General features: G+C 44.0%; 2 protein-coding genes across 8 annotated transcripts in view; one reads left to right on the top strand and one right to left on the bottom strand.

Annotated features, from left to right (window-relative positions):
- Positions 1 to 16,958: 16,958 nt before the first annotated feature.
- On the top strand, positions 16,959 to 57,367 carry aatkb (apoptosis-associated tyrosine kinase b). Of its 4 annotated transcripts, none has more exons than XM_079334217.1 (14): positions 16,959 to 17,462; positions 35,416 to 35,549; positions 42,853 to 42,994; positions 46,270 to 46,349; positions 46,994 to 47,112; positions 48,253 to 48,340; positions 48,994 to 49,127; positions 49,582 to 49,666; positions 49,825 to 49,946; positions 50,793 to 50,942; positions 51,291 to 54,819; positions 55,348 to 55,474; positions 55,571 to 55,777; positions 56,391 to 57,367. In XM_079334217.1, the coding sequence occupies exons 1-14, from the start codon at positions 17,387 to 17,389 to the stop codon at positions 56,417 to 56,419; spliced, it is 5,022 nt and encodes a 1,673-aa protein (XP_079190343.1). In that variant the 5' UTR covers positions 16,959 to 17,386; the 3' UTR covers positions 56,420 to 57,367. The 4 variants fall into 4 exon arrangements, with proteins under 4 accessions (XP_079190343.1, XP_079190342.1, XP_079190344.1 ...); XM_079334216.1 differs by having other exon boundaries at positions 16,961 to 17,462; positions 56,388 to 57,366; XM_079334218.1 differs by lacking the exons at positions 16,959 to 17,462; positions 35,416 to 35,549 and adding an exon at positions 41,248 to 41,415 and having other exon boundaries at positions 56,388 to 57,366.
- Positions 57,368 to 64,310: 6,943 nt separating this feature from the next.
- The window catches only part of baiap2b (BAR/IMD domain containing adaptor protein 2b), a 55,641-nt gene continuing 47,862 nt past the window's right edge, over positions 64,311 to 72,089 (bottom strand). For 2 of the 4 annotated variants that reach the window (XM_079372319.1, XM_079372320.1), the window contains 4 exons: positions 71,978 to 72,058; positions 71,643 to 71,811; positions 70,362 to 70,399; positions 67,786 to 69,439 (listed from right to left, as the gene is read on the bottom strand). In XM_079372319.1, coding sequence (XP_079228445.1) covers positions 69,406 to 69,439; positions 70,362 to 70,399; positions 71,643 to 71,811; positions 71,978 to 72,058 — 322 coding nt within the window. In that variant the 3' untranslated portion in view covers positions 67,786 to 69,405. Of the gene's footprint in view, positions 64,433 to 64,819; positions 64,864 to 67,784; positions 69,440 to 70,361; positions 70,400 to 71,642; positions 71,812 to 71,977; positions 72,059 to 72,089 lie in introns of those variants that run through there. The other 2 variants (XM_079372318.1, XM_079372317.1) reach the window with 2 other exon arrangements.

Raw genomic sequence — 72,089 nt, 5'->3', positions numbered from 1 at the left:
AACCCTAACCCTAACCCTAACCCTAACCCTAACCCTAACCCTAACCCTAACCCTAACCCTAACCCTAACCCTAACCCTAACCCTAACCCTAACCCTAACCCTAACCCTAACCCTAACCCTAACCCTAACCCTAACCCTAACCCTAACCCTAACCCTAACCCTAACCCTAACCCTAACCCTAACCCTAACCCTAACCCTAACCCTAACCCTAACCCTAACCCTAACCCTAACCCTAACCCTAACCCTAACCCTAACCCTAACCCTAACCCTAACCCTAACCCTAACCCTAACCCTAACCCTAACCCTAACCCTAACCCTAACCCTAACCCTAACCCTAACCCTAACCCTAACCCTAACCCTAACCCTAACCCTAACCCTAACCCTAACCCTAACCCTAACCCTAACCCTAACCCTAACCCTAACCCTAACCCTAACCCTAACCCTAACCCTAACCCTAACCCTAACCCTAACCCTAACCCTAACCCTAACCCTAACCCTAACCCTAACCCTAACCCTAACCCTAACCCTAACCCTAACCCTAACCCTAACCCTAACCCTAACCCTAACCCTAACCCTAACCCTAACCCTAACCCTAACCCTAACCCTAACCCTAACCCTAACCCTAACCCTAACCCTAACCCTAACCCTAACCCTAACCCTAACCCTAACCCTAACCCTAACCCTAACCCTAACCCTAACCCTAACCCTAACCCTAACCCTAACCCTAACCCTAACCCTAACCCTAACCCTAACCCTAACCCTAACCCTAACCCTAACCCTAACCCTAACCCTAACCCTAACCCTAACCCTAACCCTAACCCTAACCCTAACCCTAACCCTAACCCTAACCCTAACCCTAACCCTAACCCTAACCCTAACCCTAACCCTAACCCTAACCCTAACCCTAACCCTAACCCTAACCCTAAACCCTAAACCCTAACCCTAACCCTAACCCTAACCCTAACCCTAACCCTAACCCTAACCCTAACCCTAACCCTAACCCTAACCCTAACCCTAACCCTTCCCCTATCCCTAACCCTAACCCTTCCCCTAACCCTAACCCTAACCCTAACCTTTCCCCTATCCCTAACCCTAACCCTAACCCTAACCCTTCCCCTAACCCTAACCCTAACCCTTCCCCTATCCCTAACCCTAACCCTTCCCCTAACCCTAACCTCTAACCCCTAACCCTAACCCGATCCCAAACCCCAACCCTAACACGCCCGTGCCTCCAGCTCTCACGTACGAGACCTGCCTGACCCTCAAATTTCCACCTAATCTAAATAACAATAAATAATAAAACAATACTTACCATACCTGGAAAATAAACATTATTAACATAAATATACACCCTATTAACAATACTTACCTTTACCTGAAAAATAAATGTTAATTTACACCCTAAACAACAAAATACTCACGTCCATCTATAAAAACTACATAAACTCATCAAATACAAACACCAAAATTTGAAAAAAGCACATCAAAACAAACAACACATAGTCAAAAATTATTTACAACTACAATTTTAATAAAATATAATAAATATAACCACAAAAAACAATTATTAAAAATCCTGCTCTCCCATTGGCTGATATTCAAATTCAAATCCGAAAGATGCAGAAGCAGGGCTCTCTGACTGTGTGTCTGCGAGGGAGGGGCCTGAGCAGAGGTGCTGAGGGGAGATACACACGTCTCTCCTCACTCTCTCTTCGCCCTTCGACCAGAGCAGACGTCTCACTAGGAGCAGACACACACACACGTCAGTTAGAGAATATAGGAGAAATAGCTTTTATTTTGTTTTGTTTTAAACAGGCTGCCTGAAGAAGACCCAGAGTAGGGTCGAAACGTTGCAACAAAGCCTGTTATTTAGTTTATCTTTTTCACAACTCTTTTATTTTACAACCCAAATTGTGGTTTTATTTTATTTTCATTTTATTTTCAAAAAAAACAAAAAAAGACCAAAAAAAACAAAAATATATAGATTTAACCTAACACTTACCTGTTAAAACATGAGGGGATATAGTGAGGACGCTGGCTGGACCGAGGTTCGCTACCGCCGTGGCCGGCTTGACCACCGCGGAGAGGTGCGAGCCTGGGCTTACAGCCGCAGCAGACGTCACTCTCCCCCGTACGGCCGCTCACGCTCTGGCCCGGGACAGAGGCCCTCCTACGCCTCTGTTACCCGTGGCAGGCGTGGCGAAGGCTTTCGCCAAACCTTTGACCAAGGCTACAAGCCACAATTTTTTGAAACCCGGGCTCCTTACGGACCTAGAACAAACAACACAAATAAACACAAGCAGTTCACGAAAACTCAGTACAACAACAAGTACGTGAACAGCAACAGAAATACATACAACAACAGAAACATGTACAACAACAGAAACACATACAACAACAGAAACATGTACAACAACAGGAACACGTACAGCAACAGGAACACGTACAGCAACAGGAACACGTACAACAACAGGAACACGTACAACAACACAAATAGGGACAAACAACAACAGCGTGGCGAGGAGGAACGGTCGGACGACCCCGACTTTGTTGGGAAGGTGCGTGTGATACACACCATCATTAAAACTGTCCACCACCTGAAAAATGTGTCGGCGGACGAACCTCCCTCTGCCATCGCCAAAATGGGACAGTCGCTGGCTGACAACATCAAGCCAGCGGCCCCCACTCCTCACACGCAGGCACTGATAGAGGGGAACGCGAAGAATTGGGCCTTCACCACGGTCCTGATTCTTAGAGACCACTATCAGGGGGTCATGGAGCAGGAGGTGGGGAAACTCACCCACATGTCTGCACACCACTGGCGGAGGCCCTTTGAGGTGGCTTCATCCTGGGCCCGCAGAAACCTGGGTCGCCGCCTGGAGGAGGACACATTGAAGCAGACAGAGGCTCTGTTAGTGGCTGGGGTCCCACAGACCACGGACACACACACACCCACACTCACACAAGCACCCACACACACACCCACACTACCAACCACACACACACCCACACTTCCAACCACACACACACAGACACCCACACTCACAGCTCCAGCCACACAAACACCCTCACCTGCACCAACAGCGACTCAAACAGAGTGCGTGCCCCCCACCCTCATCATCCCCCCCGTCCCCCTCACCGTGACCCCTCCTCGGGACAACGTCATGGTCGTGAGGGCGGACATTGTCCCTCAGCGCCCGACTATGGTGACCTCCGTGGCCACCATGACGGAGCCTGCCCGGGGAGACTGGTCCCCGGTGATGGGAGAGGACACCCCCCTCCCCCCTGCTCCTCAGGAGACCTCACCTAAGGCCCAGAGGACCACACGCACTCCAGCCAGGGTCGACAGACCACCAAACCCCTGTGTGTTCGAGGGCTTGGACGAAGACATCAGTCCGAGTCCGGCCCTCGTGCCACCTTCGGGCAGACTGAGGTCAGCTGTCCAAAAGAAGCTCAGTCTGGGGCCAAAAACAGCGGCTCCTGAGAAAACAGCACCCCCTAAAATAACACAAACACAAACAAACACAGACAGCACTCCACAGACACCAACATGCAGACCAAGCAGACACATAAACACACGAAACAAAATGAAGGACTGGAACCTCAGTGTGACGAAGAAATGGCTCGTCATGGGAGACTCGAACGTCGCCAGAATCCCACCCTGCGACATCGAGGGGCTGCAGATCGACAGCTTCCCAGGGGCCACCTTCAGACACGCTGAGGCCATCCTCTCCAGGACCATCGTCTCCACCACGGTGGAGAAGGTGATCCTGTCCTTCGGCCTAAACAACAGAGGCCAAAACATACAACAGACAACAATTAAACAAATGCAGGCAGCAGTGAGGGCTGCCACCAACAAATTTCCTCAGGCAGAGATTTGGGTGCCCTTAATTAATTATTCTGGGGCCCTGCCTGTCTCGGAGATGGATGCCCTCCTCCGCCTGAACGAATACATACAAAAAAATCAGAAACACATCCCCAAACTCCCCAACAGCTCCTTTAAAACAGTGGAGGACAAAATCCACTGGACGAAGGACACTGCTGGTCTCATGCTGCAGCATTGGGGCCAGCACTTAAACTAGAAATCCCCAGAAGCCTGCACGCACAGGAGGGGAGTAAAAATGTATTAGTTTTGGCCAAAAAATTCGAACCCACAACCCCACAATTGACCCTGCTTAACAGGGGACTAAATTTTATTCCCACAAAGGGCAGCAATAAGAACCTCATAGAAAAAAGTAGATTTGACTTACAGCAATATCATAGACAATTAAAATTAGCTTCACACTTCCAACATAAACAACAAACAGAGCCCCCTAAATTCACCCCATCCTCCACGTGGACGCCCCCTGCTGGCACACTACCGCCAGAGCTCACTGCCCTCATCACAGCTGACATCAGTCATTTTGATCAGCACTTCAGGCTCAGCCACAATGAGCCAAACCTCAGCCCTGAGGAGGTGGCTGCTCTGGAGGAGCTGAAAAATAATAAAAATATTGTGATCAAGCCAGCTGATAAGGGCAGTGTAGTGGTCATTATGGACAGGGAACAGTATCTGTGGGAGGGGTATAGACAGCTTAACGATCCAAAATATTATTCTAAATTAGAGAAACCAATTTACCCGGAAACAATTAAATTAATAGAAAAAATTATAGATAATCTGTACATTAAAAAATTCATAAATTTCAAACAAAAGACTTACCTTATGGGCACACCTGAACCCAGGCCCAGGCTGTTCTATATGCTCCCCAAAATTCATAAGGATCCTGCGAAATGGAGTAGGCCGCACGAAATCCCTCCAGGCAGGCCTATTGTGTCGGACTGCAGCAGTGACACCTACAACACGGCGGAGTACATCGATTTCTTCCTGAATCCCCTGTCCATCAAACACGACAGTTACATTAAAGACACATACCATTTTGTTGAAATTATTAGGAGCCTCCACATCCCACATGACACCATGCTTTTCACTATTGACATTGACAGCCTGTACACAAATATTGATACACAGGAGGGCATACAGGCTGTCAAAAACACGTTTTACAAATTTAAGGACAAAAAGAGACCAGATAAGGAAATAATTCAATTGTTAGAAATTAATTTGACCCGGAATGATTTTGTTTTTAATTCGGACTATTTCCTCCAAATCAAAGGCACAGCCATGGGGAAGAAATTTGCCCCGGCTTACGCCAACATTTTCATGGCTGAGTGGGAGACGTCAGCCCTGGCCTCCTGCCAAAAGAAGCCCCTCCATTACCTCAGGTATCTTGATGATATCTGGGGTGTCTGGTCCCACTCAGAGGAGGACTTCAAAATATTCTTGCACACTCTGAACACTCATAACAGGTCGATCACACTCAAATCCACCACCAGCTACACCTCTGTGGACTTCCTGGACACCACCACCTACAAGGGAGCGGGGTTCAGTGAAACAGGCAGGCTGGATGTGAGGGTATTTTTTAAGGAGACAGACACTCACGCTCTGCTCTTTAGAACCAGCCACCATCCCAAGCACACCTTTGCTGGGCTGGTGAAATCTCAGCTCCTGAGGTTTCATAGGATTTGTAGTGACAAAGGGGATTTTAAACAGGCCACAAAAACGCTGTTCTCAGCTCTGGCCACTAGAGGGTACCCTCGCTCCTTTTTAAGGAAAAGTCTCAAGACTTTTCTGGAGAAAAGGCCTGAACAGACCTCTCCAATCCTCCCCTTTGTCACTACATTTTCACCATCGACCGTGAAGCTTGTGAGGGTAATTAGGGGTCATTTCACCTCCTTTATGGCAGACACACAGGTGCTGCAGGAGAGGAGGATCATCGCAGCCTATCGAAAAAATAGGAATCTCCAATCCTATTTAGTGAAGGCAAAACTGCCGTCTCTGTTGACCTCTGCACCCAGAGGTCACAGACAATTTTTCAAGCACCAGACATGGCTGCAAAATACAAAGACAAACACAATTTTTCGCTGCCAGCTGCGGGGAAGCCCTCTCACCAGGAATTGTGTTTACCTGATTACCTGTGCCACCTGTGGGGCAAAGTATGTTGGGGAGACAGGAAACACAATCCTGGTGAGGTTCACTCAGCACAGACATAACATTTTAAGGAAGAAGGAGACTCAGAGGCTGGTGGTGGGACACTACGTCCTCCACGGATGGGACGCGGTCCGTGTCTCTGTCCTGGAGGCCAACCCCAGATGGAGCGTGGCTCAGAGGCGGAGGTCCGAACGCCTCTGGATTATGAGGCTGGGCACGCGACATCCCCACGGCCTCAATGAGAAGTAGGGCATGGTCTCTCTGGGGAGCTGTGATGGCCAGCGCACTGGATCGGGTCCCCTATCCCTAACCCTAACCCCTAACCCTAACCCTAACCCTTCCCCTATCCCTAACCCTAACCCTAACCCTTCCCCTATCCCTAACCCTAACCCTTCCCCTATCCCTAACCCTAACCCTAACCCTTCCCCTATCCCTAACCCTAACCCTTCCCCTAACCCTAACCCTAACCCTAACCTTTCCCCTATCCCTAACCCTAACCCTAACCCTAACCCTTCCCCTAACCCTAACCCTAACCCTTCCCCTATCCCTAACCCTAACCCTTCCCCTAACCCTAACCTCTAACCCCTAACCCTAACCCGATCCCAAACCCTAACCCTAACCCTAACCCTAACCCTAACCCTAACCCTAACCCTAACCCTAACCCTGAATTTAAAACTATTAACCCTAACCCTAACCCTAACCCTAACCCTAACCCTAACCCTAACCCTAACCCCTAACCCTAACCCTAACCCTAACCCTAACCCTAACCCTAACCCTAACCCTAATCCTGGTGAGGTTCACTCAGCACAGACATAATATTTTGAGGAAAAAGGAGACTCAGAGGCTGGTGGTGGGACACTATGTCCTCCACGGGTGGGACTCTGTCCGAGTCTCTGTTCTCGAGGCCAACCCCAGATGGAGCGTGGCCCAGAGGCGGAGGTCTGAACGCCTCTGGATCATGAGGCTGGGCACGAGACACCCACAAGGCCTCAATGAGAGGTAGGGCATGGTCTCTCTGGGGAGCTGTGATGGCCAGCGCACTGGATCGGGTCCCCTATCCCCTTCCCCTATCCCTAACCCTAACCCTTCCCCTATCCCTAACCCTAACCCTAACCCTTCCCCTATCCCTAACCCTAACCCTAACCCTTCCCCTATCCCTAACCCTAACCCTAACCCTTCCCCTATCCCTAACCCTAACCCTAACCCTTCCCCTAACCCTAACCCTAACCCTTCCCCTATCCCTAACCCTAACCCTTCCCCTATCCCTAACCCTAACCCTAACCCTTAACCCCTAACCCTAACCCTAACCCTAACCCGATCCCAAACCCCAACCCTAACCCTAACCCTAACCCTAACCCTAACCCTAACCCCTCCTCCCCCCCTCCTCCCTCTACTACCTTACCTTCCCCCTGCCCTAAACCTAACCGTCGGGGTTCCCCTCTCCCTAACCCTAACCCTCCCCCCTCCTCCCCCCCTCCTCCCTCTACCACCTTACCTCCCCCCTGCCCTAAACCTAACCTTCATCAACCCCCCTCCCCTGCTCCTCTCACCACCTCCCCTCACTCCCCCCCTTCCACCTCCACACAACCTCTCTCCACAGACCTCTGTACGCTGGGGGGGTCGGCGGCGGCATCGGGACGCGGCGGAGTGGCACGGCCCCCGTTGCCGAAACGCAACCCCGGACGGCGGGTGAAGGTTGAAATCCACCCAATCCCCCAGGGCACACTCGACCGTCCGGGGCATGCACGGGCTGGGTCCTCTGCCTGCCCCCCTGTCGCCCCCTCCTCCCCTCCCTCCTCACCTTCCCCACACCCAGTCAGCACCCTCCCAGTACAATCACCACCTTACAGCAACATAGTTTTACCCTGCAGTAACACCATTTCATCCTCTCCACCTACAGATACATACCACAGCCAGCAGGGGGAGCCAGAGCTGCTTGCCACAGAGCCCTGTGAGCCAGACACCAGCATAGAGGTGGATAACAATTCCATGATGATGAAGGGAGCAACGACAGCAAAGCTGAAAACAACCCCAACATCTGAGTTATCCACCTCTCACTCCACCAGGGCCTCTGTGGCGGCACATGGCTCCCCGAGTCGCCCGGAACCACACACACACCCACGCACACACAGAAAAATACAGGACTGGCACTTGGAGGTCCGGAAGAGGACACTCATCATAGGTGACTCCAACCTCTCCCGGATCCCTTCATTCACAGACCCACACATCCAAGTAGACAGTTACCCCGGAGCAAACTTTCATCACATAGCCACCATCCTGAAAAAACTCACCCCATGTCACAACACCACACAGGTCATCTTATCAGCCGGACTCAACAACTGTCTTTCAGAACACGACCCCACCACATTCACCAAACAGTTACAGACAATGTGGAGGACCAGCCAGACCACCTTCCCCAACGCCACCATCTACATCCCTGTAATAAACTTCTCACCCAGACTGGACTCACACAAACGGACACTCCTCACCAAACTCAACAACACCATCACTGCCAAATATAACTTCATTCCAGACATCAACTCACAACTCTTCCGGACTGGCACAGACAATATACACTGGACCTCTGACACGGCCGGGATGTTGTTCAGGTACTGGAAGGAACAGTTAAACTTATAACTGGGGATAACTGTCATACCACACCTCCCCATCAGTCCAACATCACCAACCTCTGTGCCGTTTTCTCCCTCACAGCTGCACAGCTGGAGTTACTAGAAAAAGGACTCACCTTCATTCCCACACCCAACCCACCCACCCGGCCGGAGCTCAGGGGGGACCTGCACACCTTCCACAGGAGGCTGAAACTCCTGGATCATTTCCAGGGGGGGCAGAGGCGGGACCCCGTGCTGTTCACTGGGCTGTCCCACTGGTCACCAAACACGGACACACTCTCACCTGCTATTTCACAACTCATCCATAAAAACAACCAAGCACTCACACATTGGCGCCCCCTGCCACATAGAACGCACAACATTAGTCAGGAACACAAACGCATCATCAGAACATTGGGTAATCACAAACACATAGTCATTAAGCCAGCAGATAAGGGGGGCCAAATAGTTATTCAGGATAGGGACAATTACATTTTAGAAGCACATAGACAGTTAAATAACAACACATATTACCAACTACTGACACACCCACTACAATTAGAGACACAGACACTAGTTAGAAAGATTACAGAAACACTCTACAGACAAAAATTCATCAATTTCAAACAGAAACAATATCTGGACGGTCCCAGTGAGCCCAGGCCCCGCCTCTTCTACCTGCTCCCCAAGATCCACAAGCCTCCTGACACCTGGACGGTCCCCTCGGTGGTTCCGGTCGGCCGCCCCATTGTCAGCGACTGCAACTCCGAAACATACACCATCACAGAATACATCGACCACTTCATCAATCCACTTTCCAAACTGCACCCCAGCTACATCAAGGACACCTACCATTTTGTTAATAAAATAAAACACCTTCAGGTACCCGGTCACACCTTCCTGTTTTCCATAGATATAGATTCCCTTTACACTAACATAGAAACTCCACTTGGTTTAGCTGCAATAAAACACCTCTTTAACAAACACCCAGACCCATCCAGACCCGACAGCCACCTCCTACAACTCCTGCACATCACCCTCACCCGCAACGACTTCACTTTTAATAATCAGCACTACCTCCAGCTGTGCGGTTGTGCGATGGGCCGGAAATATGCGCCAGCCTACGCAGACATTTATCTGGCCCACTGGGAGGAAACGGCCTTCGCCACACTCACCACCAAACCCCTCCTGTATTTCCGGTACCTGGACGACATCTTCGGCCTCTGGGACGGCACACATCAGGATTTCACCACCTTCCTGGACACCCTCAACACACACCACCCCAAAATAACACTCAAACACAACATTTCCACATCTGCAATAGAATTTTTGGACACCTGTGTCTTCTTCCGTGCCTCTAGTGACCAGTCCAAAACACTGGCCACCAAAGTACATTTCAAAGACACGGACCGCCACGCACTCCTCCACAAGTCGAGCTATCACCCCAGGCACACGTACAGAGGTCTGATAAAATCCCAGCTGATACGCTTCCGCAGAATCTGCACCTTCCCGGAGCATGTGGAGGAGGCCACCAGCACCCTCTTTAGTGCGCTGAGGCCCAGGGGTTACTCGAGACGCTTCCTCAGAACCATCAAGGCGGAGGTTGGCCGGACCTTTCAGGATAGATATAACAATCCCAGCGCCCGGCCGCCCGGTCCTACTCTCGTCCCCTTAGTAACCACTTATTCAGAGAACCTAAAGAGGTTAATTTCAACTCTCAGGTCTAATTTTGAGGGGGCGAGGGAGGGCTGTGACGTGCTGGGCGACTGCCGGCTGATCTCCGCCCATCGCAGGAATAAAAACTTGAAAGACTTTCTGGTTCATACAGATTTTAATAAAAATAACCAAGACAGGGAAGCGTCTCGAGGCTCGGACATTGGTTTTATCCGTCTCCCCCACATTTTTAACCCCCATGCCAGAGTCGGTATCAACCCGTGGCAGGCCTTAAAACCCACAACAACTAATGCAGTATATGCCATAAGATGTAAGGCCTGCCACAGACTCTATGTGGGGGAGACTAGAAACGACATCACCGCGCGCATTAGACAGCATTTTTATCATATTAATAGCGGGAATGGCACCACTGTCTTGTATGCACATTTTAAACTCCACGGCCAACACAATGTGCAGAGCATGGGCCTGGAGAGCAACAGGGACTGGACCACTGTCCAGAGACGAGCGGCGGAAAGGAAATGGATCCACCTCTTAAAAACAATAGAACCTACCGGTCTTAATGAGAAATATTAGGGTGGATCCATTTCCTTCTTTTTTAATATAGCTTTTAGTGGGTTTTAGAAAATACTGACCCCCTGACCTCCCGGGGCCTCTCTTACAGGTTTTAACAGGCCGACCCTCTGCGGGCCAGGCTACCCTCCTTCTTTTAATCTTTAGCTTTTATTTTTCAAATATTGATTTTATAGCCCACTCCTCCTCTATGGGATCTTAATTTATTTGTGTTTTACCTTAAATTGTCTTATGCATGTTTTAAACCCCCCCCCCCCCCCCCCCTTTTAATTATGTCTATTTATTGAAACATTTTCCCTTTTTTTTTTAAAAAAAATGTATCCAGCACTTATTGCATGTATGTTTGTTTAGCACTTTTAGATCCCTACGAGGAGACTCTGGACCCTTTAAAATCTTATTTTAGCCGACTTTTGATTTCTAAATTAGATTATTTATCTTTTAAATTAATTTATGAGGTAGAACCTGCCTGCGGAGGGCGCGCCTCGAAACACTTTTTAACAAATAACAAAAACCTTTTTTAAAGACACCTTGCCCTGTTTTATGACATTTTATTGGACCTCTCCTTGTCTTATACTTGTTTACTTTCTTATCCTCTTTTAACTTAATCAACAAAGATCCTATTATTTTATGAACTGCATTAAGATGTTTTAACAAGTGTAAATAAAGATGTATATATGTTTCTACAATTTTACTAACCCATGTATTTTTATGAGTGTGGTTTTAATGTGAATTTAAGCACTTATTTTATTTATGCACTTTTTTACATTTATTAACTAACCTTTTATCAATTTTAACACTTATTCTTTTATTTTGTAGATACATTTATACTTAACTTTCGCCAGGCCTTTTAATTCAGTTCAGGGCACTTATAAATAGGATCTTTATTTTATCTGTTTTAAATTATTTATTTTATTTATTTAGCTTTTAATTTTCTCTTTCTTAATTTCTAGGACAATGAAAGTCATTCAGCTCCTTGGTGTTTTTATCAGAGGCCCTGGGACGGGGTAGGTTTTAGCCAGCTACAGAGCTCCGCCGACCTCTCCTGCGCGGTGGTCCGGTTACCTTTTTAATTAAAACCAAATTTTAGAGTGTCTTAAGAGGGTCTTAATGAAAACCTTTTGGTTTTTAAGGAGGGTTTTAATTGCAAAGTTTTAATTACTTATTAAAACCGTTGGTCCCCCCGAGAGCCCGTGCCCCCCGTAGCGTCCTCCAGAGGACGCTGCGCTTTTACCCAGACCTAACCCTAACCCTACCCCGATCCCAAACCCCAACCCTAACCCTAACCCTAACCCTAACCCTAACCCTAACCCTTCCCCTAACCCTAACCTCTAACCCCTAACCCTAACCCTAACCCGATCCCAAACCCCAGGGTTAGGGTTAGGGTTGGGGTTAGGGTTAGGGTTAGGGTTAGGGTTGGGGTTTGGGATCGGGGTAGGGTTAGGGTTAGGGTTAGGGTTAGGGTAGGGTCAGGGTTAGGGTCAGGGTTAGGGTTAGGGATAGGGGAAGGGTTAGGGTTAGGGTTAGGGATAGGGGAAGGGTTAGGGTTATGGTTAGGGTTAGGGCTTAGGGTTAGGGTCCAGGCTCCGCCTCTTCTACCTGCTCCCCAAAGGGTTAGGGTTTGGGTTAGGGTAGTGTTAGGGTTAGGGTTAGGGTAGGGTTAGGGTTAGGGCTAGGGTTAGGGTTGGGGTTTGGGATCGGGGTAGGGTTAGGGTTAGGGTTAGGGTTAGGGTAGGGTCAGGGTTAGGGTCAGGGTTAGGGTTAGGGATAGGGGAAGGGTTAGGGTTAGGGTTAGGGTTAGGGATAGGGGAAGGGTTAGGGTTATGGTTAGGGTTAGGGCTTAGGGTTAGGGTCCAGGCTCCGCCTCTTCTACCTGCTCCCCAAAGGGTTAGGGTTTGGGTTAGGGTAGTGTTAGGGTTAGGGTTAGGGTAGGGTTAGGGTTAGGGTTAGGGTTAGGGTTAGGGTTAGGGTAGGGTCAGGGTTAGGGTCAGGGTTAGGGTTAGGGTTAGGGATAGGGGAAGGGTTAGGGATAGGGATAGGGGAAGGGTTAGGGTTATGGTTAGGGTTGGGGTTAGGGTTAATAGTTTTAAATTCTCTTGTTGGTCCCCAGGGAGTTTTGTTGAGAAATTTATCATTGAGAAATATACGTTTGCATTAGGGAAGACTATGCGTGTCCTATTATTGATCGCCCAGAGTTGTTTGAGTGTTGTTTGTTTATAGTCTTGGTCCCTGTTGTTAATGCCTTGTGATAAAATTACAATCTTTGCCTGAGGATAAGTCCCTGTCTGTTGCAAAAGTTGTATGACATGATAAAATGACGCATTAGGATAGCTGTCTACTTGAATGTCATTGCTTGGAAAAGGTTGAATGCGGTTGAGATTAGAGTCCCCTAATATCCAGATTGGTTTATTCCATTTTAATTTCCATTCAGTTAATTTTCTCCCTGATCTAACCGTGTGGGTTAGGGATAGGGGAAGGGTTAGGGTTAGGGTTAGGGATAGGGGAAGGGTTAGGGTTATGGTTAGGGTTAGGGCTTAGGGTTAGGGTCCAGGCTCCGCCTCTTCTACCTGCTCCCCAAAGGGTTAGGGTTTGGGTTAGGGTAGTGTTAGGGTTAGGGTTAGGGTAGGGTTAGGGTTAGGGCTAGGGTTAGGGTTGGGGTTTGGGATCGGGGTAGGGTTAGGGTTAGGGTTAGGGTTAGGGTAGGGTCAGGGTTAGGGTCAGGGTTAGGGTTAGGGATAGGGGAAGGGTTAGGGTTAGGGTTAGGGTTAGGGATAGGGGAAGGGTTAGGGTTATGGTTAGGGTTAGGGCTTAGGGTTAGGGTCCAGGCTCCGCCTCTTCTACCTGCTCCCCAAAGGGTTAGGGTTTGGGTTAGGGTAGTGTTAGGGTTAGGGTTAGGGTAGGGTTAGGGTTAGGGTTAGGGTTAGGGTTAGGGTTAGGGTTAGGGTAGGGTCAGGGTTAGGGTCAGGGTTAGGGTTAGGGTTAGGGATAGGGGAAGGGTTAGGGTTAGGGATAGGGGAAGGGTTAGGGTTATGGTTAGGGTTGGGGTTAGGGTTAATAGTTTTAAATTCTCTTGTTGGTCCCCAGGGAGTTTTGGTGAGAAATTTATCATTGAGAAATATACGTTTGCATTAGGGAAGACTATGCGTGTCCTATTATTGATCGCCCAGAGTTGTTTGAGTGTTGTTTGTTTATAGTCTTGGTCCCTGTTGTTAATGCCTTGTGATAAAATTACAATCTTTGCCTGAGGATAAGTCCCTGTCTGTTGCAAAAGTTGTATGACATGATAAAATGACGCATTAGGATAGCTGTCTACTTGAATGTCATTGCTTGGAAAAGGTTGAATGCGGTTGAGATTAGAGTCCCCTAATATCCAGATTGGTTTATTCCATTTTAATTTCCATTCAGTTAATTTTCTCCCTGATCTAACCGTGTGATAGGTTGGCGCACACACCTCCACGGATGCTGTTGACTGTGGCGCTTGCACCGATTCATTTTCTGGCTGCGGGTCCGAAAACAATGATTTTTTCTCTGTGGCCGCCTTGGTCTCGTTAGAGTTAGTGGGGTCAGAGTGGGCTGTTTGTACAGCCTGTGTTTTGGTCATGTGACCGTTACTCATCATGTCACCCACTGAGGCCAGTTCCAGTGCAGAGAAACCATTGTTTTGTTTTTGTGGTACTCATAGATGCAGTCCCATTGTGTTTGTCATATGAGTCATCGTTATTGTTTTTCGGTTGTAAAAGTTCCTGGATTCCATCTTCATCCACAACAGAGACGTTGGACGCTGCTGTTTTACCTGTATGAGGAAGGGGACTCGTTATATTGGAGTTATGTTTAGGTCTGGCTCCCGAATCACTCAATATTTGGTTACTATTTAAAGAGCCCTCATTTCTGTTTGTAGGTTCTTGAGTACCTTGATGGTTGGTTGCTGTTGCAGCAGTTTTTTCAGACTGTTCTGTGTTCTCGATATTGTCCACTGGGGGTCGATCTTCTATGATAGTTATGGTTGGATAAATTGAGCGAGAGGTTGATTTTGGGTCATTAATAGGACCATTTGCTACACAAAGGGAGCTCACACCCTAAACACACTTTCAGAGTAATCGTCAAATCCCAGCTCATACGCTTTTACCGGATTGGTACAGAACCCTCGGACGTAGAACCAGTAAAAACAACACTTTCTCAGAGATTAAAGAAACGGGGATACAGTAGATCTTTCCTGCGATCCATTAAAGTAGAGGTCACTCAAAACGTTGGTTTGTGGAGGGGTGGGGGAAACATGGAGGAGGACAACTTAGAAATTGTCCCACTCATCAGTGCGTTTTCTTCATCTGCCACAAAAATGAAAAACCAATTTCAAAAAGCGGCTACAAACAACAGAGTCCTTCTCGAACTCCAGGGTCCTCTCAGCGTACCGAAAAGGAAAACATTTTAAAGATCTTTTAGTTCATGCTGCAATGAAAGGGAAACCCAAACCCAGGAATAAAAACTTCCAAATGATAACATACATCAAGAATAGAGTTGCAGATATGGAGGCCCCAATAACAGATTGGAGTCATCTAATGTGGTCTAAGTTATTGAGTGCAGAATCTGCAAAAAACTATATATGGGACAAACACCAAAACACCCTGTCTCAAAGACTCAAACTACATCTGTACTACATTGATCATGGAAAGAAAAACACTGAATTATACACACACTTCACCCACCACAACAAGGAAAACCTGATCATAGCGGGACTTGAGAGTAGGTTGAGTTGGACAATGGCTCAAAGGACCAGAATAGAAAAATGGTGGATAAAGCACCTAAAAACAATCAATCCCAATGGTTTCAATGAAATTTACCATTAAAAGCTTTCTTTGAGTTGCTGGGATCTTTACTTACCACCATGTTCTGGCATCTACATGAAAATAAGGAAGACATATATATACTTCTTTATATATACTTTCTACTTACCTTTCAGGCCCTCTTGTCCCACCTGAGAAAAAAAACAATAAAGCGAAATAAACTCATACTTACCTTCTTCTGCCTCTGACAGCAACCTTAAAATAACAACAAGGTGACTTACCCTCCTGGATTCTTTATCATGAAGGTGGAGATGACAACCTTTCTTATCAGTCCTCACCCTGTGTCAGCTCCTTTCTATCTCTATTTAAAACCTGAAATAGAAAATCAAAAAGAGTTGTGCATGCCCGTGCAATGTATGTCTATCTTGACAATACTATTTTAAACATCTTTTTAACCCTTTCCTAACCCTACAGTTGGAGACTTCACCAGATTCAAATGAATCTTTCAGCTGTCGAGGCGATGAATGGCAGGAAATGGTATTCACTGAAATTTCACCTCTGATTTCCGTGTCCAAATTATGTTTCCTAAAGTCTCTGGACTGTTTTCCATTAAGGTGAACTTGGAAACTAACTGACAACAGAACTATTGATTACAGGTGGCACATAAAGATTGGTCCATAAACTCAATAACAATAAATATCTGACAAACCCTGGAGATGTGGAGATTCTTTTCTTTCTGTGCTGCCAAAGAATTACAATAACAGTTATCATGTTAGATGCACAAAAAGTGGAGTTCCTCTGCTGCCAGAAATCCAATCTGATGGAGAGGAAGATAAGGGGGGGTGCTTAGGGAGAGGCTGCTGGGTGGGGGAGGGGGCCTCATCTAACGTGTATGAACATTAGGATTACAGGGGGACAGTCCAAACAGCCTGCTGTGTGCCTTTCCCTGCTGTTACATCACAGTGTTCATGGGAGCTCCTTCACTGAGCAGAGAGGGCAGAGGGAGACAACTGCAGGATCTGCCTTCAGGAGCACTGAACACAGACACTAAAGATAACCGTTTGCTTTGCAGGCACAGGTTTACCCTGGACACAGAAAATGTAAATACAAAGTGTACTACATATTCTGTAGTGTATCATTAATTCAGCAAGACATGTTGAGCTAGCACAGCAGCCCATCCTCACTCTCCTACAGCGCCCCCTCCTCCCCCCACAGACAGCGCAAAAACAGCTCAGTAAATTATACGAGCATTACCTGCAAGATGGCGTTCTGTGGCGTTCTGCTGTCAGCACCTCGGACAGCTCTGACAAGACTCCAAACTGAACGTTTGCTTTGATTTCTATTTATTTACAGAGGAGGTCACGTGTCTGATCGAGCTCTCACATGACGTGGATGCTGCCAGGTGTCGTGTGAGGCTGTGCTGCAGTAAGAGGAAAACGGCATTTTGTCTGGATCTACAGCTTTAGAACACGACTTTTTAGGTCAGCAACGATAAACGCCTCGGAGTAAAAGAGGAAAATTAAAAAGGCTACGATCAGCCTCTAACTGCTTTGATTTTTCTCCACTGGAGGAGCGCGCATGTCTCGGTCCTCCATACGAGGAGAAATGGAGCGACGCGCTGGGGAAACACCGGGGGCTGGTTCAAAGAGAAAGGAAGCCGTGTTCATGAAATAGAGTTTCCCAGATTTTTTCCCTCCGAGCTCCACTTCTATTTCTCTCCGCTGACGAAGATGTTGCTGCTGCTGGTGACGGTGACCTCGCTGCTTTTCAGCTCCGGCTTTTCCCTCGGCTCTCATTTCAGCCCAGGTGAGCCGACATTCCGTTGATGTGAGCCTCGTTGTGATGATGTTTATGTTCTGCTATACTTAAGACATTTTGTCCTGGGATGAAAACCCAGGTGAACGCCTACACATTAGCCAGCGTTACCTAAAACGTATACAAATGATGTAATCTGCAGGAGTTACGTGTGTTAGCGCGCGTGTGAGATTTAGATTCTTTTTAAGAATAAAGACACTTTATGCGACCTATGAGTGAATCGGGCCAGCTGAGGTGAGAGTACAGAAGTGAAGGTAAATGGTGAAAAGGAATAGTGGGAAGCGTACTGTGATGGGGCAAAAGGATGTAATTGCAGTTATTAAATCTACAGTTCAAGAAGGAGAAGAGGACTGAGGGTGCTGGTGAATCAGGAGAGATTGCCAACATTGTCTAAGCATTGCCATGAAATATTCAGAAATTACAGCAAAAACAAATGCCAGTTTGTATAGTGCTGTATAATCAACTACAAGCTTGTCACTCAGGTGGTTGCCATGGCAACCGTTAGGCGCAGCTGTCTATTGCTTTCCATTTAAATAAGTGGATTTAAAAGTGGCTAAGCAATTTCAAGAGTGATGCAGATTTGTCACCTCAGTGTTATTGTGGATTGTTTTCAAAATCAACATACAATGCATGCTTGAAAAACAGAAACACTTAAAATTCACATCCCTTTAAATATACTTCAGCTGGTCTATTGTTTTTTCTTACTGCACTCCTGCACTTTTCAACACATTTAAACTGAGTAGTGATCTCCTGTCCTCCTCTTCTCTGTTAGACTGAGCACCATGGTAATAATCTCTAATTCCTAACAAGAATACACATGACCAATGTTTAAACTGAACAATACTTGGATCCCAGTTAAATCTTTGAGATGTCATAATCCCCCATGGCATCATTCATTTTTTGTAAACTGACACAAATCCAAGAATCACACAATATAGACCACAGCCTTTTGAAATACAAGTGGGTGCAAGCATAAGCTCAATCAGCTCCACCAATAAAAGTTTTTGCAGCTTAAATACAGAGAGCAGATTCCTGGAGTGGAAATTTATTGGTCCAGCCTCTGTTACTTGTTAATGCAATAAAGTAATCTACTTACATTTTTCAAACAATTCAGCACTTTGACAGCAAAGGTTTTTATGCTTCAGAAGGCCTAACCAAAACACACATGAACTGGTTTATTTCGTAGCGCTTATTCATGTCCCTATCACCAATAAACAGTGCTTCTTGTGAGAACGAGCTCTTCTGAAGTACTGGTTATTTCAGGAAAGACAGAGTTGAATAAAATGTTTGGATGCTTGTGCTTCATTTCAACACATCTCAGTAAACCATTTGAGTCATTCTCTCCCTTCATTCAGTTTATTTGTTACCTTTGTGCTGATTTTGAAAGCTCTTCAGGTTGCAGACATTAGCTGCTGCATGAACTTTAAATGGAACTCTTTCCCATTCTCTCAAAAACTTATAAAGCCAACAATTATAGGTTAATGTATTTATATATTTGTTATCATATAAATAAATATAATGTCCTTCAACAAAGACTAGTTCAATTAGGAGAATCTAGGAAGAGAATAAAAGAAGAGTATTTCCCCATCACAAAGATGAGCTACTGAAATATTGTCAGTCTTACGTGCTTGAACTCTGCAGGGAGATGGATTAGGGTTTGGCTGATAGAAAGATGTCTGCCCTGAGACCCTTGTGGAGTCCACACTCTGGTGGTGGAGCTGTTTGCTAATGATGCTGACGAAAATGCTTCAAGACTTGGTGACTGTTGGAATGTGGAGGACTGCATATATCAATGATATAATTATAAAGGAATAGAAAGTTATGGAAGAGAGCCATGATGTGATAGATTCAAAATGAGGGAGTGTAGCAGTGCCATGTGACAAGGTGATGAGATTAGCTGAGAACTTCAGGACCAACAATGAAATGACTAACAGAAAAGTAACCTGAAAAGAAGAAGGAGCAGAAGCTGTGACTTCCTCTGATGCCAACCCTTCATAGCTGCTGAGCAGGCGTGCTGAAGGGATTACATCACAGCTCAGCAAAGGTAGGGCATAATATCAGTAGCAGAAGAGGGGGTAGTCTTTACTGGCAGTGCTGGCAGGTTTGACTGATTCCAAGGTTATCTATTTCACATTTAGTAGTGGGCTCCTAGCTGCGTACACAATGGTACACTGTTAATTGTTCAGATCCAAATAAGAAACATATGTGAAGATGCATTGTGGAGCATTTTCTCTCCAGGCTATCACTAAACGACCAAGTCTGAGTGCTGGAGGACACAAGGAAGGAGCTGGAGGAGCAGGTAAACCCAGGGGACAGGATGTTTGGTTCTACAGAGCTGCAGGCAGGGTGTCTGTGGATCTTAACCCTCATACACTGAAAAATGCAGCTACAATCAAAGCAGAGAAGGAGTGAAAAACCCACTCAGAAGGTTGCATCATTTGAAAGTTGGTATGCCCGATGTTGATGTTTTGAGAGAGAGAGCGAGAGAAGCTTGCAGAATAAATAATTTACAGTTGGCAAGCTGAAGAGACAAGGGTAGAAAGCTGTGACGACAAACTGGATTTCATCCAATTTAAGTAATTTCATCCTCTTCTAAAAGCCTCTTTCTCCGATCTGCCCCTCAAAGCTTCCTGTTAGAAACAACTCCCCAATACTCACACCGATGTGAACACATGGGTTTGCGTTCGCGTGAAAATCCAGCAGCAGGATTTTTTCTGCTTCTGTAGATCAGCTTGTTTAGAATATTATCACTCTGGTATTGAAAAGCTCAGTGTCTTAAGTGAGACTGCTGCAGACAGACCTCTGATAGCTAATGGTACTGAGAGTGTGTGTGTGTGTGTGTGTGTGTGTGTGTGCGCGCGTGTGTGCATGTGTGCGGGCATGCGTGCGTTAGGAAGAATAATAGCCTCTGATAGTGTCTGCACAAAACTGTTTTTTTTAGATGGAAAACAAATGCCTTGCACTTACTCGTCTCCGCTTTTTGTTGGCCTCCTGTATGAATGAAAAAAACGTAACCCTATGTGGCAGCTGTTGCTCAGTTGGTAGGTCGAGAGGTAGATACCCATCTCCTGCGAGCAACATGTTCGATGTGTCCTTGGGCAAGACACTGAACCCTGAAATGCTCCCCCTGCTGTACCAGGGGCGTATGAATGTGTATGAACAGGATTAGTTACTTGTGATAGATAGATAGATAGATAGATAGATAGATAGATAGATAGATAGATAGATAGATAGATAGATAGATACTTTATTGATCCCGAGGGAAATTCAAGGCATCCAGTAGCAGTATACAGACAGGCAAGACATTAGTTACAATACACACCCGCTGTCCCCCCTCCCTCTGTATACAATAATCCCCCAAACAAGATTTAGCAGCCCCTATGTGACTATGAGTGAACATAATTACAGGTTAAACCTGTGCAGTTAGCATTAGCATTAGACTTAAACATATATAGCATAATGTACATAACCTGTGAAGGAGAGAAAAACATGTGCTGATTAAAAGAGACCTGTAAACAGTTAAAGAGCCTTAGAAACAAAGTGCTGACCTTCTAGAAACTAGTTCCATGTGCATGTACAGAGGTGTTTGAGGTAGTGCCAGAGGTGTGAGTACAGTCATTAAACAGTCAATGCAGGGATGCAGACTGGGCCATTAAAGTGCTCAGCAACATAAAGGAGCAGTGATTAGCATTAAGTGTCCTAGACAATAACCTGAAACCAGGAGTGATTAGGGTGATTATCATTAAAGTACCCAACTATTGAGGAGCAGATTAGCATTAAGTGTTGAAGACAATAGAGTGAAACTTGACCTAGTTAGGGTGATCATGTCAACCATTACAGATGTAGCTAAACACAACAGTAGGATGAAACCAGACATGATTTGGGTGATTATCATTAAAGTGACCAGTGCTCAGTAAGGTGACTATCAATATGCATTACAGTGTCCAACTGGAGGCTGACTCTGAGGTCAGCAGTGCAGATGAGGAGTGAGAAAAGAAGTGAAAAATGAATCCAGGGTTCACCGTGTGCTTCTTCCCTGCCGTGACAGTGAAGTGTTGTACAGTCTGATAGTCAGTACACATAAAATTCAGCCATCAGTGTGTGAAGGAGTCAGAAGAATAGAAAAGCGCTATATAAGATCACGTCCATTTACCATTTTACCAGATGTAAACAAAAAGATTATTTCTGTTTATTGAGCGTTCACAGCAAAGTAGCTCACTACTTGGTGTCTGCTGTTCAGAGTCTCTAAGCTGATGAGAATTATTGATCATTTAAACGTGATCGGGAATACACACATCTTACGTTACTGACTTTTCTCTGGTGTTTCAATGTTTTATATCACAAATGAACTTATTACATCACTAAATGTTATGCTCTGCTGAGTTCATATGAAATAAACCTGGATTATGATGATTGTCTTCTGAAGCTTGAATAAAGTTTTCACAGGAACAAGGGTCAAACTTCTATGTTTTATATTTTAACTACCTCATTGACCGTCTTTCATAACTATCTGACTCATGCAGCAAGTTTCAGGCTGTAGCTAGGGTTAGGGTTTTCTGAAACATTGTCTCTGCAGTGTGGTGTACTTGAGCAAGGTTTACTGTAGCTTGTCTCTCCCTTCCTGCCTGTTGGTCCTGTAGCTTTGACTAATGGAAAGGATGATGGAGTTTGACAGCAGTCACATGTTTGGATCTCCTCCATCTTGCAGGTCTGATCTGTGTCTGTAGCTCCTGATGAGGGCAACTAATCTCCTCATAAGGTGGTGTGCAATTAGAGACATGGTTATATTGTTGACAAAATACACAGCAGCCTTAATATACTTTCCTCTGAGATAGTTGAAAAAGATTTGGAAAAGGAGGAATGTGAGTGTTCTCCTGTATAAAACAGCTGAGTGGTTGTTACAGCACCATGGACAGCTCCCACTGGGAACGCAAACAGCAGGAGAGAAAGCCAACCGTAAAGTCTTCACATTATTTCTTTTGTATATATAGAAAACAGAATAAATACTCAAAGGCAGAGTAGTTTGTAATAACCCCCAATTACAGGTGTGTGAAGGTGTGTTTGTCACTTGCTAAAGCATGTTGTGGGGTCCATTTACATAAAGAATTTGTATTTTCAAATCTATGTACAGTTAGCATTTTAAAAGGCTTGGCTCCAACCTGTTAGTGCGAGTTTGTCTGTTACCGAGCCACGAGCTCTGTAAGGTCCACCAAAATAGATTGCATACATAACTGCACTGTACCCTTTCACTTCTCAGCCTTTGGGCAGGCAGCGTTCTCTCTTAAAGCCATCACACAATGGAATACTATTCCAGACAAAATAAAAACTTGAGTCGTTTGGTAGCTTCCAATCTAATCTAAAAAATCACCTAAAAAACTCTCAAGAATACACTCACTAATTTCATCAGTCATTTACTCTATCATTTTTTCATCTCACAAATGTTTCTCTCGTCTCCTCATGGGGCTGATAATGTGTGTGTGTGTGTGTGCGCGTGTGTGCACAAGGGACATTTCATGTATATATTGCTATTTGTTACTTGCTGTGTAATGTATGTTTTCATGTTGTTTTGTTACCTGCCGAAGGGACTGCAGATGTAAATTAGCCTAAGGCTAACTCTGGTGCAATGCATCAAATGGTTGCATTTATGTTTTAATTGCACATGGTCCCTTACAAATAAAGTTGAATTGAATTGAATTAAAGTAAATAACAATGAAGGTTTTTTAAGAGACTGTTATGTCTTGCTGTTTCAGGTGCATGCCCATATTTTCATATCAGATTGCTGAGCGGAGTAACCTTCACCTGTATCTGAAGCCAGAGTTGACAGGTGGAGTTTAGGGGTGTAAGCATGGAGGTACGCCATGATCCAGAACAAATACAAAGCCGGCCTCAATGATTTGTGTTCTCCTTGAATTATTTATTATTAAAAAGCAGTTCATCAACAATTCAGTTAGTGTTTCTAAAGCCACATAATGTAGCTTACACAGTTAGCATCTTTAATTTATTTATTGGTTTATTTTTATGTTACATGATGCTCCTGAGCGGACAACATGTATGGGAAAGTGAGGTAGTTATACACACGCATCACGTAGGCACAGGGCATAATCAGCAGACTGAAGAAGAAGACAGGCCTGCCATAAAAGTTTGAACTGATCACAACGTTTCCCCCAAAGGTCTTACTAAAGAAGACCTCTGGTCTATGTTCTTCCTAATATTGGAAGAAATCTTAAGAGGAAAGAAGGGTGAGGGTTGACATAGTCTCTGACCAGAGCTTATGAGAGTGCTTGAGGCTAAACTTGCTTATAACAAATCACTTTGGTTATTACTCATGTTGGTGAACTGCAGCTTTCTTCTCGTTCTCCTGCTGCTGCATTTTTGGTAGATCAGCAGAATCAAAGAACATCTTTATCACTATTATACACTCATGATCTTGTGTCATCATAAAACATTTAAAATCCCGGGTCATTATTCATCAAAGTCTCAGATGAGCATCCTTGAATATAGCCTGTAGTTCAAATAACTTGCTCTGAGAGATAGCATTTCCTTTATTACTCTGCTTCGCTGAGTAATTATGAGTGTATGCAAGAAGTGTTTTTTATTCCTAGTTCTATTTTAGTAAACAACAAATCATTTGGCTCATACGTCATACAATGCTGGAGAGACTGTCAGGATCTTAGCTCTGTTTGCACATACAATAGCATATTGTACTCAAGAACAGAAGTCAACAGATGAGTAATCTGCTGCTCTGACCGACTGTGCAGTTTCAATCAGTACATCAGGTACTTCATTCTGTTTGATCTGCTCATCCTCTTTGGGTTTCCCTTCTCTATTACTCCTTTAACTTTCACTCTCAATATCACTCTCTTTCCTTCAACGCCTCTCTATCTATGAAGTGTACTCTGAAGGTGCTCCCAGCCCCCGCAGTATCACAGCATGCCTGCTAAGCATGTGATTTAGGGGGATTCATCGCTTGCCACACTAGCCTGGCTGAAAAATGGGGCAGTTGGCTCAAAATGCTGAAAGGGAGAGAAGGACAGAGAGCAAGAGGGGTAATGTCAGCTGAGGATCAGTTTGATGGTGACAGAAGAGCAAATCTGAACCTCCTCATATTGGAAGAAGCAGTAAATTGAAATTGAAGATGTTATATTCTCCCAGTTCAGCTGATCTCTCTAAGCAACAAATGCCCATGCATCTACATCCATCCACTTCTGTCTACATCCATCCAACCATCCATCTACATCTATCCAAACATCCATCTACATCCACATGTCTGCATCACAGGGTGAGATGCAATAAGCATAAAAAAAATTACCAACAGAAAGCTTTTAAGCCTTGCTGAAAATTGGGTTAGTCACTGGGCTCCTTAGATTTGCACCTTCATCTGAAAACTGTTTAGCAGTCATTAGGCCAAAACCATCATTCCCTTCTTGTCTAAATATTCTAATTTATTGTTAAAACAAATGGCAAAGGGGCAGGTGGTAAAGTTGAGGCTTTTTAAAAAAGGTGACATCATAGTGGCTAACATTACTTCTATAGGTTTATAAATTTAGCATGTAACTGAAATAATGTTTTATCTACATCCTAACAGTTGACACCTGGATTCAAACTCATGTTAATTTGATGTTAACCTGGTGTTATCTGGCCATTAATGTTTAAGTAAGCTGGTGTTAACGTGGCATCAATGTGTCTTGGTTGATCTTAAGCTCGGGCACCTTAATTTGACAGAGTCCGAAGCATGAACAGGAATGTAGTGTGACAAACCCCCGCTAATCCTGACATTATTCTAAAAGGAACTCTTAAAATACCACACATCCGATATTCCTCTAATACAGGCGATACTCCCTTGGAGTGTTTCTATGGCAACACATCCTAGCAATGATGTCATTCATTCCAAGTTAATTGACCACTTTGACCATTTTGACCATTCAAAGCCAGAGCACTGGTTGCAAAGAAAGAGAGAAAGAGGAGGGAGAAAACAAGTCTCTTTCTCTCACTTGCTCAAACAGGCTGCGACATATTAACACGTGAGCAGTCAGTATTGACACGTGAAGTAGCTTCTGCTGGAGGAGTTTGTCTGTTTTTATATAACAGTGTCAGTTTTTATGTGTACAGCAGTACTGTGTTAGTGTTAAAACTCTAAAAATAAATCATGTACTCAGCCATATAGCCATTTTACATGAAGTCACACATTCCAATGATGCAGCCTGAAAACCAAGAGTGTCTCCATGGCAACTGTGATAAGCAGCACAAAACAAGGGGGCACTTTGGAGCTGGTCTGCTTCCTGTGATCTTCCATAATGACAGAGGACACACATCTGAAACCTGGCAGGCAATGCTGCACAGCCACAGAGAGTAAAACAAAGTGTAACAATAGTTCTACAAATCCCGAACGCTAACTGACATTGCTTAAAGCACTGAATATTCCCTTTGTTCATGTGCAGTTTGAGTATGTGTACCAACAATGCCACTTGTGATCCCTAGATTACCTGAGAGAGGCTATATCTTCCAGTATCATCCAGGGTTCTGTTCCTACACAATCTTCTCACAGGAGCACAAGGATTCTGAGTGACAGAACGCTCTGGTGGTCATTTGGGATTCATAGAAGCATAGTTAAAGTTATAATTGTTGTTCTATGAATCCTAAATGACCGCTAGATGGTGGTGCTTAAAGCGCGTGATGACTTACACCAGCAAAGTCTCAAGGAATCTCCACATCTACTTCATTGAGCAGAATCAGATCTCTGGAAAGAGGGTCCCCCCTAGTGGATGGGGAGTGGCAACATTTACTCTATAGAACCTGGAGAATGTGCCCGGCGATGCCCATCAGGCAGCAGACCATATGTTCCCCTGGGATACCTCTCAGAGCATCCCACAATGTGAAAACACTCCTGGTAGAGTGGCAGTTCATGCCGAATGGCAGGGAAGGTTATTTGTCTCATATGCATGCCCGATAACCTTTCCACAGTCCAGTGGGAAAGGCACAGTTTGGAGAGAGGGCAACCGTTATCAGGGCCAACATAACACAGAAAGAGCTGCGCCAAATGCTTGCAGTAACTGCAACATAGGCTTTCAGGGCCCAAACTGGACACAAAAGTTCTGGCTTTCCCCCATTCTCTCCTAGTGGTGAGGTTAAACTGTGAAAGCTGTACAAGCTGGTTTAAGTGGGAACATGCTAGCACTTATGGGAGAGTGTGAGAGACTGTGCAGCAGAGACAACCATATCATTGCTGGCCAGAAGGGGGCCACCAGAAATATCCTGTGACCCTCTTGAAGCACTCTTTGAAGTGTTACTGAAATCACAGGAAGTGGCGGAAAGGTATACAGAAGACCCTCTGACCTCTAGTATGAGACTTGTTTTATGACGGTTACACTCTGAGTTTATTATAGTTTAAATATTAACGTGAATGTAGACTTGCTAAAGTTGCCATTTAGCTGTTTTCAGGGAAAGTAACCAGGCAGGAACGCTGTGAATCCCATCATCCCACATAAACAGTCATATTAACATGGAGACAACAGAGCAGAGGAGATGATGGAAAACAAAGGAGTGACATTCATTTTGATGTGTGGGGAGCTCAGTGGGAGGGATGTAACTGCATGCTGCTTCTCTCCATGTTGTGACCTTTAAACGCATCACTATCTCGCCATGTGGCCACAGACGTTCTGCAAACATACAGACTTACTGTTTGTCTGTCTGTGTGAATGTTTGCCCTTTTTTTTTGAATACTTTGTTTATTCACTTTTTAAACGTGAAAAAACACAAGAACATTCACAAACATATACATAAAAAAAAAATTCATATATATATACAAACAAATAAAAAATATTATAAAAATAAATACAAATAAAATACAAATAAAATAATAGTAATAATAATGATAAAATAAAATAGTGGAGAGTTAAAACACTAATGTGTGTACAGTCCATGTATTGCAGTCAGAGTCGTGCATATCCAACATACACCTGGAATCAGTCTTTTGAAGCTCCAGGCCGAGGCACCTGTGTTTTAAAATGTTCAACAAAAGAACCCAAATCTTAATAAATGTGTTGTTATTGTCAGATAAGCCAAAACTTATCTCTTCTAGATATAAACAGGACATCATGTCATTCAACCAATGATGGAAAGAGGGAGGAGTGGCAGACTTCCTGTCCCTCAGGATGAGTCTCTTTGCAGTAACCATGACAAACATCATGGATTGCTGTGTTGCCTGAGAGCAGTTAAAGCATCAGTTTTTACTGTTTCGTTATATATATCACGGTACAACTGAAAGATCTTAGACCAAAAATCATTGAGCATGTGGCCTAAAGTACCATCATTCATTTAAATTTAAATTTAAATGTTTGCCCTTTTTGTGTGAATCTTACCTGTCAAAGATTCCCAGTGAGGACTTACAGGGTTAGTGGTTAGACCCGTATCCTTTATCACGTCATTTCTTAAGGGGGGGTTTGTGTTCAAGTTCTCTTTAAGGTATTATTGATGGACTTGTGATTAAATATCTGATTAAAATTTTGTTTTTCTTTTCAAAGGTGAACTCTGGTTAAGTCAAAATGTCTCTCACCAAAATATTAATTTCCTTCTTTTCCCTTCATGGGTCTTTTTGTCCTGATATAAGAGATTGTCGTCTTAAGTTTAGGCCTCTCTGGTGTTGGAGGCCGATTGTTCTTTGTCCTTGCATGGTGCCTGCAAGCATTACAACAGCATTTGGAATAGGCTAAAAAGGATTTGGGGAAGCAGTAACCATGGTAACCAGTAGTTTTATAGACTGTTCTTGAGTCAGACGCTGTTGCAGTTGAGAGATAACATTTGCTGATGTTTACCTTTAGATCTGTGATAAGCCGAATGTGCGGCACAGTAGCTGTCTGTCTGTCTATCTGTCTGTCTGTGTCTGTCAATTAAAGCCTATACATGTCTGTAATTATCATGTGGATGAACTATTCATCATGTTCTCCTGCTGGTATTTTTTTTATTTATTTTTTTCATTATATTTTTAGGGCTTTTTCGGCCTTTATTGAGAGAGAGAGAGAGAGAGAGAGAGAGAGAGAGAGAGAGAGAGAGTGGATAGTGCAGGAAATCAGGGAGAGAGAGAGGGGAATGACATGCGGGAAACCTCGAACCTGGGCCGCCCGCGTGAGGACTATAGCCTCGATACATGGTGACGCATGCGCTGCCACTGCGCTACAGGCGCCCCCTGCTGGTATTTTTTTAGCAGATTGATTGTCTCTATGACCCCTCTCCTTTTTTCATCTGAGTTTGTAACAACATCTTACAGCTAGCTCTTAGTAGGTGTTACATCTTCTGTAGGACGGTTGTCATGGTGATGGCATTATAAAGGTGTGCTAGGTTGGAGGATGAGGAGCAAAGCGTTGAAGCGGCTGTTTGTTGTCGTCACTATGTTCTCAGTGATCGATTACATTCCTCAGGAATTTTTGATGCCTCTGTGTGGACTCCTTTAGTTTTTTCATGAGCCCAGGTCACGTCAGGGTTAGGGTTAGAGTTAAACGACCTTCTGTTGTAGTGGCAGATAGATGTCACTGTAGTTAACGCACACTAGCTAAAGACTTCAGGGTTTAGTTCTCCCCTTGTCATACAGCTTTGTCAGATCGTACAAACATTAACGTTTGTTTTTCTGGATAAACATCACTGAACAAAAATTATTTTAGACGTTCGTCTGTGACCCTCAGATTGGTCATATGGGGTTTGTTCAGACTGCTGCCCAAATCTGATTTTTCCCCAAATCTGATCAGAATCCGATCTAACTGACTGACTGTCCACATTACAAATTGCAAGTGACCAGATCTGATCTGCCTGTTATATCTTGACATGGTTTGATCCACATTGGTCTCTATGGTAACAGGTTACACCCAGGAAATACAACAGCATAATGGATCACAGAGAAGTGTGATTTATTTCTGATGCAAACAATCTCAAAGTGCAGTCTGTCCTACGTTTGTTTGATTCTTGCTGTTTTCTTTCACTGACCAAAGTCAACTTCGGGCCTGCTGGATCTACTTCGTTGTTATTTTTCGATGGTGTCGCATTGACCCCAAAGACACATTAAAGTGACTGAGACTTTCCGATTGAGTTGGACCTGTAGGAATCAGATTTTAATTAGATTTGAAACCACCTCCGTATGTGGTTTGGGTTAAAAAATGTGATCTTTTGTGTTTAGATTGGAGAAAAAACAAACATTTAAATATGTTTTGGGTAATCTCTGTCAATGCTGAGAAGGTCAATTAGGATCACCCTAACCCAGCAGGTAGTTATCACAAGGTAAGTTGAAGACTGAATGCCGGGCCTTCAGCTTGTTAAAGTTTATATTGGATACATTGACATTTACTTGTTTAGTTTATGAGTTATTATAATCTTTGATTGATTTCTGCACCAACGAAACATGTGAACAAGTTGTTTTGGAATAATAAATCTTTTGGCTAACAAGTCTGAGACATTAGTGTTCTTCTTGACGGGTTGGAAAGTGAGTGGCTAGAAACATGTACACATTACAGATACTTTGTATTTAACATATATATATGTGTGTGTGTGCGAGTGTGTGTGTGTGTGTGTGTGTGTGTGTGTGTGTATAAAGCTATGTTCACTGCATTTGTCCCTGCTTAAAAAAACGATAAAATCAAAATTGTAGGTCCATTGTTTTCTGTCTGTCGTTGTGTTTTCTGCTGATCGTGGGGTTCATTGATTTGTTTGAGTCATAGTCTGGTTGTTCCTGCCAGGTTATCATGAACCAGCCAATCACCTGCAGGTTCTGCCTCCGTATTTAGAGACGTGATGTCAGATAACAATTGATCTTCTCAGCAAACCCTCGACAAAAAGTGTTTGTTTCCAAGCTCTTCCCAGGTCTTCTTCCAGGTCCGTCTTCTATCATAAGTGTGTGTCAGAACTTTTTACAAATGAACCCAGAAAAGACTGAAGTGAGGTCAGAGGTCAGCGCTCTTCTTGACTCCATGTCCTTAAGAACAACAAATCATTAATTTCTGTTGCACTCTTTCCTTAAGCTTTGTTTAATGTATTTCTGTTTTTATGTTTCTAAAGCACTGTGAACTGCCTTGTGTCTGAACAGCGCTATATAAATAAACTTGCCTTGCCATAAGTGGCAGTAAAGTTTCTTTTTCCCTCCTCTGACAGGTATTATTACAGAGTCCACAGTCACTTTGTCATTCTGCTGGTGTTTTATGTATCTAACTGAAAATCAGATATGCTGCAGCTACCTCGCCAAACTTCAGCCAGCTCCATCTCTGTACGTGCAGAACAAACACGTGAGCTTGTCAGGTAGACTCAGCTCAGTGTGCTCACGACTAGAGTTTCTGCTTCTGCCTGCGGAGAGACTCGGAGCTGCTGCTCTTCAGCTCCACAGTTTCTGTGTGGAGCTCTGAGGAGATTCTCTTGGGGGAAACGCTGCAGAGTACACAGCCTCCACTTGTTCTTCCTCACATCCTTTCTTTTCTGCTCTCGACTCCTCATGCTTGCTCCCTTTTCATCATTTAGTCATCAGGATGTGCTTTATCTCTCTGTCACGGGAGGCTAAAAATGATCCTCTCCTCTGAGTAGCTGAGAGCTCTATGCTACTCGAGCTGCTAGCATCACAGGATGAAAGGAGAGAGAAAAAAGAGAGACGACCAAAGAAAGCTCATAAATCCACGTTGTTGTTTTTACTGTACATAGGCTGACGTGTTTTGTGGTTGGGAGTGTATTTAACGAGAAGGGACATGTCCCTGTGGACATAACGACCTTTAACAGGACACATTTGTCTCTTTTTTCTTGGCTCATTACAGCTGACAGGAGAGACAAGTCTTTTTATTTCATTAAGATTAGCAGTCAATGCTATTGATTTTACTCAGCCAGGCCAGAAAACACACGCACATGGTGTTTATTTTGTCCTTTTCCTCTTTTCCCTCTCTTCTCTTCTCAACAAACTGCAGTACTAACAGTTTTCAGCAGCTGCCCACGCTCCTCCTCTCTGCGATTGGATAGCTCCAGCGGAAGAGAAATCTCTTCTTGTTTGAGGTGAAGGAGAGAAAACCTAATTTGAGAAAAGTTAGTTCTCTTTTTACGGAATTATTGGAAAAGCAGGAAGAATGATCGGAGTCTTCTACAGTTACCAATAAGAATAATAATACACAAAGTGCTCTCTTTAGTAGAGTATTCACTGTGCGAAAGAAAGAATCTCCTTAAGTGTGATTACTGCAGCTCTGCTTCTTGGGTCCAGGAACAGAATCAGAAGCTGGATCAGGATTTGGATGCATGGACTGTTTCTCAGGATTCTGTCTCTTAATGAGAAGGATATGTATATAAAGTGTGTGAGCTGCATGTAGACCTCTTATATGAACCTTGAACCTTACACACCCGCCCCAACCTCCCCCTCCAGCTGTTGGTGGCTGATGGACTTTGAACAACCCACAACAGAGCCACAATCTGCTCTGCCTGCCAGATTACGCCCCTGATAATTGAAGCGTCATTAAATTGGAATCTTCTTCTACACTGTCTTGAAGCGGTCCTTGATTTTTTTGGAGCGCTGGCTTTTTCCGCCTCATTCTCACACTTAACTTCATATTGCATCGTTTCATTCTCTTTATGTTCTTTTTAACTCCAGTGCTGGTTTGAATATAGGCCGCCCCAGACCGGGACTCCAAGTTCCAAAAGGGCAGGGCAGAGGATCCTGTATTTAATTGTGTTCTTTTAAAATATGTTACTGTTTTCATCTTCATTCAGCCAGACGGTCTTTTAAACGTCAGCGTTCAAACACTGTCCAACAAAGAGCCCGGTACGCTCTCTGGGCAAATGTGTGTGTGTGTGTGTGTGTGTGTGTGTGTGTGTGTGTGTGTGTGTGTGTGTGTGTGCGAGTGTGTGTGTGCGAGTGTGTGTGTGTGTGTGTGTGTGTGTGTGTGTGTGTGTGTGTGTGTGTGTGTGTGTGTGTGTGTGTGTGTGTGTGTGTGTGCGAGTGTGTGTGTGCGAGTGTGTGTGTGTGTGTGTGTGTGTGTGTGTGTGTGTGTGTGTGTGTGTGTGTGTGTGTGTGTGTGTGTGTGCGAGTGTGTGTGTGTGTGTGTGTGTGTGTGTGTGTGTGTGTGTGTGTGTGTGTGTGTGTGCGAGTGTGTGTGTGTGTGTGTGCGAGTGTGTGTGTGTGTGCGAGTGTGTGTGTGTGTGTGTGTGTGTGTGTGTGTGTGCGAGTGTGTGTGTGCGAGTGTGTGTGTGTGTGTGTATGTGTGCGAGTGTGTATGTGTGTGTGTGTGTGTGTGTGTGTGCGAGTGTGTGTGTGCGAGTGTGTATGTGTGTGTGTGTGTGTGTGTGTGTGTGTGCGAGTGTGTGTGTGCGAGTGTGTATGTGTGTGTGTGTGTGTGTGTGCGAGTGTGTGTGTGTGAGTGTGTATGTGCGAGTGTGTGTGTGTGCGAGTGTGTGTGTGTGTGTATGTGCGAGTGTGTGTGTGTGTGTGTGTGCGAGTGTGTGTGTGCGAGTGTGTATGTGCGAGTGTGTGTGTGTGCGAGTGTGTGTGTGTGTGTGTGTGTGTGTGTGTGCGAGTGTGTATGTGCGAGTGTGTGTGTGTGTGTGCGAGTGTGTGTGTGCGAGTGTGTGTGTGTGTGTGTGTGTGTGTGTGCGAGTGTGTATGTGCGAGTGTGTGTGTGCGAGTGTGTGTGTGTGTGTGTGCGAGTGTGTGTGTGTGTGTGTGTGTGTGTGTGTGTGCGAGTGTGTGTGTGCGAGTGTGTATGTGCGAGTGTGTGTGTGTGTGTGTGTGTGTGTGTGTGCGAGTGTGTGTGTGCGAGTGTGTATGTGCGAGTGTGTGTGTGTGTGTGTGTGTGTGCGAGTGTGTATGTGTGTGTGTGTGTGTGTGTGTGTGTGTGTGCATGTGCAAGGCTGTTGGCAGAAATCAGTGTGTGACAGATTTAGAGCTGCTGCACTACTGCATGGTTGTCCTTCCAATCTGTTTCCGTGGTAACCGTTGCATCTTTTCGCATCGCAGATGAGAGAAATAAATCTGCTGCTCAAAAAGCCCCCCAACAAGAGAAATGTGGGAACAAGATATTATTTGTCAGATTGGAGAGCAGGCATGTGGCACAGATGGATAATTGGAACCATCAAGGTCTAAAGGTTCTTTACTGATTTAGAACGTGACTCTGAGAGTGAGGAGCCTGAGGAAGAACTCAGAGGAGGAAATGTGTACATACTATAACTGCTGTTGTAGTATGTACCGTCCCTGACATTTCCATTTTATTTATTTTTTTACACACACACACACACACAGTGAACTTAACCGCCCACCCTCATGCCTACCTAAAAAAAAGAAGAAAAAAAAAAGGAAAATATGGAGAACACCTAGATTAGCATAAAGAGAATACAACATCTGACACTTGCATGTCCAACAAACATAAAATCCATTAAGGTGAAAAAATAAATACGGAATAATAGAAGAGAAATAAATGAATATCATACCCAGTGTTGTTAATGAGTGGACATACTGAGACTTGCACGAGGAGGAGTACAGGAGTTGCTGCTAGGTTGTATTAGGCAGAACTTTAAGTCTATCCAAATATGTCAACACCGGATCCCAGGTGGAGAAGAATTTATCTCTAGAACCTCTGAGAGAGTATTTTATCTTTTCCAACTGTATGAACTGTATGAGGTCACTTAACCACATAGATACTTTAGGCGGTTTTCTGGATTTCCAATGCAGAAGTATTCTCCTCCGTGCAAGCAACGTTGTAAAAGCGATTATATTTTCATGTCCTTTTGGTATTGTATCATGTCTACTGTCTATAACACCGAATATAGCTGCTGCTGCACTGGGTTGCATATCAATATTAAGTGCCTTTGAAAGTGTTTCAAAGATAGTGGACTCATAGGGAGCTAAAACTGGGCATGACCAAAACATGTGGGTTAAGTCGGCTGGGGCGTTATTACATCTATCACATCTTGCAGTGACATTAGGGTATATTTTAGACAGCTTTGGAGAAGTGAGCACGGTGCACAACCTTGGACTGTATTATGCTTAGCTTTACACATGAGGAGCTGTCATTTACTCTTTGCAGGGCGCTATTCCACATGTCCTCCTCCATGTCCTCCCCCAGTTCACTCACCCAGTCCTCTCTGATTTTTACAAGGGTGTTGTTTACAAGATAAGTTATACAGTCAGTAATCCTTGAAATTAGTCTTTTTTTGTTAAAAGAAAAGTCTAACATATCGTCTCTGTGAGCTATTTGTAACCAGCAGATGGCACTATTTGCTTTTGGCTTGTCTTGTTTGAGACAGTAACTGAACAAGAGTGACTTGCAGACAGTTGGGAGTAAGGACTTGAATTTAAGAATTTAGCTTTTTTCAAAACGTTAAGGAAGACGCAAGGCGGGATGTAGCGTGTAAAACGAGCCAGGCAGGGTTTGTGTATTTACTTGACTTCATATTTTAATTCTAATCAAATGTGTTTTTGTAAAACGTTATCAGAAAATGATTTATTTCTCGACTGAACAAGCTAAAAATAAAGAAGTAAAGAAGATAAAGAAAGAAATAAAGATAAATAAAAGAAATAAATTCAGAAAAATTAAGAAACAGAAAGTTGAAATAGACAAATCATTTTAATTATCCGTTTATAATCACTGGATGTTTTGGACATGTTTAACTGCGATGTGTTTCCTCACTTCACTAAATGTTGGAGCTGCTTGCTGATGAGGTCGTGCTTGTGTTTGCAGCAGAAGGGGATAAATTAGTGTTTCTTTGGCCTGGTTTCTGAACAGAGCTGGGAGGTTGTTCACAGCAGCCAGTGATGTTTCTACACATTTCATGATGCTGAGCTTAAAATCAAATGCATGATTGTCTCAAAATTTAAAGATGAGCCTCTCTGTGATTGATCACAAATTATGCCTTGAATGCATACATGCTTTAATATGCATTTGATCACATCCATGAGTCTTCTTCTGCTTCCGCTAACATCATTTGTTTTAACTTTATCCTGCAGATGGCGCTCCACTGAGTGAGTTGTCGTGGTCATCATCCCTGGCTGTGGTGGCCATCTCCTTCTCGTGTCTCTTCACCTTTGTCTTCCTCATGCTGGCTTGTCTCTGCTGCAAGAAAGGCAGACTCGGCTTCAAGGTGGGCCTTTTGTTTAAGTACAGAAGCATAAAACATAAAAGAAATAAAAGGCACCCTGATACATGAGCATGGAGAGAATCTCTGTAGCTTGCTGCTCCTATAGAAACACTCCTCAGACATCTATAATACTCAGAACATGAGGACAGTCTTTAACTAAGATTTGGAAAGGGAAGTTGGTGAAAAAGCAGACAGTGACTATAAAACAATGAGAGGCCGCTTGATATGCAGCTTTTCAGGACCATCTTCAGTTGTTTACTGAGCAGCAGGCTGAAATGGGTCAAGGCAGCAGAGAAAAGAGGTCACGAAGGAAGGCAGGGAGTGTGTGTGCGCTATAGTATTTCTAGTTGTATGTATACATTTACTAGGACTTAAATAGTACGTATGCACGCGTGTGATTCACCCCTACTGGTTGGAATGCTGATTTCCTCAGGTTTCTTCTAAAACAACTGTCCATGGAATAATTCTGTGAGGCCAAACCAACACATTTGCAGGCAGATTTTTAAATGTTAAATGTTCTTCACATCTGCTTGTGTGTGTGGGGCGTCTGAAAGTGGTTAAAGAGTCATACATTTGTTTCCATCCCAAAAGAGAATGAACACTCTCTGATGTTAGGACAATCTAACACACTGAAGAGATACCTGTAATGCACCAATCATCTCCTGTGACTCACATTCCTGCACTTTTCAAACTGTATAATTCTTCAACGTATTAATTTATGTTGATTCATTTTGAAGGCAATGAACTGCATTTAAGAGGAAAGATATCCAATCCAACTTTATTTGACTAAGCACTTTAAAACAACCACAGCTGACCAAAATGCTGTACATTAAAATAAAAATGAAACATGAGTCAAGGTACTATATAAAATATATAGCTTACTCGATTTCAAAGACCAAGGAGAAGTGATGGATTTTAAGAAGGGATTTAAAAACAGATAGAGAAGAGACCTGTTTAAGATGCTGAGGCAGATTGTTCCACAGCATTCGAGCTGCTACAGCAGGACGGTCCCCTCTGAGCTTCGGTTTAGTTTTTGGCACCCTTGTGGGCGTGTAAGGATGTAGAAGCTCAGAGAGGTAGGGCGGGGAAAGAACATTTAGAGATCTAAAAGCAAATAAAAGAATTTTAAAATGGATCCTCAATTGCACATGCAACCAGTGGAGGGAGGCTGAAATGGGGGAAATGTGGTCGTGTTTACATGTGCCAGTTAAAAGACTTGCAGCTGCATTTTCTACCATCTGGAGATGGAGGGCCCACTAACCCCCACATACAAAGCATTACAGTAATCCAGCCGAGTGGTAACAAAAGCGTGGATTACTATCTCAAAGTGCTGCTTCTAAAGAATTGGCTTTATTTGGGCTGCCTCAAATGGAAAAAGCTTGATTTTACAACAGCCTGATCTGACTGTCGAGCTTAAACTCAGGATCCACTTTAAGCCCTAGGTTTGAGATGGACTGCTTGGTATACTGGGACAAGGAACCAAGATCTAAGATCTACAGGAGGGGTCCCAGTGGTACTGAACCAAGTGGAAGCAAATAGAGAGAGAAAAGGAGAGGGCCTAGAACTGAGCCCAGTGGGACTCTACACAAGAGAGGAGCAGAGCAGGATAAAAAGTCACCAAGGCAGACAGAGAAAGTTCCATCAGCCAAGTATGACCTGAACCAATCCAGTGCTGTGCCCCTGATGCCCAGCCAATGCTCCAAAGGAGAGATCAGGAGGTCATGAGCCACAGTGTCAAATGCAGCAGTTAAGTCTAAATGAACAAGGACAACACAGTCACCAGAGTCTATAAGAGCTGTTTTGGTGTTGTGCAGAGAGAGAGAGACAGAGACAGAGACAGAGGGAGACAGAGACAGAGACAGAGAGAGAGAGAGACAGAGAGAGAGAGAGAGACAGAGACAGAGACAGAGACAGAGACAGAGAGAGACAGAGACAGAGACAGAGGGAGACAGAGATAGAGAGAGAGACAGAGACAGAGAGAGACAGAGACAGAGACAGAGAGAGAGAGAGACAGAGACAGAGACAGAGAGAGAGACAGAGACAGAGACAGAGAGAGAGACAGAGACAGAGACAGAGACAGAGACAGAGACAGATCCCAAGCTGGGAAATTGTGGAAAGTGCAGAAATGTTTCTTTTGCTGGAAAATTAAGTATTATTGCCTGCGGAAACATTTCCATCATCATATTGTTCTGCCTGCACCCACATTCCTCCTTATTTTAAATTCTTCTCTGTGAAGGCATGGTAAGGAACAGAAATGTGTGCGGATGTTACATAACATCCTGTTTGCTCTCTGGAAACCTCTGTGTGTTTGTACATGGCATCTCGAGCTGTTGAAGGCTGCATCAAAGGAATTGTCATTATTCAAAATATGCTGTATCATTGGGGTGATGGACCACCCAGCTGGGATGTGTCAGGGTGTGTCTGAGTGAGGGGCCAGGATTGGAGGAGGGTGGAAAAAGGGCACAAGGGCGTGAGGAAGGGCATACCCATGAGCCCTCCATGCATCCGGCCTCAGGGCCCATCTGGAACTAGACACAGCCTCTCCCAGAGCCGGAAGAAGGGATTTCACCAGAGGAGAAGACGAGAGGGAAAAGCTCTCTGGGATTTACAGACTGAGGATGAACTTCCTCCTCTCCCTGTTAAAAGGGTGAGTTTGCACTTCAGCAGTTTCAAAAAAGAAAATTGTGGTTGTGACCAATTCTGCCAGTTTCAACATTTTTGAAAATGTGTGAGAACAACAAAAATACAAGCAGGTCATGAAAAAGCTGGGGAACTTCCCACTCATGGTGAGCATCCCCCTTCAGTGTGTCATGTTCTTTCTTTTTTTTTAACCCATATGTTTATTAGTTTTTCAAGCTTTACGTTTACAATACATACACAAAATTCCACTTTTGAAAGCTTCATAATCATCTGTTGCATAGAAAAAAGCTATACAAAACAAAAATGAACATGGAACTTCTCTGCAAATTGTAAGCTTACACATATAATGATAATGGGGGACCATAATCACATCAAAATTGGGTATATGTGCAGAAATATCCCCTATTCACCTTTTTTAATCAAACATCTTGTTACCCTATAGAGAAAGTACAAAATAGATCCTTGCTGGAGACCACCTTCTTTCAAATAAGTCCATAGACAAGTTGAGCGTCGCTGTTATTTTTTCCATCGTGTATACCTCAATGAGTCGTTCCTTACATTGCTCAATAGTAGCGGGTAGTGGCTTAAGCCAAGACACAATTATCAGTTTTTTGCCACCATAGCAAGGATTCTGAACAGATTTTGTCTTTACAACCAAAGTCGTAAGGAAGCACACTTAAAACAAAGATCAGCGGGTCCCTTCTTATATTTACTTGCAAAATTTTACAAATTTCTGCTCGAATCCTGTCCCAAAATCCTACTAATTTAGGACAATCCCAAAAAATGTGTGTGATCACCTATTTTCCTACATTTCTTCCAACAAAATTAATTGTAGTCTTGGAAATAATCGATGGGGTTTTAAAAAAATTGGAGGTTGACTTTCCAGATAAATTCTTTCCATGTTGGACTACAGGTCAATTTGTGTCCATCTTCACACACTTGTTCCCAGATATGATCTTCAATTACAATGTTACATTTCCAGTTCCCACTTCTCCTTTACTTCAAGAGTGCCCACAGAAAATATTGTCAGCAAACCTTTAAATATTTGTGATACAATTTGTTCACATTTTTCTTTTTCATGATCTTAATGAAAAAAAGTTCTAATTCCGAAGGCTGGAGTGCAAGAAGGAGCATCATGGCCACCAGGCTGTGGTGTGTTCACTGACCAGGCTGTGGTGTGTTCACTGACCAGGCTGTGGTGTGTTCACTGACCAGGCTGTGGTGTGTTCACTGACCAGGCTGTGGTGTGTTCACTGACCAGACTGTGGTGTGTTCACTGACCAGACTGTGGTGTGTTCACTGACCAGGCTGTGGTGTGTTCACTGACCAGACTGTGGTGTGTTCACTGACCAGACTGTGGTGTGTTCACTGACCAGACTGTGGTGTGTTCACTGACTGGTGTGTGTTTGTCTGTTTGGTGTGTGTGTGTTTGTAGCTGTGTGTGTTTGAAGCTGTGTTTGTAGCTGTGTGTGTGTGTAGCTGTGTGTGTGTGTAGCTGTGTGTGTGTGTAGCTGTGTGTGTTTGAAGCTGTGTGTGTAGCTGTGTGTGTTTGTAGCTGTGTGTGTGTGTAGCTGTGTGTGTGTGTAGCTGTGTGTGTGTGTAGCTGTGTGTGTGTGTAGCTGTGTGTGTGTAGCTGTGTGTGTTTGTAGCTGTGTGTGTGTGTAGCTGTGTGTGTTTGTAGCTGTGTGTGTTTGTAGCTGTGTGTGTGTGTAGCTGTGTGTGTTTGTAGCTGTGTGTGTTTGTAGCTGTGTGTGTGTGTAGCTGTGTGTGTGTGTAGCTGTGTGTGTTTGTAGCTGTGTGTGTGTTTGAAGCTGTGTGTGTTTGTAGCTGTGTGTGTGTAGCTGTGTGTGTGTTTGTAGCTGTGTGTGTTTGAAGCTGTGTGTGTGTGTAGCTGTGTGTGTGTGTAGCTGTGTGTGTGTTTGAAGCTGTGTGTGTGTGTAGCTGTGTGTGTGTTTGAAGCTGTGTGTGTGTGTAGCTGTGTGTGTTTGAAGCTGTGTGTAGCTGTGTGTGTTTGAAGCTGTGTGTGTGTGTAGCTGTGTGTGTTTGTAGCTGTGTGTGTGTAGCTGTGTGTGTGTTTGTAGCTGTGTGTGTTTGTAGCAGTGTGTGTGTGTAGCTGTGTGTGTGTGTAGCTGTGTGTGTGTGTTTGAAGCTGTGTGTGTGTAGCTGTGTGTTTGAAGCTGTGTGTGTAGCTGTGTGTGTTTGTAGCAGTGTGTGTGTGTAGCTGTGTGTGTGTGTAGCTGTGTGTGTGTTTGAAGCTGTGTGTAGCTGTGTGTGTGTTTGTAGCTGTGTGTGTGTTTGAAGCTGTGTGTGTGTGTAGCTGTGTGTGTGTTTGAAGCTGTGTGTGTGTAGCTGTGTGTTTGAAGCTGTGTGTGTAGCTGTGTGTGTTTGTAGCTGTGTGTTTGAAGCTGTGTGTGTGTGTAGCTGTGTGTGTGTTTGAAGCTGTGTGTGTGTAGCTGTGTGTTTGAAGCTGTGTGTGTAGCTGTGTGTGTTTGTAGCTGTGTGTGTGTTTGTAGCTGTGTGTGTGTTTGAAGCTGTGTGTGTGTGTAGCTGTGTGTTTGAAGCTGTGTGTGTAGCTGTGTGTGTTTGTAGCTGTGTGTGTGTGTAGCTGTGAGTGTGTGTAGCTGTGTGTGTTTGTAGCTGTGTGTGTAGCTGTGTGTGTTTGTAGCTGTGTGTGTGTAGCTGTGTGTGTGTTTGTAGCTGTGTGTGTGCAGCTGTGTGTGTGTGTAGCTGTGTGTGTGTGCAGCTGTGTGTGTGTGTTTGAAGCTGTGTGTTTGTAGCGGTGTGTATGTGTTTGTAGCTGTGTGTATGTGTGTGTGTTTGTCTGTTTGGTGTGTTGTGGGGAGGGGGCCTGCCCTGCAGATGTTGGTTGGCTTTTAGTAGAGTGAGTGATGTCACATGTATAGTATGTGAGACCCCCTCCCCCCTTATTTCTTCCTCCCTAATATTTTAGTGGGAGCTGAGTTTCTGTGAACTGGGAGAGGCTCCTCCCTCTTCCTGTCCCCTGTCTTGTCTTTTCTCTCCCTTCGTCGCTCCGTCCTAAGCAGATCGTGGGACACTCAGTGATCGGCTTCATCGTTGTCTTCCTCCGCTCGACACCAGGCCTTCCTACCTCTGCACCAGCCGCTCCTCCTGTAGCCCTCATTTAAACTGGGGGCCACGGTGTGTGTGTGTGTGTGTGGTTTTGGTGTGTGTGTGTGAGAAAGATTCCGGCCTCACCTGAAGAGGAAAGGTAAGCTACAGATGATGAGGTCTGTATTGCTCATTTCACCAGTAAAGGGCGGCTGATTGGCTGTAATATAATCAGATGTAAAGGGCGGCTGATTGGCTGTAATATAAGCAGATGTAAAGGGCGATGAAGGGATAAATATTCTTCTACTTCTTTATGTCCAAATGTTCATGAAGGAAAAGTTCGAGGTGTGACAGGTGGACGGGGTCCATCAGGTCATCATATCTTTTATTTGTCTTATTTGAGACTGCTAACATCATGCAAGAAACCATTGTTCTCTGTCTGTGTGTGTGTGTGTGTGTGTGTGTGTGTGTGTGTGTGTGTGTTTGTGTGTGAGTGAAACCACATGTTGGAGGGGAGGGCGAGCAGGGCCGTGTGAAAATCTGGATCTGAGGCAGAGGAAGGGCGTGCAGCACTCGTTGTGTATGTGCTCTATTCTTTGCAGAGAGGATGAAGTGAAAGTTGGAGGTGTGTGGTTGTGTGTTGTGGTTGTGTGTGTTACTCAGGGCTGCAGCAGATCACCCCCCCCACACACACACACACACACACCTGGCCTGGTGTGTCTTTAGCTCTTTGACAAAGAGAATAGCAGAACTGTGCTTTATTCTGATTCCACTTATAGATTAAACCCAAACTATCATTCAACTACTACACAGTTGGGTTAATAGGACCCTGCAGAACTCACCGTCTTTTATTGTATGTCTGCTTCTACATCTCAGGAAACTAGTGAACTTTAAATGAACAAGCAGAGAACAGATGGCTCATGTAAATGACATCACACAGGCTATGGACGGGAAATGCTCTTCCTCTTGTGTCTTTCCCTTTGCCTCATTTCCTTGTGTCTCTTCATGAATCTCTGGTGAAAAGAACAGAGACACAAAGAACAGATGTGGGATGAATGAGACGTTAGTGACATGGGAACATCAGGTTGATCACCAGCTTTGTAGGACTGAAAAGCAGGATCTCTTATGTCAGGGTTCGTGAAGCCAGATCACCCAAAGAGATCCTGGATATGTGGACCTCACTTCGTAGTCCAGGTCCTAGAACTGCTCGGATCAGATCCTCTCAGATCTGAGCCAGGTACTGCCCACAATTAATCATACAATCAAACATCCTTTGACCTGATAGATACTAAGCGAGTTCAAGTCTCTTTTAGACACCGGTTCACCTGCATGACCTTTGATATTTTCATTAGAATTAGTCTTACTTAAATTAAAACCTCCTGTGTTTTGAATAAACTGTATTTAATGAAAAACAATGATATGTACATATCCAGAACTATTAGGAAACACAGACTGAATACTTTAGTTTCTGCACATCAGGATGAACAACAAATTCAGCTGTCAGGACTCAATGAAGGGCCGGTTTCTGTCAGCATTACAGGCGGTTTGAAAACAGTGTGTAAAGGCGACCTCCTCGTGTTGTGCATCTGTTCTCCAGGAATTCAAGAATGTGGACAGCGAGGAGTACCATGCAGACATGTCCACCTTGGCATCGCCGGCCTCCCAGGGCAGCCCGGATGTCTACATCCTGCCACTTACAGAAGTGTCCCTGCCGGTCGCCAAGCAACCTTCTCGATCAGGTGAGCCAATCTGCTGTTGAAATTCAACATTTAACTATTCCAACCACTAACCCTCGGGTTGCGTTTAAGTCATCCAATCATGATTTAATTTGTGACTTTTTGTCAGTGCTTTGCTATACACGCCCTAAATCATTTGCTGCGTACTGATGCAAAGCTTGCGATACCTTGTATTGAGCCTTAGACATGCAGGAACATCTCAAGTGTGTGAGAGGAATGTCAGAGCGAGGAGAGCTGGCGTCAAAGTTTGTCCCCGGAGTGAGCGCCGCCCTGATGCTGGCCTCGGTCAGCTGGGCCTCCACCTATCCCACAATCCCTCACGGCAGGTCCACACAGAATGAACTCTGTGCTCCTCCACTCTTTTAAACATCTGCCTGTTGCATAATCATGTCCAGGCGGCCAGCCTACACTGCTGCATGAAGGAATGTGAGGCATGCAAGAGCACAAAACCCCAGTGAGAATATTCCTCTTCCTCTGCTTCTGCTGAGATGTGACAGTGGTGCTCATTATGGGTTAACGGGTGGATGCTGCCTGAAAAACGTGAATGCTGTGAGACTTTAAAGGATCCTGCACACACAGGAAATCAGGATTCAGCCTGATCAGATTTCTAACAGTTTAACCCAACTTTTAAAACTCAAACTCACTTTAAGGGACAAGTTGAAGGTGTTTTACTAAAAACCTTCGACATGAAAAAAATGTAGATCAGTCAGAGATGGAGAGTGGAAATCTCATAAACTGAAAACAGCAAACCAACAATATCAACATTTCCACAAATACGAGTGACTCTCTTCCTGCTGGTCCTCTCAGAATGGTGTCTTTTCTGTGAATGATAGAAACAGATGGCAGAGGTCACAGCTTCATAACCGCACCTTCAGGACTGCCCCACCCACTGACATCATTGCTTGCCTGTTTGGAGCTATCATAGTCCACAGCACCCTGCTACTTCACTTTCATTTACTTCTATGAGTACTATCCAGTTAGTTTTCTCTTTTCTGTCCTAGACTGTTGTTAAAATGCAAGTTATTTATACACCAGGGGGGATAGGGAAGGTAAAAGTGTTGTACAGGAGGATCAAATATTCAGACCAAAGCTGAACGTAGACAAAAACAGAAGGACATGAGTTGCAAGCGGTTAAAAACACTTCTTTAGTTTCTATGAGAAAAGTTGTATTTGTGTACCTGGTTCATATATGTTCGAGGGTCTAAACAACTAAAAGAATATTTTGAATGAATGGCTTCATGCCTGCAGTCACAGGCGTTAATGATGACAGCCATATAAAGGTTGATTCTGTGATTAAACAAGAGATCCTTCCTGTCATGTTGTCAGACACTTATCAATCTGAGTCTGTCATTGTTAAACTGTGTATTGTGACAATGGATGCCGTGTAGGTTTAGTTTTAAAAGCCTGTCGTGGTTGAAGGCTTGAGATTCAAAAGAAGCTGAGGTGCACTGGGCTTGTTGAGAAGCTCCTTCTATGATTAGTACTGTTAGAGCTCGGCTCATGGTCCCAGTGCAGGAGCCGCCCTGACACAGCTGTTAGTGCTGCATTCTAAAGACTAATAGAGATCACACCCAATCAGAGGAGACGATAAGGAGCTATGCCTCAACATACACTCAACCACTAACTCACATCCCTGTAACAGCACACACACACACACACACACACACCACACACACACATCCCAGACAGACAGACAGACAGACAGACAGACAGACAGACAGACAGACAGACAGACAGACAGACAGACAGACAGACAGACAGACAGACAGACAGACAGACAGACAGACAGACAGACAGACAGACAGACAGAAAGTATAATTTAGTTTTCTTTTTTTTATAATGAAGTAGAAATCTGAACGTTTTCCTCTTCTGATGGAGATAAATATAATGAACCAAAGATTTAAGAAAAAGTCCAAACATGCATCAGTCTCATTGGTCCCTCATTCAACATGAACCGCTGGCTCTGAAATGAAGGAGCTATGTATGATTAAGAATATTTGAGACCTTTATGATGGAGGAGCTGTGACTCAGTGCCTTCACCGTTATCTCCACAGAGCTGCTGGATAATAGCCCCAGTGTGAGCTCCCTAACTGGTCCTAACTGGTGCCATGCTGGCCTAAGCAGACAGACAATGGAGCTTATTCTACTTCAGGCCGGAGAGAGCGTGAGTGGGTGTCAGGAATGACCAGTCTGGGGAAGGAGACAGGGGCATCCAATATGGCCTCCAGACAGTAACAGGACTGTGTGTTTGTCTGGAGGGGGACCACAGCACCACAAAGATGTGTTTGTCTGAATGTAAGTGTCTTCTTGGGGGACCCAATGAGAAAGAAAGGGATGGATGGATGAAGAGGGGTGAGGGATGGAGGGCGAGTACTGCTGCTGTTAGTCCCGTTTCACTTGGTTGAGCTGAGACGAGATGGTCTGTCAGGCATGTGCAGAAGGCAGGAAGGACTCAGATCATCAGGGTATGCTGACAGAGATGCATCATGGGGCAGAAGCACGGTGGAACAGATCAGTGCCGGATCTGGCTCAATATCAAATAACAGATACATTAGTTTACTGTGTAAACATGGCTGACGTCCATCGGCATGTTTGGATATTTCCTTTGAGAAAGGCTTACTACCAATTGATTGGACAGACAATGGATTCTACAGAGGCCTCTTGATAACCTGTGTGTGCAGCGTTATACTCTTCTCTGTGTACTTTGTATTCTGCTTTGATTCATGTAAGTGAGCTCACATGTAGATCAGATTTTTATCACTTTGAATTTGATCTTTATTATAATCGTAATTGGATCTTATAACCTTTTTGTGAGTTGAGTGATTCTCTTTGCTAGTTTGTATTAACTTACTCAATGACTCATGATGATGTTCAGCTTCACTGCAGTGTGTGTGTTTGTTTGCCATCCTCCACTCTGGTATTGAAGGGTGTCAGGGTTAGGCCACAGATCAGGTCTTCCTCTGGTACGGGGTTGGGTATTGGTAACCCCGACTCCCTGTGAAACAAAGACTGCTAACATAACCCCCCCTCCCCCCTCCCCCCTCCCCCCTTTGGTGAGATTTTATTATCTCATGTGATTAAAAGTCTTTGCGCTCTGGAGTGGTGACACATCATCCATATTTCTGGAAACATTTTTTCACTGATCTAAAAACAGTCAGCAGTGATTTGATTTATAGAAGAATGCTTCATATTCCAAATAAAGGGCTTTGCAAAGACCAAAATGTGTGATGGAGGATGATCCATCACAGTAACCCCCTGTGCTCTCTTTGTCTGTTCAGTCCAGATCCTAAAGGTCTCAGATCTCGGACGCCACAGTTTGATCTACCTGAAAGAGATTGGGAGTGGCTGGTTTGGCAAGGTAAGCTTCAATCTTCATAACTTCTCTCAGTAGTTTCTGTCACTTATGCTGTCCCTGCAGCTACCTGCCAGGTAGATCAAACGCAGCACCATTGACTCTAACATCAGGCATGTTGAGTGTTTGCTGCGTTTAGAAGCGAGTTAGTTGAAAATGGCAGACATGCTGAGTTATCTGTGAAGTTTGATTGCATGATGCCTTCCTAATCCAATTGCCTTTGACGTCACCTCTCCACACACCTGTTTAACTTTACCATGATATTAGAAGCTCCCTCTGTAGGCAGAGCCATGTGATGTGGTTCCATGTTTTTACAACCAGATAACACGTTGTTGTTGTTGTTGTTGTTCTCTCCCCCTCTCTCTCTGTGTCTGATTCTTTTCCTTTTCATACTGTTCATTCATGAATTCACATCCATCCTCTCCTCCTTCTGTGCCTTGACTGGGTATGTCCACCTGTTGGTGTGTTTGTTTTTGTCTGCGCTGTCTTTGAATTTGTTGAACTCTTGCATGGCTGCCCTGTCTCTGTTTGTCTGTCTTTCTGTGACGGTCATTCCTACTCCATGCTTTATTGTTTTTTTGTGTGTGTATATGTCTTTACGTTTTTGTGTTGTCCCCTGTGTGTACATGCCTCTATCTGTACTGTTTCAGGTTCTGCTGGGGGAGGTGAACACAGGCCTGAATACCACCCAGGTCATAGTGAAGGAGCTCAAGACTAGCTCCAGTGTTCAGGACCAGATGCATTTTCTGGAGGAAGCACAGCCTTACCGGTAAAAAACAAACACACCATGATACTTCTTTGGTTCAGTGTCTCTGTTCTCCTTCTGCCAGTGATGGTAAAGTCACTGATGGGGGTTAGGGTATGTTTTTTTGTTGTTGTTTTTTTAAGTTTATTTTAAAAAACATGCTAAATGATACATTCATGAAAGAAGTGAACCCTGATTACAGGTCTCCTTCCATGCAGCCTGCTGCTCACTTTTTAAACATTTGGGTTAGAGAAAATAGATCACAATACAGGGTGTAATTGGTTGCTGAGCTTCCTTGACGACAAGTTGCTTCCAAGTTAATAGGTCAGGATGCATTGCGAGGGGATGCACAGTGAGGGGCTTCACAGTGAGGTCACAGTGAGGGGCTTCACAGTGAGGTCACAGTGAGGGGCTTCACAGTGAGGTCACAGTGAGGTCACAGTGAGGGGCTTCACAGTGAGGTCACAGTGAGAGGCTTCACAGTGAGGGGCTTCACAGTGAGGGGCTTCACAGTGAGAGGCTTCACAGTGAGGTCACAGTGAGGGGCTTCACAGTGAGGGGCTTCACAGTGAGGTCACAGTGAGGGGCTTCACAGTGAGGTCACAGTGAGGTCACAGTGAGGGGCTTCACAGTGAGGTCACAGTGAGGTCACAGTGAGAGGCTTCACAGTGAGGTCACAGTGAGGGGCTTCACAGTGAGGTCACAGTGAGGGGCTTCACAGTGAGGTCACAGTGAGGGGCTTCACAGTGAGGTCACAGTGAGGGGCTTCACAGTGAGGTCACAGGGAGGTCACAGTGAGGGGCTTCACAGTGAGGTCACAGTGAGGGGCTTCACAGTGAGGGGCTTCACAGTGAGGTCACAGTGAGGTCACAGTGAGGTCACAGTGAGAGGCTTCACAGTGAGGTCACAGTGAGGGGCTTCACAGTGAGGTCACAGTGAGGGGCTTCACAGTGAGGTCACAGTGAGAGGCTTCACAGTGAGGTCACAGTGAGGTCACAGTGAGAGGCTTCACAGTGAGGTCACAGTGAGGGGCCCCTCACTGTTTCTGAGAACAATAATCAAACTGTGTGTTTTTCTCATATATATGAGTGCACAATAAGGTCTGAGATCTAACCTTCTGCAGTGTGTTGTGTGATCATCTCATGTTCTTGCTCTCCTCTGTAGCACCCTGCAGCACCCTGCTCTGATGCACTGTTTGGCCCAGTGCACCGAGGTCACTCCATATCTGCTGGTAATGGAGTTTTGCCCACTGGTGAGTATCCAAACCGACAGGCCAGGTGTGCTTAGCACAGCTTCAAGTGAATGTTAACGAGTTAATACATGACTAGTGTGAAGCTGACACAACCCTGCTGTGTTCTCCCACTTCATTAAAGAGTTCTTGAAAACCACTGTAGCATGGCTGTGGCTGTGCTGCTCAGAGTTTTAACTAAAGGCTGTATCACATTAGGTCCATAAAGTTTATTTTAAAGAAATGTATTGTGCCCTTGGAAAGTCTTTTGCTTTTAAAGTCTGTGCTATATATTTTCACTAATTGTCTACATTGTGGATCAAGAACCTTCTGTAATATTTAGTTTATGGAATTTTGTCGCAAATTACTTTTGGGGTTAGGAATAACGGATTATGAATGAAAACGGTCTTGGCAGCTTCTGTCAAGTTAATTGGCAATCAAGCTCAAAGTCACCACTATATAATACTGCACCGACTAATCCAGCCTCCGTTACACTCCACTTATAAAGTCAGGATTGATCAGGTCAAGATTTATACATGCTGACTTCTGTGGCATCATTGAAATAAGTTTTCTTTTATTTGATGTCTGTCAGGTCTTAATTCACATGGTAATGCTGCCCTCCAGTGGTCAGAGGTTGTAATGCACACATATATATTTGTCTTCTTCGCTGTATCTAGGGTGATGTGAAGGGTTACCTCCGAAGCTGCAGGACTGCAGAGACCATGACCCCAGAGCCCTTGATTCTTCAACGGATGGCCTGTGACATCGCCTCCGGACTCTTACACCTGCACAAAAACAACTTCACACATAGGTACTGAATTATTTCTGCTTTTAGACAATACATGAACACTGGGTGAAGCTAGCATCTTGATATAATCTGAGAAATCTTTTGCTCCTTGGTTGCTTTCTGGAACAATATCCTGGTGCTGCCTGAGTGTTCTTTATAGACTCCAGCATCAGTGATTTTGTTGCAGGCGGTGGCCGTCATCTCCAGAAGAGTTCAGAGCTCCATTTAGTCTGCAGCACATTTCTCATAGACACTCCAGTTACATGTTTTTGTCCATAATAAAGGAGAACTGGGCCAAATAATATTTCAGCTGACTTTGAGTCAGAGTTCATCTAGGCCGTTGCAACATTTCTCCTAGTTTAATCATGACTGTCATACAATGTTCAGATCCTATTTAGTATGTTTGTATGAATACATTAGAAATAACTACTGTTTCCCCTCCTCTTCCTCATACCCCCCCCTCCCTCTTTGTCACCAGTGACCTGGCTTTGAGAAACTGCTTGTTGACTGCTAACGTCTCAGTGAAGATTGGAGATTATGGTCTGTCCCACACCACGTACAAGGTCTGTTTATCAGATAGAAATATGCAAATATAACAATCACAAGAGTATTACTATGTCAGTGTTTGGCTCTGGTGGACCATATTTAGTCCAAATTAGAAGAAGTATATTACAAAGTGGGATTGCTTTGGGTTACCTGTTGATAAATTTCCTACTGTCAGGATGATTACTACCTGACCTCAGATCAGATGTACGTGCCGCTGCGTTGGATTGCTCCAGAGCTCGTCAATGTTGTGAATGGAAACCTGCTGGTGGCTGAGCAGACCCAACAGACCAACATGTGGTAAATATAAGTCTTTGTTTAATTCAATTGGTTTATAAAATACAACAAACTTAAGTGTATTGTGCCTAAATCTATTTATTTGATGTGATACATTTTAATAATCCCAAAGTGAACCTAGCTTTACATGGTGTTACTGAGATTAGATGCACCAACAGGACCTGTAGACCTGCATTAAAGAAGAGGTGTCAGCATGGAGGGCCACACAAGGGGGGCACTCCTGAGCTGATGGGGGTACAGTTTGTTGCCTAAGGGCAAGTACTCTGGGAGTAAACTACCATTGTTGTTTTTTTTTCTTCTATATTTTTGTTCGTTCATTTTTTAAATTCTGGGTTAGTGTTAAAGAAAACATTTCGCATTTTGGAAAGAATCCACTGTAGCTTTAGTCTATCGCTTCTGTTAAGGACATCGGTACCAAACAGGGACACACACTGTGGAAAACAAAAATGTATATTATTAGGTGTGCTTACAAATGACAAACGCTCCAGACATATTTGAGTTTTGCCTCATAGCAAATATCTGGATGTCATTTTCTTTCTTTTTTATTGCATTTCAATAAATCCTTGAAACCGGAATTACAGGGTAGCGTGAACAAAAGTCAGTCTTTCAAATACAACCTCATTCTATCAGGACATGAAATGAAAAAGTCAGAATAAATCAAACATGGGCAAAATGATGAAAACAGACCTTTCTGCGCATTTGTAAATTTCTGAACAGGAAGGCAGCATAGAAGATAACCCATTTCAGGGAATATGAAAAGTAAGCATGCAGAATGAGAGTGACACATATTGTTTTCATTTCTGTTTCATGTTTTTTCAACACAATCGTCCATATTGTCCTCTGTCTCAGGTCTCTTGGTGTGACAATCTGGGAGCTTTTCGAACTGGGAAATCAGCCATACAGAAACTACTCTGACAAACAAGTCCTGAACTACGCTGTGAGGGAGCAGCAGCTGAGACTGCCCAAACCTCTACTCAAAGTTCCCCTGGCTGAGCGCTGGTTGGCCACACACAAAACACATACAAACACACCTTTGACAAATTGAACACCTAAAAAACATGTAGACATAATATATACAATAAAGTTTCTCTGATTGGATTGTAATTTGTTCTACTAATTTTATGCTCATCCCACAGAATTCCACAGACAGTTTTCCTGATTTCTCTTTGTTGCCACCCCCTTTTTTAAAACTTCATGAATTAGTTAGTTATTAGTTAGTTACTTTATTAATATTTTTTTTATCATAGAAACAAGCTAGGGCTCCTTTGATTCCCATCATCAGAAACATTTGTGGAATTGGATGCTCCCTGTCATTAGTATTTTTTTCATTCAATCTTATGTTGTCAGGTATGAAGTGATGCAGTTCTGCTGGCTCCAGCCTGATCAGAGACCCAATGCTGAGGAAGTCCACCTGCTGCTTAGCTACTTGTGTGCCAAGGGGGCCAGTGAGGCCGAAGAGGAATTTGAGAGGCGGTGGAAGTCCATGCGACCCAATACTGGATTCAACAGCCACAATGGGGCCTCAGCAATAACACACGACCACCCCTTATCTACCAACTCCTCTTTCCCTCTGCTTGAGCAATTTTCAGCTGGTGATGGCTACCAGTCAGAATCAGGGGATGATATTCTAACTGTCACTGAGACCAGTCACGGTCTGAACTTTGAGTATAAGTGGGAACAAGCAAGGGCAGACCAGTCATACAGAGCTCCAGACTCCTGTAGTACCCTGGGTCAGGTTAAACACCATTGTCAGGAACCATTTTACCCACCAGGGGGCATTGTGGGAGGCTGCCCTCTGGAGTGCCTCAGCCATTCAGTATCCCCATCATACTGCCAACCAAATCATTTACATGCACCAGGTGTACTTCCTGTCCTCAGTGCCCATAGTCCATCAGTAGGCAGTGAATACTACATCCGGATTGAAGAGCCAGTGGACTGTAACATCGACTTGGACTACACCATGTGCTCTTACAGCCCAGACTACCAAGGCAGCAGTGGAAGCTTTTTGACTGGGAGTGCAGACTCTGGTGAATACATAGCTTGCCCTTCACAAGCAAAGAGCATGGGTCCCTATTGGACAGCAGACATGCATAAGGAAAAGTTTGATTCAAATGACTCGAGTCCCGCCATCTCCCTGACAATGGAGCCTCTTTTAGGGAAAGTGTCAGACAGTAGCCCATTGAGACCTTGGGAGTCTAGTCACTATGTTTCCTATAAAGACCGAGATGGGGGTTACTACTATGAGCATTCACCCTCACTGGGACAGAATAGTTTTATGATCGGAAGTGAGCCCAACAGAGGCCATCACCTGGAAAGCTGGGGGTCAAGGAGCCTTCGCCAGGCCTTGGGTGAGTTGGAGAACCCCCTCGGTATATCTCCCTCTGTGAGCAGTCCGCCTCAACAGGCCTACAGAGACGCGTACCTTGATACAAGTCAGACCTCCATCATAGGAAAGAACATAACAGGTGGCTATTACGACATGATGGGCTCCTTGAGGAAAACGATGCCAAGCCATACCAGGCACAACAGCAACTCAGTTAGTATCAACATGGAGACAGAGAGGACGCTCTTCATCAGGCAAAGAGACAGTGATTCAGAGGAGGAAGAAGAGGACATGTTTGTGGAGAGACACACCTGCAACACTTGGCCTTCAAAGCAGCACCACTGCAGCGGAGGTCACCACAGACGGGTGAGCCACAGCTGTAGACAGGATTCTTATGTAGACTTCCACTACACAATGCCAAGTACAGACATTGAAGACTCCTGGCCCGAAGACCACAGCCTGGCCTTCCATTCTCTACCCAAACCCATTGACTATCTGGAGCCACGTCAGGCCAAAGATAACAGTACCTGCCTCAGTCTGAGTAAACATCATGCAATGGTGCCCTCAGAAAACTGCAATGCCTACATCTACCTGTGCCATGAAGGAGAGACTCACGTGCCAGCCCCAGGAGAGTGCTGCCACTCGCACTTTGTTGATCCACTCACAGGCTTGCTTGTCAGAAACAACAGCTATAGTTATAGCTACAGTCCCTGCAGCTACATCAGTGATAAGGTCATTGACATCCAAAGCAATGAGGAGATGATTAATCTGTCACCAGCTCCAGGGGGTCCAATTGTGCCCAAACCTGCCTTGATTAAGACTGGGGAGAGAAGAGGGCAGTATGTTGACCTTAGTGATGGTGATACACTATTTAAGGAGAAGAGGGAGGATGTAATCAAAGAAAATCCAATCATGCAAAACCCAACAGAGCCTGAAAAAAAAGAGGTTACCCTGACAATGACAAAAACTGCTTCTCCTCCTGCTGACAACATGCATGTGATGGTGGCCCTTGCAGATCCACAGTCAGAGCCGAGTCAAACTGGAGATAGCGGTGTTGACCGAGGAGGATCCAGTGTCAGCCTTGCAGACATCTTGGACTGCAGTGATGATGACGAGGATGGTGACGTCACAGATGATATCACTGATGTAACATCAGGCATCTTTGCTGATGAGTCCAGCAAGCTGAACGCTTCTCCTGCCTTCAAGTTGCTTCAAAAGCAAGTAGGAACTCCTGATTCCATGGATTCGATAGAGCTGCCATCTGCTTCTGGTTCTTGTGAAGGCTTAAGTCCTGCATCCTCCTACCCATCAAGCTCACCTAAAGCCATGGACAGTGGCTATGACACAGAAAATAATGAGAGCCCTGAGTTTGTGCCCAAAGAGCCTCATGATCCCCGTGATCAATGTATGGGATCACCAATTCTTGATACAAGCCTGGAAGAAGAAAAGTTGCTGAAAGAGCACGATGCCAGGTCTAAAGTAGAGCCCACAGAGCATAAACAATTAATGAGTGAAGATTTATTCCCCTCACAGACAGGTGATCACATCCTCTTACCACTGAGCGACAAGACTCCATACAGGGACTCTGCTTACTTTTCAGACTATGAGAATGAAAGGCAGCCTAGAGATGAAGAACTTTCAGAGACAGTTAGAGAGCAAAAAAATCTTGAAAAGGAACCAAACGTGGAAGAAAAGAAGGGGGAGACGATGAAGAATGAAGAGGAAAAAGAAGTGAAGGACACTGAAACAAACAAAGACATAACACTTGAAATGGAAGCAACACTAACTGAAGGCACAGACTCCTCTTCACTACCAGAGATGGAATCATACTTGAGAGATGATTGTGATGAGGATGAGATATTGGATTTACCACCAGAGCCCTCTGATGCTGCTTCCATATCTGGGCTGGATGAATGGCCATCTCAAGACGACAGCTCTTCCCTGGGTGACTGGGCAGCTGAGGTGGTGGGGGCCATGGAAGAAGCCCTTGGTGCCCTGAATGCAACTTGTATCTCCAGTGAAAAGTCAGAGGAGAAGGAGGAAGGGACAGAAAATGCTGTTCAAGATTTAGATACAACTGAAGAGAGAGAAGACAAGACGACTGTAAACAAACAACCAGGTATATTACATGAAACCCTGCACACTTTAACAAAAGATGAAGTGGCCCTGCAGCACGTGGCAACCAGACGATTTTCTTCTTCTTCTCCTCCACCTCCATCCACCTCTTGCCCTACGCTACTGACAATAGAGGGCCGAGTATCTCCAGCAGATGGAGAAGAGGCAGATGAGGAGGACGATCACACTGATGATAGCGATGAATCTGATGAGGAGCTGAGAACTTATAATATGCAAGAGCAGAGTACAGGAGAGGAGAGTGAAGATGAGTGCCACCCGGTGCCCATCGTGGTAAGCGACAACAGCGAGGCCCACAAACTGCGCAGCCTCCTTAAGATGCCAATCATGCTGACGACAGAGAACACAGAGGAGGAGCTGGAATGCAAGAAGAAGACTGTGTCTTTTTTCGACGACGTCACTGTCTATCTGTTTGATCAGGTAAGAGGCAGAAAGGGTCTTGTCATATACTTAGTCATCATTGCACGTCAAATAAAGTGAAATTTAGCTTGGCAGCAATCAACCTATAGCAACATTAAAGTGTGTATGTGCACAAATACACAAACATTGCTTTAATATAAGAAATAGAACAATGCACCTGTTAAATTAGGAGCAATATTATAAAAGGTAATGTTAATAAATCCTTCACAGTCTCCAGATATGTTGATGTTCTTTACACATGCAGGATTATTGCACTTGATCGTCATATGGTTCTTATAACATTCATCTAGTTAGCATGTGGCTAAATGTAAAGTTTGGTTTGTTGATACCCGCAGATAAAATATTATTTTTTGTTTTTATAATCTCTTTTTTATTTTTGGTTCGAAATATAGTCAATAATTCATATCCACCAAATCATAGCATGTGCCCCTCAATTTAATCAGATGATCTGCTGCCCCCTGTTGGAAGTTCACACAGTTTAAACAAAAACCATTTTGTCTCCTTCTACATGACTCTCTTTACCACCAGGAAAGTCCAACTAAGGAGCTGACTGAACATGGCCTCTCATTAGAAGCAGAAAGTCCGAGTTCCAGCAAATCCCAGGACAGAGTTGCAGCCTCGGACGACTCTTCAGATGGGAACCTCTCAGAGGAGAGTACGTATAAGAAATGACCTCTGTTTGAATTGCTCAGTCGATGTGCTTCAGCATCATGAAAATCAGTTCTTACAAATATTTTTTAATTGCTGTCAGGTGCTGGATATGAGTGGGAGGACGACTTCCCCCTGCTCCCCTTACCAACTTTTTCAGTGACATCTGACTCACTACCACCTTGCTTTGTCCCCAAAGCTCAAAACCCCAAACTAGCAGTACAGTTCTCCCGCTTCACTGTCTCCCCCTCGAGCATCTCCCGTTTCTCCATCACTCACATTTCTGACTCTGACATGGACTCCATAGGAGGTGAGGAACCTGCTTATTCAACCCCACTGTGGTTGTGGTTAGTTTATCGATGTTGCCTTGTACTGCTTTTTGTGTAGGTCTAGAATTAGTGCTACATTGGTTTTCTGATTGTGTTATTTTTTTACGTATTCATTTTTAGCAAAGACACGTGCAGTAAACATTGTTTCCTATTTTAAAAACAAAGTAGATGCTGTGCAGAAACGTTTCTAGCCTTGGCTCATTTGCTGGTGAGGCATTTATGATTAAACGGATTTGTTAGACTAAAATTACTGAAACATTGATGCTATACAAATACAGACATTATGAACTCAATAGAAATAAGAGACTAAACGAGATTAAACAGTAAAACAATTATTCAAGGAATTCAGTGCTCTCAAACTTGCTTTAGTTTCAGCCACTGTTTTACTTATGTCTTAAAAACCTTAAACTCTGACAGTTTTTTTAAGTTCAGATGGTAGTGTGTTCCAGAGGTGTGTTCCTCTTACTCATAAAGGTGACTGCTAACATCTGAGCATTAATGACCAAGTGAAACGGAAGAACTGTTATTATTCAATAATACTTCATGAGTACTTGATGTGTGTTTGCTAAATCTCTGTATGGTTTGTATTAGCAGGAAGCAGCGAAGATGGAGATAAAGAGTAGAGAGCACCGTGGATGTTCACCGCCTCTTTATGAAGATGACATGGCCTACTAGCATGAATTCTTTTTTTTCCTTTTAGAAACACAAGACAGTGCCTCATATCGCCTGTGGACCCTTTTTAAAGGTCCTTCCTGCTACAGCATTGGACCTAAGCTGTTTTGCATACTAAAAAGAGAATAGATGAAGTGTGCAGACATGAAGCTAAACTGTATGGATGATATCAAGTACATATGAAGGGAAACTTGTACGTTGAGCTGTGCATATTTTTGGGATCAAAGAGACTACACTACAAGTATGGATGTTTGAAAGCATCAAATTCTTCACCTCTTACACTTCTTATTTATTTATTATTATCTTATGATGCAGTCAGGAGAGTGTGAAGCCTTCATGGACAATAAAATGCAAACTGTTGCTAAGTAAAAGACACAAAGACAAGGATCAGCACTTTGAACAATACTGTACAGCTTCACAACAAATGCTTGAGGAAACTGATTTAATGTCCTTAAGAATATCCATGAGAAATTAGTGTTATCAGTAATATAACATTTAGATTTGGATTCATTTAAAGACTCACGTGAAAAAAGGAAGCAAAGGGATCGAGTATTTAGTTTAAGGATCAGCTGAACAAACAAGGAAAAGGTAATATTTTGTGATTTCTCTTTCATGTTTTATTAGAACCACTACTGTACTGTTTGACATAAATGTATGTGGCTCATGGTTTCTGCCAGTCTGAATGCCAGCACCCCCATCAAAAACCAACCCTCTGTCCTAAACATTGGACTTAACATTTTGACTTTGGTGGCAAGACAACAAAGGACAACTTTTCAGACTACAATCTTTTTTAAGGTTAAACTGTTTCTTATAGCAATGCATGGTTCAACAATACCTAAAGAATACATGGCTTTGAAAAAAGAGATCTTGTTTTCTGTTTTGGGGTTGAGAGATAGATAGATAGATAGATAGATAGATAGATAGATAGATAGATAGATAGATAGATAGATAGATAGATAGATAGATAGATAGATAGATAGATAGATAGATAGATAGATAGATAGATAGATAGATAGATAGATAGATAGATAGATAGATAGATAGATAGATAGATAGATAGATAGATAGATACTTTATTGATCCCGAGGGAAATTCAGGAAACATAATGTGTTTGAAATGTAAAGAAATCAATTGTCATGTTACAAAACAAATGTATTCTTAAACTTAAGATCTGTAGAGTGCAGATTCTGAGTTACACTGATGCAAAGATCGAGTAAATATTATATTACCAGAAAGCTGTTACGCTGATTTGCAACAATAATAACAAAAGCCAAGTACAATCACAGACATTACAGGGATAGAAAATAAGGGGGCACCTGTGTTTGAAAGTATAGGCCTACATTGACACTCTCCACAAGCCAATATATCCAAATTCAGGGTCCGAGATGCTGCACAAAGATACAAATCAGGCTGTTCACTTCGGTTTTTATGTGTATAAACAAAGACTGTGCATTTTGTATTTACAAAACGAAACATTATTTATCCACAATGAGCTCCTGTCTAGGGTGTGTCCAGACTTTTTTGACTTTTTTGATTTTGACTGGTAGAGGCTGCAGAGTAAAGAGTCCATCAGTATTAACTCATCCATTCATACACATTCACACACTGATGGTAGAGGCTGCTGCAGAGTCCATCAGTATTAACTCATCCATTCATACACATTCACACACTGATGGTAGAGGCTGCTGCAGAGTGAAGAGTCTATCAGTATTAACTCATCCATTCACACACATTCACACACTGATGGTAGAGGCTGCTGCAGAGTAAAGAGTCCGTCAGTATTAACTCATCCATTCATACACATTCACACACTGATGGTAGAGGCTGCTGCAGAGTGAAGAGTCCATCAGTATTAACTCATCCATTCATACACATTCACACACTGATGGTAGAGGCTGCTGCAGAGTAAAGAGTCCATCAGTATTAACTCATCCATTCATACACATTCACACACTGATGGTAGAGGCTGCTGCAGAGTGAAGAGTCCATCAGTATTAACTCATCCATTTATTCATTCATTCATACATATTCATAAGGAGCAACTTGGTGTTAAGTATCTTGCTCAAGGATACATTGGACATTCGGCTGTAGGAGCTGGGGATTAAACCCTCGACTGTTTGAGAGACAACCAACTCTACAACTGATCCACAGCCGGCTGGAACATTACAAGTTAGTTAAGTTTAAGTCTTAAATAGATGTTTGAAATGGATGTGCAAATTATTCATTCACCATTTAAAGTCCTAACAAAGGAAGGGTTTCTGCATTGTCATGAAAAGAAAACTATTAGGAGCCTGTCGTGACACAAAAGGAAATGTTGATTTTACACAGGTTTAGCTTCTGACAAGGCGATAGCCTATCATAGGATTTTAGGATGGCACCAGGCTTTCTGTTGTGCCCTGGTCACGCTTCTAGACATGCCCATGGTTCGTGCCCATTTCTATCATGTATTCTGTTGTGAGTCCACCTGACTCATCTTTTCCGGTCATAAGCTGTAAATTCGCTGCACTGAGTTTCTCGCCTCTTGTACTTGAATCTGAATCTCCTAACCTCTCTAGTATAAAGGGCGTTTGTTAAGTGTGGGTTTTAGATGACAATACATTGAACTAAAAATCTATGACAATTGGACATATATTGTTAATCTTTGATCAGCTGTTTGATGCTGATGGAGGGCTGCTGTCATTATTATGAAGACTCCCAGTGTGGAAGGTTGTTGAGTTGTTGTTTAGTCTGCTGTTTTAAAGCGGGTGTTTCTGGAGCCTCAAAGACAGAAGAGTGGAGCTATAAAACACCTGATGAGCAACATGTAGTGTTTGTTAGAGTTAGAGTTATTGTTGGGTGTAACCCATGAACCACTTTTTAACTGCTGTCTCTGATATTTCTGTATCTAGACAAGAAACACTTTCTAGAGTATCAATGTACCGTTCCTTTAAAGGAAGGAAGTCTCGTCCATTTCTTGTTGCCAAAGAGATCTTGTGTTGTAGTCCAGTGGGGGGAAACAGGAGACTGTATTTACCCGACATGCAGAATGACAGAATGAAAGAGCAGCTGTGACCTGCTGGAGAGGTTTTTGCTGACCTGGTCACATCAGTACTTTCTGTTTTCCTTCTAACAAATCTAAATAAAGTTAATTTTACACATCTAATCACGTTTTCTATTGTTTGTTAATCAGTTTTTAACAGAGAGGATTCTGCATTCACACCAGGAAGAACAGACTACTACGACGACTTTCTCGAACCACACAGAACATGATAAGGCTTATAACTTCACCAGAATAACCACTTAGTCCATTACTGGCCCACCCCCAAGATTCTCCATCAAATGAACATCTAAATTTTACTTCTGTTTAGTTTGAGAATTTCTTCAGTGTTTTTCCTCTGCAGTTGACCTTTAAGTTCAGAAAACATAAAAAAAACTCTGCTAGGTCATGTGACTGCTTACGTCGAGAGGGGGACCGCTGGCAAGCTGCTGCTGTTCCTCCTCCACTGTTTTGTGACATCTTTCTTTTGCTCACATTGTTTATGAACTTTGGACTTTAAAGCCATCTGCTAGATTCGGCTTGATCGATCTACCACTCTGTCACACTGAAACACCAGTTAATAGTCATTACCTGTTTGCTGTTACTGCCTCGACACTGGTTAGCACCTGGGCTAGCTTCACCAGTACAAGGATCACATTGCACCGGATCCCTGGGACTCCCCTCCGCACCCCACGAAGCACGCCCGAGACGACTGGTCCACTGTCACCCTGCCAGAACTCTTGGACGCTTACCTGCACCCACGAATTGCTGTCAAACGTGGTGGACGCTTAGTTTACTGGTCGGCTAGCCTGCTGCTAATTCCTGGTGTGGCTCAGCTGTCCCTCCGTCTTCAGTGGAGCTGCTGCCCGCGCGGCTCATTCCTCTGCCTTCATTTCGCTGGTCCTGTGGCTCCATCACCTGGATCATCTACCACTGAACTACAACGCTGCCCCTCTCACACCATGAGACTCTGAGTGCTACACGGAAACAGAGATGTTACGTCTGCAGATCTTCTCCAGGACCACACAAGCAACCACATACACACCACTCACCTGTCTGAAACTCTGTCTGCTTAACATTAGATCTCTCAGTAACAAGGCTCTGCTGATCGCTGGACATTTTATGCCTCACAGAGATTTGGCAACAGCCAAACAAATGTTCCCAGCTAAATGAGGCTGCTCCATCGGGTTTTTCTTTTATTAGTAAACCCTGTGCTACAGGGAGGGGGGCGGTCTTGCTCTCCTTTACCATGATAACATCAAAGTCACTGCTGTCACTGTCCCCCATCATTCCTCCTTTGAATGTTTAGTTCCTATCCACCATCATTGTCACCATCTCCAAAACCTTCCACTCTTTTCCTCAATGAATTCTAATCACCACTAACATCTGTTTGTGCCATGTTCCCACTGTTATCCTCCTCTGCGATTTCAACATACACATCGACAATTCATCCATTACCTTTGCCAACGACTTCACATCACACCTGGACTGTCTTGGAATCACACAACATGTCAACCTCCCAACCCGTAACAAAGGCCACATACTGGACTTAATCTACTGCACTGGCATCACCCCCACCAACCTTGACATCATGGCTTTCCCCATTTTTGACCATAAAGCTGCTTTTTAACATTCACACTCAACTTCACAAAGTCAAAGAACAACAGACAATCTCCTTCAGAAACATCAATCATATCAACACCACAAATGTTTCCACTCTGATCAGCTCCTACCTCAGCCCTCCCCTGCTGACCTGGTGACTTACTATTATAACTGTCTCTCCTCTGCCCTTAAGACCATGGCTCCTCTAATTCAGCCTCTAAGCCAGACCTTGGGTGGCTTGAAAATGTATTATTATTTATTATTCAACATTCCTACAAATATAGACAGTAGGACTAATCCATAAATATCTGTATAATCAAACTATTCAGTGTACAAAAAAAATATCAATGAAATAGGTCTGATAAAGTTGTCGTATGTGTACACACTGTGTAGGTCCAGTTGCTTCCTTACTTTAGTAAAAACACCAAGGGCCTGATTTACAAAGATCCCAATTAAAGAGTACTAAATTGCGTGTTCAGTGCAAAAGTTTGCATGTTTGGTTTGTGGGTGTTTTGCAGGTGATTTACTAAGAACACGTGTGTGGATGATAACAGGTCAAAGCTTGTGGAGGCTGTCGTATGTCAGACAGGCTTTAACGTGTTCTACTGGTTTACATCACGGAGAGTTTGGACGGAAAACAGGACGACTGAGTGCAAAATGGATATTAGTGAGAGACAAACGAAGGTCCAGGATTTATAGCAGATAAATCTGAATATAACAAAAACAACATTTGTCTTATTAGAAAACCATGAAATTAAAAGCTGCCTCTCTGTTCTTCATGCTGTGAATGAATTGTCAGACGTTGTGCAGGAAGTCCGAGCTGTGGCTCAGACGCTGAGGCGCACTGATCGGACCTTTGTGCAGCAGCACTGTGTGTGTTTGCTAAAGGAGACCAGAGAGACGTGCAACATGAGGAAAAGGAAATACTCAGTTTAAAATGTAATGTTGATGAGAAGAAGGAAGCAGGACGACATAAATGTGAACGCTGCAGTTCTTCAGAATGCAGGCTGTGAATGTTCAGTTATATTACTTTAATCAGGCTGTTTCTCTTTGTTAAAAATGATTGAAGCAAAATCAAAAAAGCATCCCATTGATGTTTCTGTCATTGAAACATGTTAACGTGTGTGTGGGGAACAAAAGCGATCTTTACTCTTCTTTTATTGAGCCCATGTCTCTAAAAATAAAAAAAAATAAAAAAACTTGAATTTCCTTCGGGATCAATAAAGTATCTATCTATCTATCTATCTATCTATCTATCTATCTATCTATCTATCTATCTATCGTGTCTCCTGCTAACTGCAGCCTGTTGTGTGTAACCCTGAACTCCTGGATCAGTACCTTCATTTCAAACATGTTAAATTCAGACACCGTCACAATCACAGCAGTTTTTGCCTGCTTTGGTAAATCACATTGTTATCCCAGTATTTTGCACACTTAAGCAGAAACACCCCATATTGCATATTTATCTAGGCAAACGTACTAAATGAAAAACACGTGAAAGATGTAATCCTCTCTGCACGCTGTTAGAACATCAGATGCACGTTGTTTGAATACACACAAACGTTTAGTAAATCAGACCCCAAGTGTGTGTCACTTCAGTATGATCTGCTATATTACAGGTGTATACTGAGTCCAGCATTACAGCACGCACATGCACACACGCATACACACACACACACACACACACACACACACACACACACACACACACACACACACACACACACACACACACACACACACACACACACACACACACACACACACACACACACACACACACACACACACACACACACACACACACACACACACACACACACGTGGGTTAATACTTGATTCTTTATTCTTAAAATGAAATTCAAAGACTTTGTTCTGCATGAAATCACAAAAGACAGACTGTAAGTCATCATAATTATATCACATTAATCATCGTGTATCACTTGGAGTTACACTGATAAGTGTTTTTAACACTTTATATTTAACGGAGAACAGCTGGAAAACTTTGCTCTCACATCCGCCCATCAGTTGAACCTTTAAAGAGCTGTGATTCACAGTGTACAATACTACGAGCCATGGTATTTAATTGATCATACAGTAATGATATAAAGAGTTAGGGTAGTTTAAAAAGAGCAGGATCAGCTGATGACATGGAGAGGGATCAAGTCAAAAAGGTGTTTTTCTATATAATTTTGAAGAGAGCATTTTTAACATAAGAACAGTTTCAGCCTTGTTTAACGATTAAAAACCTTCATCAGTGTAACCCTTGTTGTTTGAGTCCTCAGTTATATCAAACATAACAGTGTTTCTCTTGTTGATTCAATGATTAAAGAATTCTCTGTTGCTTACAGAAGATCTTAGAAACTGCTTGTACATGATATTAATTAAACATGAAATCAATCCCATTGATACAGTAATCATGACTACACCACCAGCTGCAGTGCTGCTTGAATACAGAAGATTTCCTGTGATTATACTACAGTGCTTCTTATGCTATCACTAATTATCCCACAGATACTGTTGATGACTTCTGGCTAGTCTATCTTCTCTGTTTCAGGACATCTTCTCTCCATCATGAGCTGACTGTTAGTCCTTTAGATGATCTGTTTCATATCGTATCAAATAACAGACCTGACATCTGAATGTTTTAACAGTGTTTGACTCAACAGCTCCAACACCACTTGAAATGCTGTGGGAGGAGACAGTAATACAGGTGAGGCTTAAAGGTGAAATACCTGATGAGCTGTGTAGCTTACTGGCACTAAAGCCCTTTTGTTGACACGTCAGGGGAAGTAAGCTGTTTTAAAAGCATAGAGATGTTTTAGACCACTGATCAGACCAGATACAGATTCTGTCAGTCCACATCAGGAGCCCCTCAGGGGGCAGTCGTTGGGGAGAAATGAGACCTAAGTGGCTTTGAATTTGAACAAATAGTCTGTGTGAGCCACACAGGTGAACATGAATGGCCTGTCACGAGTTACCTAAAAATGTGAGCACATATCTGAAAATGCAACTCCAGTTGAAAAGAATCCAGAGTAAAACAGATTGGTTTTACTTACATCCAATTATCTATCCACTAAAACAGGGATTTGTTTTTTATCATATAGTTACACATTTGTAATGTAGAAGTTTAATCACAGCTTTAAAGCTGAGGTGAGATCTGCCTGCAGCTTGTTTGAACTGAGGGGGAGCTCAGTAGACCCTTCCAGGGGTGCTCAATGCTTTCTCCAGGGAGTCATACTGAGCTTCATCAAGCAGGGTGTCCTTCACCTCTTCAGCCTCCTCATCATCAGACAGGGGCGGTTTTGGTGGTGCCTCCACGGCAGGCAAGTTGGGTGGATCATTGCTAGGACAAAGAAGAGAAAGGAGATGTATAGAGTCTTTGATTGATTGATTTTGATAACAATATGAATAACATCATGCAAAGGGTGTCAAAAAAAGGCCCAGAATGAAGCTTTTTTTTCAGCAACAGAAAATGACGTAAATGTCAGAGAAGTCATGCAAGATAAGCAGAGAGAGATAAAAGCACGATGCTGAAACATGCCACACAGATCTTAGATATGAACAGAGATGATGCAGCCACATTACATAAACAACAAAACAGGGATGGAAATCACCCAGGACTCAAAGCTTACATGACAACAAAGCAATTTTTTTAACAACAATGAAGAACTGAAAAAGGACTTTGTGGTGGGAAGATCGTGAAGAGCCACACTCACATATAATCACTTACAATGTTTTTTGGTAGCTCAAAATCGGGCGTAATCAGGCCCTTTGCTGAAAGGCAGAGACAGCCACCAGGTAAGCAGTCAGCAGCTTGTTATACATCAAATGACATGTTTTATACCAATACGACACATTGCAACGCTTCATTACTGCTTTTTAGTTAGAGTGTGTGTGTATAGGATTAGCTCATTAACATCATGAGTATTTAACAATTACTAAGACCATGCTTTAGACAGCTGAGTCTATACAGTCTAAACAGAGATGAAACTAATGTCCTCTTGAACTGCATGACTTTCAAATCTAAAATTTTAACATGAGAACCAGAGTTGGTGAGTAAACATGTTTGCTCAAATATAGGACCTAGATATCATCCACTTTGCTGTGAGGATTGCGAGGAAAGTTAAAATGCTTGAAACCGTGGATACCAAGTGAACTTAGAGAGTGCCTTGCTTCTATCATGTATGCTGCTGTCGATGAGTGTTTAATTGAAACACAAATACATGGATAAAAACCCAAACAGATCAAGGTTATAAACACTGACATTGTTTGTGCTACAGGTACATTTTGATCCCAACAAATAAAATAAAACAGTCATAAAAATGACGATGTTGTGAAAAGACAGGCAGACAATTGCAGTATTTCGTGAATAAGATGTGATCTGGACAAACAGTTTAGTAGGAAAAGGGTACCTTTAAAAGCAGCAGCAGCAGGAGGAGGAGCAGGCCAGTGGGTGCATGAGAGTGGGTGCATGAGAGTGGGTTCTTGGCAGTGGGTTCTTGAGAGTGGGTGCATGAGAGTGGGTTCTTGGCAGTGGGTTCTTGAGAGTGGGTGCATGAGAGTGGGTGCATGAGAGTGGGTGCTTGAGAGTGGGTGCTTGGCAGTGAGTGCATGAGTGGTTGCATGAGAGTGGGTGCTTGAGAGTGGGTTCTTGGCAGTGGGTGCTTGAGAGTGGGTTCTTGGCAGTGGGTTCTTGGCAGTGGGTGCTTGAGAGTGGGTTCTTGGCAGTGGGTGCATGAGAGTGGGTTCTTGGGAGTGGGTTCTTGGCAGTGGGTGCATGAGAGTGGGTTCTTGGCAGTGGGTGCATGAGAGTGGGTTCTCTGCAGTGGGTGCTTGGCAGTGGGTTCTTGGCAGTGGGTGCATGAGAGTGGGTTCTTGGCAGTGGGTGCATGAGAGTGGGTACTTGGCAGTGGGTTCTTGGCAGTGGGTGCATGAGAGTGGGTTCTTGGCAGTGGGTTCTTGGCAGTGGGTGCATGAGAGTGGGTTCTTGGCAGTGGGTGCATGAGAGTGGGTTCTTGGCAGTGGGTGCTTGGCAGTGGGTTCTTGGCAGTGGGTTCTTGGCAGTGGGTGCATGAGAGTGGGTGCATGAGAGTGGGTGCATGAGAGTGGGTGCTTGAGAGTGGGTGCTTGGCAGTGAGTGCATGAGTGGGTGCTTGAGAGTGGGTTCTTGGCAGTGGGTGCTTGAGAGTGGGTTCTTGGCAGTGGGTGCTTGAGATTGGGTTCTTGGCAGTGGGTGCTTGAGAGTGGGTTCTTGGCAGTGGGTGCATGAGAGTGGGTTCTTGGGAGTGGGTTCTTGGCAGTGGGTGCATGAGAGTGGGTTCTTGGCAGTGGGTGCATGAGAGTGGGTTCTTGGCAGTGGGTGCTTGGCAGTGGGTTCTTGGCAGTGGGTGCATGAGAGTGGGTTCTTGGCAGTGGGTGCATGAGAGTGGGTACTTGGCAGTGGGTTCTTGGCAGTGGGTGCATGAGAGTGGGTTCTTGGCAGTGGGTGCATGAGAGTGGGTTCTTGGCAGTGGGTGCTTGGCAGTGGATTCTTGGCAGTGGGTGCATGAGAGTGGGTTCTTGGCAGTGGGTGCATGAGAGTGGGTTCTTGGCAGTGGGTGCATGAGAGTGGGTACTTGGCAGTGGGTTCTTGGCAGTGGGTGCATGAGAGTGGGTACTTGGCAGTGGGTTCTTGGCAGTGGGTGCATGAGAGTGGGTTCTTGGCAGTGGGTTCTTGGCAGTGGGTGCATGAGAGTGGGTTCTTGGCAGTGGGTGCATGAGAGTGGGTTCTTGGCAGTGGGTTCTTGGCAGTGGGTGCATGAGAGTGGGTTCTTGGCAGTGGGTTCTTGGCAGTGGGTGCATGAGAGTGGGTTCTTGGCAGTGGGTTCTTGGCAGTGGGTGCATGAGAGTGGGTTCTTGGCAGTGGGTTCTTGGCAGTGGGTGCATGAGAGTGGGTTCTTGGCAGTGGGTTCTTGGCAGTGGGTGCATGAGAGTGGGTTCTTGGCAGTGGGTGCATGAGAGTGGGTTCTTGGCAGTGGGTTCTTGGCAGTGGGTGCATGAGAGTGGGTTCTTGGCAGTGGGTGCATGAGAGTGGGTTCTTGGCAGTGGGTTCTTGGCAGTGGGTGCATGAGAGTGGGTTCTTGGCAGTGGGTTCTTGGCAGTGGGTGCATGAGAGTGGGTTCTTGGCAGTGGGTTCTTGGCAGTGGGTGCATGAGAGTGGGTTCTTGGCAGTGGGCTCTTGGCAGTGGGTGCATGAGAGTGGGTTCTTGGCAGTGGGTTCTTGGCAGTGGGTGCATGAGAGTGGGTTCTTGGCAGTGGGTTCTTGGCAGTGGGTTCTTGGCAGTGGATTAGGGAGGGTAGGATGCTGTTTAACTACTGTGCACCAAACAAACTCATTTTGTAAATGCAACAAGGAAGTTATGAAGACTTAGTTCAAAAACTGTTGGGATGAGAAATGAGGCAAAGTAGGCAGAAAGAGCAGCTGGTAATGCTGGTTCATGTCATGCTGGTAAATAGTGATTATACAATTAAATTCTGGTTAATTCTGGTAATTGACCTTGGTTAACACTGGTTAACACTAGTTAATGCAAGTGATTGCTGTTAATGTTAGTTATTGCTGGTTAATTCGAGGTGTTAAAGCTGGTAAACACTGGTTAATGTTGTTGGTTAAAGCCTGTGGTAAAAGCTGATTTATGCATTAAAGCAGGAGGGAAACCACCAGCTTGTTATGACTGCAGAACGTGGCTCTTCTGTTGTGAAGTCTGATGGAAGTAAAAGCGAATTCAACAAAAGAAAAACAACAAAAATATGAAGTCCTACAAACAAACACAAACAAAACTAATTAAAGTTCCTTTTTGACTACATTTATTTTTAACTGTTTAAAATAGAAATTCACCATTTGAGGCCCTCAGTGTTACACTTCTTCATTTCTTGGTGCCCAAAGGATGTATGTCCATAAAGTCTCAGTACAAGATCTTCAACAACAAAATCCTTTAAAGCACATCAGCATGAAGTAAATCTGGCCACAGGTGGCTGTTGTGCTATCTTTGCAGTCATACCTTGACTGAAAAAAGAAGAAACACGGGCAGCTTCTCGTCATTTACACTCGACCGTTGTCTCTAAATTCATCAAAACACAGATGGAAACCAGGGGGTTGGCAAAGCTCAGGGGGAGGCGAGTCAAAGACAGATGAAGAAGGGAGAAGACAGGGGAGAGCAAAGACAATGTAGAAATCTACAAGAAGTCCATCTTAGTTAAATCCTTTAGTGAAGTCTTAAAGCCTCCAATGAGTCTTGACATGAGCAGATAACAGGGGGACAGAGGTTAGTAAAGACAGGCAACTTTATTTAGCACACAGAGAATCAGACACACTTCTTTAGTGCTTAAAACAAGGAGCTTTTTACTCACTGTGGTTTTTAAATCAAGCCTTTCATTGCAAAGACAACAGTACAAAACAGCTGAATGAGGTCTCAACATCAAATCAACACTTCAGAGCCTTGTGTTAGAGGAACAGTCAACCTCATTCAGCCTTGGTATGATATTCAAAACAACAGTATAGAAACCCAGTATTGTGAGTATAAGCACACTGAGCTCCACCAGGAGGTTGACTCACAAAGGCTGATTCTTGAAGTACAGTACAGTTAGTGTAACAGAAGAGTCAGATTTAGAAGTACTGCTTTCATAAGGTGCATCAATTCTACTGTAGGACAAACACATTCACTTACAGTAAACATTCAAGTGGCTTTGTGTCTGTGCCGGAAGTGAAAACATTTACAGTAGCTGTTCACATCTTGTGATCCATTGGCTCTTATTCAGAGGAATACGAAACCTCACAGCATGAAAAGGTACAATTATTGTTAAATACTGAAAGACCCAGTAGAATATTGATTATAATGTTGTTGTTTTTTTACAAGTGCATGTTTTTGAACATGTGGTCCAGTTGGTGGATAAATATAATCCCCAGCAATTTGTAAAAGAACATGCATGAAAGATAAGCAGAGAAAATGTCTATCACATGAATTATTAATACGCAGATAGCAGTCTGTGGTGTTGTTGTTTGGCTCTGTAACAAGGCTTCACCAGTGGTCCGGTGTGGCTACTGGCCACAGAGAAAGGATTTAAGGAGGAAGGAGGGAGCTCAGAGGGGGAGGAAGATATAGAACAAGTCTCTTTCTTGCATTGATTGGCTCAGGGAAAGTTATTGTCGGTAGCAGCAAGTAAAGGGGAAGAAGAAGAGAGGGTAAAGATGAGGACAAGGTTCAGTTGAGATGACAGCGACGTGCCTGTCCTGTAGAATCGTCTTGCTGAGTCTGTGCCTGTCTGTTTGTCTGTCTGTCCTCACACTGTGGAAATCAATTTGCCCTCTGTGGAACTGTGAACAGAGAGAGGGACAGTCTTCCAGGAGGGCTGGCTCAGGAGACACAGCAGCAAACATAACCAGGACACACACAGAACACACAGAAAGAAAGCACGTCTGCCCTCAAACGTTAAGTCTGGTATTTATTTAATAAAGGGCCCATTTGAACTTATTCTAGAGTCTTAATCATATAAATAAACAACACAGTTTTGCTCCTGAAGATAGTCTCTGCAGCTGTGAAATAGGCCCAAAGCAGGTCCACTAAGCGTTATGACAAGGTCAAGGTGTGTGACAGAGAGGATGCCGACAGAGTAAAAAAAAAAAAGCTCTTAAAGCTGCCAGACTCATTTTGATTGGATATTAACACAGTAACTGTCCCTGACCTATGTGTTATCTATTCTCTATTATTGGTCATTGAGGAGAAGTTTAAAAATACACTTGATGATAATATGGATGGTTTTCCGAACAACTCAATGACAGGGCTCTGAGCTCATCAGGGATTGGGCGGGTGAGTGAAGTTAGCAGGTAGAAGCTGCAGGATGCATGGAGTGCATGGTGAGAAGCTGATAAGCCAAAGCATAGTTACTTTAATACAAATAAATAAAAAAGAAACTTCAAATGAACTTGAACGCAATCAACCTATTGCATACCTTTAAAAATTGAGTCTACTGTGTTTTAAAAAAAGAGAAAAAACACAAACCAAAATCAACAAATGGATGAGGTTAGGTCTCCTGCTGGTTGTATGTTTGTGGGTCAGGACCAACCAATCCCCCTTCAGCATCTTCAGTGCCCGGCTGACAGGGCCCAATCCCTCACTGGCGTCCCACCCACAAGCCAAGAATAGAAACTTGGATTTGATAAGGCGCTTTAATGGAATCTAATTGAACCGGATTTAGGATTGAATTAAGTATTAAAAAAAGGGGGCATTGTTTCTTACCTTGTAGGGAAGCGTGGCTCATATTCTTCAACTCCTTGCTGCAATCAAAAATAAAGATAGAATAGATTTTGGTCACACAACCTATTGCAAACAAAAAGATAGACTTCTGAAAGTGCATGTACTAGTGAGTGAGTCTGACCCTCTAACACATGGACTAATTAACACATGGACGAATGATTGAGTCTTATTGAGTCTCAGTGAAGGAGCTGGATATCACTCTTTAGTCTTGGCATTGACCAATCACACCTCAGCAGGGAAACAGACATCTGAAATAAGTTCAGACAGAACCCTTCAGACACAAACAATGGTCCCTTCATTCAGATCAAGATATCTAAATAAATCACAAGGATAATGCTGCACTGTCTACAGCAGCCAGCAGATGGCAGCAAAGACACGTTACAGAAGAACTACTGCAGCGTCTTAGGACCCCAGCTTTTAAGTGAGTATTGACTGTTAACAGTTTGACACAATGCTTTAAATGTTAGGAAGAGAAAACTGACCCAAGTCAGTTTGATCAGATCTGAAAAATAAACCCTGATTTTTAAAGAAATGTTCAGAGCATGTTTCAAAATAAGATGAGTTCTAAAAAGATTCAATAGCAATAAATCCTCTGAAAGGATTTGAATCCAGCTCACTGATTTGTCTGCAAAAACCATAAAACCTAAAATAAAACATCTGCTGAAATACATCACATCAGCAGTTACTAAAGGGTTAAAGCATTTCAAGTATTTTAAACAAACAACCCTAATGGCATAACCCAGCTCTCCATAAATGTCAGCAGAAAATATTTCCATCCCTGAAAGAAGTTTCAGTCGTTACATGATTGCCGAGGAATTAGGCATCGCCTACGTGTTCCAGGTGAGGCGTAGGCAGAGAGCTGCGCTGATACAGGACACTTCACTGTTGCATAAGTCTACTTCTGTCTTTGAGGAAATATGAACCCCCCTACCTTGTCATCTCTTCCTTCTCCTCATTCAGTAAGCTGAGCGAAGACTTGCTCTGTTAACAAGTCGCGCCTCAGACACACTTCCCTTTAACAGCGAGACAGCTGGGTGCTGACCCATCTCAATCTCATCCTTCAGTACACACGACAAGTCAAGCAAAGGAGGACTTATTCTGCGCTTACATAAGCTCATGCAGCAGAGCGCCGTGTGTGTGCGAGCTTTGGGTCAGGAGAGCAGGTAAAGGAAGAGACAGATCTTTGCCAACTTATGGCGACAGCTCAGCTTATGTGTCATTGAGAACTTGTGTGTGGGTTGATGTGTTTTCTGTGCCCCCCACCTGTGAGAAGCCTGGCACTGCCACGCTGTAGGGGCGTTGCTGTCTGCCATGCAGCGCAGCAGCGCTCTGTGCCATCATACGGGAGTGGAGGCCGTAGTCAGAGACAGACAGAGACATGTCTTCTCTCTCCAGAAGATTTCCTGTGCTACTGCTCTTCCCGTGCTGGAGGCTGAAAACAGACAGATGATGAAGAGATGGTAAACATGTTGTCCCAGAGTGGCAGATCCTACTGGCCTCATCTGCTGCAAAAACGTTAACGTGTTGATGTTTACAAGGAGACTCTGCTGGGGAGCAGGCCCGCGGTAGTTTGAGTTTGCGAAGGTCCTTCGACTTACTTGTGTCCTCGAAGTTGCCTAGTGGAGTTGGCATCATTTTCAGGGATTACTCTGGTGTAGGAGAAGGGGAACCAGCCACGCCTGGAAGACACGAGGAGACGCCAAAAATTAT

This window comes from Symphodus melops (assembly GCF_947650265.1).
Source record: "Symphodus melops genome assembly, chromosome: 21".
In the NCBI taxonomy this organism is placed as follows: Eukaryota; Metazoa; Chordata; class Actinopteri; order Labriformes; family Labridae; genus Symphodus; species Symphodus melops.
This window is presented reverse-complemented; position numbering and strand designations above follow the sequence as displayed.

Coding starts and splice junctions, on each gene's coding strand:
- aatkb (XM_079334216.1), top strand. CDS start 17,387: ATGTTGCTGCTGCTGGTGACGGTGACCTCGCTGCTTTTCAGCTCCGGC. Junction 47,113..48,252: donor GAGGAAGCACAGCCTTACCG/GTAAAAAACAAA, acceptor TCTCCTCTGTAG/CACCCTGCAGCACCCTGCTC. Junction 50,943..51,290: donor GTTCCCCTGGCTGAGCGCTG/GTTGGCCACACA, acceptor TTATGTTGTCAG/GTATGAAGTGATGCAGTTCT.